Source organism: Dasypus novemcinctus, chromosome 7, assembly GCF_030445035.2.
Source record: "Dasypus novemcinctus isolate mDasNov1 chromosome 7, mDasNov1.1.hap2, whole genome shotgun sequence".
NCBI lineage: Eukaryota > Metazoa > Chordata > Mammalia > Cingulata > Dasypodidae > Dasypus > Dasypus novemcinctus.
Genome location: NC_080679.1, coordinates 45,597,680 through 45,669,768, shown reverse-complemented (window position 1 = coordinate 45,669,768; position 72,089 = coordinate 45,597,680). Strand labels below are relative to the sequence as shown.

Below are 72,089 nucleotides of genomic sequence, written 5' to 3'. Positions count from 1 at the left end.
TCCCCAGGTGTCATGTCCCATGCTGGGGGGAAGGCATTGCATTTACATGCTGAGTTTGGCTTCAAGACTGGCCACATTTGAGGAACACAGAGGCTGTCAGGAGGGAACTCCTAGGCATAGTGCTGCTCTAGGCCTTGTTCTTATTTCAGGCGTATAGGCTCACAAGCATAGTCATTAGTATCAGGGGCTCACTGTTGGACCCTCATTCCTTCCTGATCCTTACCGTTGCACCTGGGGGACTGCCGCTGCTCCCCTAGGGACCACAGCAGAGCACCCCCCCAGCCAGTAACCCAGTACCCCCCCAGCTGTTGTTTTTAATTGTTTCCACTATGAGTATATCCAAACATTTCCATGCCCCCTGGACATATGCCCTGTATAACTCCCTGTCAACCATATATCGCCTGTCCATAACATCCCATACCAGTATTCCTCCGCTGACATTGTTGAACCACTCTGTGATCCAAAACTTCTTGAAAAGTGAAGCCCAATATAATGTCAGGTTCCCTTACTAGTAAAATGGAATATAGCGATGAGTTTAAAGGTTAGATATAGAATACATATTGATTTGGAAAAATACTACATCCTATCTTTTTTTTTTTTCTTTTTTCCTAATTATTGAGCTTCTCTTCACAGGAGCCCTAGATCACAGTAATTCATATATACACTATACAGTACTCCCACACATCCACCATAAAACCTTTTCCCTTCCACAGCGATAATCTTTTAACTTATTCATATCATATTTTTACTAAAACTGATGTACAGACTCCAAGACAATAGCTTCCAAACAAGGTGACATCTGTGCTTACATTGTGGTCCATACTTTAGGATATACAGTTTTCTAAATTTTTTAGTTCTCCTATGTTTTACATTATGGTTTACATTAGTCGTCTGTCGTCCCCTATATGTTTTTGGTGTAATATTACATGTTTTATATTCATCCTTGTGTACTCTTGCGAAACTCCTCTCTTGCCCCTACATTTACCTTGGTTCCATCCATTCAACATCCATTTTCCCCTCCCCTTGGGGCCCACAGCGACAGCCAATCTCCATTTCCCGAGGAGCCACGTCCAGAGATACTTGCAACAGTGTTCAGGGCCTGACTTGCTCAACTGCCCTAATGCCCTGGGAGCCACCCTTTCTCTCGAGAGATACAGTTCCCTTTATTTGATGGCATTAGTCCTCCCCAGGATGTGGGTCCACCCCCACTTTCACTACTTGAGTCTCTACCCAATGATACAATCCACCCTGGCAAAATGAGCATTCAAACATTCTCCAGGAGTCCGTCCCACGTAAGACCATCCCCTCCGAGCATCCTAAACAGGTAACCCTCCTAATTATATTTTGATACGGTTTTCTCAGTATTTTAATCTCAACCAACACCTGACACTCTCCTATGTTCGTATGTTGCCCCTCCCTCCCCCCGATTTTTTGGGCAATATTACCCCTCCGCCCATCCCCAGCCCCCCTCAAACCTGCAAAGCCCCACCCAAAGGCAACCCCTTGCCCCCATTTTATCTCTTCTTTGTGCTCATACTTACCACCAGCTCATCATAGATTCTACCCCTGCAAACGTCAGTTCACATCCTTCCTCCACCCCCTGATTTCCTGTAAGCCTATCTTCCAGTGTCTCTAGCTCTCTGAGTCAGCTTGCTTATTTCATATCATTGAGGTCATGTAGTATTTGTCCTTCAATGCCTGGGTTGCTTCACTCAACATAAGGTTCTCAAGATTCATCCATGTTATCACGTGTGTTTGTAGTGTATTTGTTCTTAAAGCCAAGTAGTATTCCATTGTATGTATATACCACATTTTATTGATCCACTCATCTGTTGATGGGCATTTGGGTTGATTCCAACTTTTGGCGATAGTGAACAGTGCTGCTATGAACATTGGTGTACATATATCGGTCTGTGTGGGTATTGCTGGGTCATATGGCAAATCTATGCTTAGTTTTTTGAGAAACCGCCAAACTGTCCTCCAGAATGGTTCGATCCTTCTGCATTCCCACCAGCAGTGGATGAGTGTTCCCATTTCTTCACATCCTCTCCAGCATTTGTATTCTTCTGTTTTTTTCATAGCTGCCTGCGGTCACCCCTCGGGCTGAAGTGTGGTTTGCTGGCCTGGCGGGGAAGCAGCCGCGGCAGGCCAAGCCGCTGCCCCCATAATAGGGTGGCTGGTCGGACTCACCGCCACCCCTGAAGGGAGCTCGGCATGGGCGCAGAGTGCCCTTGGGTCTCCCCTTCTCGGCAGCCATGCTTCCGCGGCCGCCCCTCCTCCCGGATGGCGCCACACGATGCCTGTGGGGCGGCACCCTTCTTCTTTCTCCCTGCACAGGTGCAGGGTGGAAAATTCCAGTCTGCCCTTTTCCCCTCCCCTGACAGCAGCAACAGCCAGGCGTGGGCGGAGAAATCCAGTCTGCCCTTTTCCCCTCCCCCGACAGCAGCAACAGCCAGGCGTGGGCAGGAAACTCAAGTCTGCCCTCCACCCCAGCAACAGCAGCCACCAATCCCTAAACCCTGCCCCTTCCCCCAGCAACAGCAACAGCCAATACCTAATCACCACCCTTCCCCCGTTCAGTACCGCCCACTGACCTTTCTCCGGCAACCAATCAGAACAGGGCGTGGCTTCGACCAATCAGCCTTCCCCAGCCCCTATAAAACTGTTGCCTCTCCCTCAATAAAGTGGACTTGCGTGTTTACCTTGTCTCCGCGGTAGTTCTTCTGCCGTGCGCCCTCCAGTCCTGAGAGCCCCCGACAAGGGCCTGGCCTCCCTTGTCCCCAGTTCGTCGCCTGCTTCTCCGGGCGGCCCCTTCGTCGCCTGCTTCTCCGGTCGACCCCTTCGTCGCCGGCTTTGCCGGGCGACCCCATCAGCCGAACCGCGCAACCCCTTGTGAGACCGATCCCTCGTCTGCTGCCGGACCGACCCCTCGTCCCAAGTGGGACCGACCCTTCGTCCCAAGTGGGACCGACCCCTCGTCCAGAGCTGGACCGACCCCTCGTCCGCAGCCAGACCCCACCTCTACCGACCGAGCAAACCGTCACATACACCTTTCACTGTGTTTTGTTTGAGCACTTCCTTACTTTTGGGCACTACAAGATGCTCTGTGATCATGTTGTATATTCTCTGTTCCAGCCCTAGAATCAGCCATTTCTTAAGGATTCCACATTCTTTTCATCATCCAGTGTTTTTTCTGTCTCACACATTGTAATTTTCACCTCTAGAAGTTTCGTTTTGGCTTTTGTATATCTTCCATGTCTCTAATTGAAGGTCCTTTACTGAAGTAATTTAATAAAAATGTCCCATGTACAAAAGGTTTACATGCACAGGAATGAGTTAGCTCTAAGGACATGATTTTCTGGAGTCCACAAAAGAATCAAACCAGCACAAAGAAAATTTATATCAGAGTTATAATTTTTGCCTCAACTGTCAACCATAGGTTAAAAAACTCAAGTGGAAAAGGAAAGTCTATTGTATTTACCTAAATTTTTGCTTACCATTTTCTTTTTTCCTTACTGATATTCCAAGGTTCCTTCTTTTATTGCTCCTTTTGTTTAGAGAACTTCCTTTAGCCATTCTTTTAGGGTAGATCTGTTGCTGACAAATTGTTTGTTTTCTTTCATCTTAGAATGTCTTGATTTCCTCTTCATTCCTGAAGAATATTTTCAATGGGTATAGGATTCTGGGTTTAAAATTCTTTTCTTTTAGCATGTGAAAAATACTGTGTGACTTCCTTCTGGCCTCCATGATTTTTGGTGAGGAATTTTCATTCAAATTGTTTTTCTTATTGACAAGGTGCCAGTTTTCTCTGGCTCCTTTCAAGATTTTTTCTTTGTCTTTAGTTTGTATGAGTTTAATTATGATGTGCCTTGGCATGGACTTCTGTGGGTTTATCTTGTTTGGGGTTCACTCGGCCTCTTGAATCTTTAGGTTTATATCCCTTGCTAAAGTTGAAAACTTTTGAGTCATTACTTCTTTGAGTACTTTTCAGTCTTGCCCTTTATCCTCTCATTCCAGAACATCAATGACTTGAATGTTAGATCTTTTTAGTCTCACAGGTCCCTAAGTTCTGTTCACATTTTTCCATTCTATATTATCTCTGTTCAAATTGGCTAATTTCTATTGTTCTATCTTCTAGTTCACTGATTCTTTCCTGTTTTCTTCTATTCTGCTTTTGACCCCACCGACTACATTTTTTTAGTTACCATACTTTTACAGTTATAAACTTTGCCTAGAGAGGGAAGGCTTTTCTTGAGACTCTTGTGTGCACTTATTTTTTCAGTTTCTTTAGCTCTAGTTTGCAAAATGTAATGCAAAAGAAAACCCAGGGTACCCACCACTATGTTGTTACTTGGATCCCGATGTTCCTAGCTGGTCTGTCTTCTCTCCACCTTTCAGAGTAGTGTTATGCTTTTTTTTGGTTTTTGTTTTTTTTTAAAGATGTATTTATTTCTCTCCCCTTCCCTCTCCCCCCGCCCCAGTTGTCTGTCCTCTGTGTCTATTTGCTGCAGTCTTCTTTGTCCGCTTCTGTTGTTGTCAGCGGCACAGGAATCTGTGTTTCTTTTGGTTGTGTCATCTTGTCGTGTCACCTTTCCATGTGTGCAGCGCCATTCTTGGGCAGGCTGCACTTTCTTTCATGCTGGGTGGCTCTCCTTATGGGGTGCACTCCTTGTGTGTGGGGTCCCCCTAGGTGGGGTCACCCCTATGTGGCAGGGCACTCCTTGCGTGCATTAGCACTGCGCATGGGCGAGCTCCACACGGGTCAAGGAGGCCCAGGGTTTGAACCACAGACCTCCCATGTAGTAGACAGACACCCTAACCACTGGGCCAAGTCCACTTTCCATCTTATGTTTGCTTTGTAGATAATGTTCAGGGATTTTAGTTTTATTTAGCAGGAGAAATAAGGAAAAGTCTATACACTCTATCTTCCCAGAAGCATTTAATGAACTTTTGTATTTGGTCATGGAGTTCTCCAGGTAGAATATGGAAAGTGTTAGATGGTTACACCTAGGTATGTATGTTAAGGTAAAGAAAGAGATGAGCCAAAGGAAAAAAATTCCTCTTCCAAGCAAAATGTAGAGGGAATATATAAGAGCTAGGACTTGTGAGATTGGAAAACAAAATTCTCAGCTCCAGTCTCTACAACTAAAATACTGCCTGGGGAATACAGACAAGATCAATCCTTTCTCAAAGTAAAAGTACCTCTATATAGAGAGAAGCATGTCTTGAAAACAATTATAGATTGCAACTTTTGGAGCATGGTATAATCAAACAATAGGAAACAAAGTTTTTAAGTAATTGTATAGGTAAAAAAGCTATTAGCATTGACTAAAAAGGCTGAGAATATTGAAAAATGCAAAAATACTTCTGAAATTCTAATTTTCTATAGGCAGAAAACCAGCTAGAAAGCTATTCAGTTGTCAACATGAGTTACTTTTTCAGGTTTAGCCAAAGGGTGAATAGAAGAGTGTCTCAGAGTGTATTGCACAGAAGTCAGAGCTAAAAGTCACTGAATTTAATGGACTAGGGAGCCACTCTCAGAGGTCAGAACAGGGCCACAACCAAGGAATATTCCCCGCTCCCAGAGAATGGGTATCTGGCAATGTATACTTGGTTGAATTTTAGAATTGCTATGATCCAAAGACTGCTTTGTGTTGCTCTCTTCCTCTTTTTGAATGGGCATGTTTATAAAATTTTTCTGTCCTTATTTTGCCATCAAATATGGGGTATATGAGGAACAGGTAACTTGTCTTTTTGTTTTATAGACTTCCATATTAAGAGGAGCCACATCTATACTTCCTGTAGATGAGATCCTGAACTTAGAGCTTGAAATCATGATTGGATGTGATTAGGGTTTCTTGGGATGGGTGTGAGTTTATTTTGCAAGTGAGGATGGATGTGAATATTTGTGACTAGAGGGTGGAGTATGGTAGACTGTAAAAATGGTGGCAGTTGTTCACCTTCTTTCTATATTTATATGCTTTGCAATTTCACTTTTTTTTTTTCTATTTCTCCCTCTTTTAGTTTCCTATGCTGCTCAAAGCAAATACCATGAAATGGGTTGCATTAAACAATGGGAATTTGTCTGTCCATGGTTCTGAGGCCAGAAAAATGGCCAAATCAAGGCATCATCAAGGTGATGCTTTCTTCCAAAGACTGGCTGCTGGCAATCCTTGGCTCTCTGCCACATGGCAAGGCACATGGCAGTGTCTGATGGTCTCTCCATTCCCTTGCAGGTTTTATTGGTTTAAGCAACTTCAGGAAGTTGGCTGTGTCTGTGAATTTCTCTATGTCTGAATTTCATTCTCTTATAAAGGATTTCAGAACTAGGACTAAAACCCATCCTGATTAAGGTGGGTCACACCCAGAGGAATGGATTAAATTTAAGAACATGTTTTTCTGGGGGTATCTACAGCTTCAAACCACCACATTCCCATTAAAAGGTAGAATCTATTTCCTCATTCCTTATATACAAAGTTGAGTTGTTACTTCTATGGCTAATAAAATGTGGTAAAATTGATAATATGCATATTCTAAGCCTAGGCCTCCCATTTGCTCACTCCTAGAATGCTGCCACTGCCACCATGAAAACAAGCCAGGATTAGCTTGCTGGATGATGAAGTCACCTGTGTTGCTCCAGCCAATAGTTAGTCAATTACCAGACATACAAATGAGATCATCGTGGCTGAGTCAAACCCTAGGTTTTCTGCCAGCTGAATATAGGGATAGGTCAAAATTAGAGGACACTAGCTCAGATTAGCAGAACTGTGCATCTGACCATTAAATTCATGAGCAATGATAAATGCTTATTGTTTTAAGCACTGATTTTTAGGTTGGTTTGCTATACAGCATTATTGTGATAATAGATATCAGATATCCAACTGGTCTCCCCTGACTCTAATCCTGTCCCCTCCAGTTACTTCTCCATACTGCTATAACAATGATCCTACTAAAGCGCAGATATGATCATGAGTTTTTCTATTTAAAATTCTTCAGTGGTTTCCCAATTCTTTCATGATAATGGTTAGTGTAAATTGTTATACAATAATCTAGTCTACTTCATCTCTTATTCCCCTTGGCTTAAGTTCAAATATATCTGAATTACAATGGGTTAGGAATGGAACTTGGGTGTGGTTGTTTTAAAATATGTCCACAGAGCTTTTGATACCCCTCCCTTCAAGAGTAGAGCCTTATTCTCCTCCCCTTGGAGTTTGGTCTGGATGTAGTGACTAGATTTTAACAAATAGAAAAAAAAAAAACTGTGGAGACTAGATCATAAAAGGCACTGCAGCTTTCTTGCTCTTTTCACTTGGCTTACTCACCACAGGGGAATAAAACTGTCATGTCATGAAGAAAGGCACACATGGAATGGAACTGAGGCTTCCTAACAGCCATGAGGAACTGAGGCTTCCTGCCAACAACCAGGTAAGTGAGCCATCTTGGAGGCAGATCCTCTAGCCCAGTGGAAACTTTTAGATAGCTGCATAAGAGACCCTGAACCAGAACCACCCAGCCAAGTTGCTTCTGAATTCCTGCCCCACAGAAATGGTGAGATAATGTTTGCTGTTTTAGGCCATTAAGTTTTGAGATAATTTGATATTCAGCAATAGAGAGCTTACATTCTGGACAATAGTGTTTTGTGTGTGTATTTTTTTAAGAACCACAGGCAATTCTTATATTGAGAATCATTGCTTTAGTGAGTTTACTGAGGCAAACACTTTGGGTAACAGTATTTCTAGAGATAAAAAAAGTACAGGCATATGATCATTTCTCACTGTCCTTTTTTTTTTTTTAAAGATTTATTTTTATTTCTTTCTCTCCGCCCCCGCCCCAGTTGTCTGTTCTCTGTGTCCATTTGCTGCGTGTTTTTTTTTTGTCCGCTTCTGTTGTCAGCGGCACGGGAATCTGTGTCTCTTAGTTGCGTCATCTTGCTGCGTCAGTTCTCCATGTATGCGGTGCCATTCCTGGGCAGGTTGAAGTTTCTTTCCTGCTGGGCGGCTCTCTTTACAGGGCGCACTCCTTGCGCATGGGGCTCCCCTATGTGGGGGACACCCCTGCATGGCACGGCACTCCTTGTGTGCATCAGCACTGCGCATGGGCCAGCTCCACACGGGTCAAGGAGGCCCCAGGTTTGAACTGCGGACCTCCCATGTGGTAGATGGACGCCCTAACTACTGGGCCAAGTCCGCTTCCCACTAAGTGTCTTTTTAAAAACAGTTTTATTGAGATATAATTCATATACCATACAATATTCCCATTTAAAGTGTATAATCCATTGGTTTTTAGTATATTTACAGAATTGTGCAACCATTACCACAGTCAATTTTAGAACATTTTCATTAACTCCCCAAAAATCCTATTCCCATTAACAATCACTCTCCATTCCCCACCCCCCTTCCCCAGTTCTTCCTTCTGTTCAACCCTAGGCAACCACTAATCTACTTTCTGTCTCTTTAGATGTGCCTATTCTGGACATTCCATATAAATATGTGGTCTTATGCGATAAGTTTCTTTCATTTAGCATAAAGTTTTCAAGGCTTATCAGTGTTCTACCATGTATCAGTACTTTGTTCCTTTTTTCTGCTAAATAATATTCTGTTGCATGGCTATATCACATTTTATTTATTCATTCATAAAATTATGGGCATTTGGGTTATTTCAAACTTTTTTGACTGTTATGCATAATGCTGTTATAAATATTTGTATACAAGTTTTGGTGATGTCATGTTTTCTTTTCTCTTGGGTATAATATACCTAGGAGTTCAATTGCTGGGTCATATGATAACTCTATATTTTAACATTTTAGGGCACTGCCAAACTATTTTCCAAAGTAGTTGTTCTATTTTACATTTCTACAATGTATGAGGATTCTAATTTCTCCAAGTCATTGCCTACACTTATCTTTATTTTTTCTAATTATGGTTATCTAGCAGGTGTGAAGTTGATTCTCTTATGGTTTTAATTTGCATGTCCCTAATATTTAATGATATTGAGTATACTCTGTTTTAAAGATTTATTTATTTTTCTCCCCTCCCCCCTCACCCCGGTTATCTCTTCTCTGTGTCTATTTGCTGCGTCTTCTTCTTTGTCTGCTTCTGTTGTTGTCAGCGGCACAGGAATCTGTGTCTTTTTGTTGCGTCATCTTGTTGTATCAGCTCTCCATGTGGGTGACGCCATTCTTAGGCAGGCGGTACTTTCTTTCGCACTGGGCGGCTCTCCTTACGGGGCACACTCCTTGCGCATGGGGCTCCCCTACACAGGGGACACCCCTGCGTGGCAGGGCACTCCTTGCGCGTATCAGCACTGTGCATGGGCCAGCTCCACATGGGTCAAGGAGGCCGGGGGTTTGAACCACGGACCTCCCATGTGTTAGACGGATGCCCTAACCACTGGGCCAAGTTTGTTTTCCCTGAGTATACTTTTTTGTGCTTGTTGTCCATTTGTACATCTTCTGTGAAATGTCTACTCAAATCCTTTGCCCATTTAAAAATTAGGTTATTTGTCATTTTATTGTTTAATTGTAAGAATTCTTTTTTTATATTCTGGCTACAAGTCCCTTATCAGATGTGTGATTTACAAATATTTTCTCCCATTCTGTGGGTTGTCTTTTCACTTTAATGGTGTCCTTTGAAACACAAAAGTTTTTATTAGATTCAGCCCAATTTGCCTATTTGTTCTTTTGCCTCTTGTGCTTTTGTTGTTATATCTAAGGCTTTGCTTAATTTAAGGTCATGATGGTTTATTCCTGTTTTTCCTAAATTTTTTATACTTTTATTGTTACATTTAGGTCTATGATCCATTTTGAGTTAATTTTTGTATATTGTTAAAAATGGAGTCCAACTTCACTATTTTCCATGAGGCTACTAGTGTCTCAGTACCACTTGTTGAAGTCTATTCTTTCCCCATTGAATTATCTTGGTACCCTTGTTGACAATCAATTGACCATAAATATAAGGGTTTATTTCTGGAGTCTTGATTCTGTTCCATTGATCTCTATATCTATTCTTCTGCCAAAACCACACTGCCTTAATTACTATAATTTTGTAGTAAGTTTTGAAATTGGGAAATGTGAGTCCCCCAGCTCCATTTTCTTTTTCAAGATTGTTTTGGCTATTCTGTTCTCTTGCTTTCCATATAAATTTTAATACCAGCTTTAGACATCTGCAAAATGTAGCTGGATTTTGATTGGCATTGCATTGACTCTAAAGATGCATTTGGAGAGTATTGCCATCTTAACAATATGATGTTTACTGATCCATGAACATAGGATGTCTTTCCTAGGTCTTCTTCAACAATGTTTTGTAGATTTCAGTGTACAAGTCCTGCAATTCTTTTGTTAAATTTATTCATAAATATTTTATTCTTTTTGATAATATTATAAGTGGAACCCTTAATTTCATTTTGGATTGTTCATTGTTAGTGCATAGAAATACAATTGATTTCTGTATATTGCTCTTGTATCCTGCAACCTTGCTGAATTTATTAGTTCTAATTTTTTTTAGTGAATTCCTTAAGACTTTCTATATATAAGATCAAATCATCTACAAATATAGATGTCTTTACTAATTCTTTTGTTTTAGTTTGCTAGGCTGCTGAAAGCAGATACTGTGAAATGGTCTTTAACAATGGGAATTTATTAGTTTATGGGTTTTTTTTTAATACTTGTTTTTTATTTTTTTATTTATTTTTTATTATTTTCCCCTCCCCCTCTGCTTCTCCCACCCTGTTGTTTTTGCTGTCTGTGTCCATTTGCTGTGTGATAATCTGTATCTAGTTCTCTTTTTGTCTTCTCATTTTTTCTCCTCTAGGATTCACTGGGATTCGATTCTGGGGACCTCTGATGTGGAGAGAGGTTCTCTGTCACCTGTGCCACCTCAGTTCCTGGTTTCTGCTGCGATTCACTTTGACTCTCCCCTTCGTCTCTCTTTTGTTGCATCATTATCTTGCTGCATAACTCACTTGCATGGTCACTGGCTCACTGCACAGGCACTCGGCTAGCCACACGGGCACTCGCGTGGGCACTTGGTTTGCTGTGTGGGCACTCATGTGGGCACTCGGCTTGCAGCACGGGCACTTGGCTCACTACATGGGCACTCAACTTGATGTGGGCTATGGGTGGAAGGCTCTTTGTCTCTTCAGAGATAACTAAGTTGTTTGACTTGTGGGTGTAGAACGGTAAGAGGCTGCAGTCCTGCCCTTAGGAACTGGCAGCGGCTCCAGTCCCAGGAAATGTTTAACAATGCAAGGGCTATAAACTTTAAGTATTTAGGGGAAATGCAAAAACCAAATACCCTAAAGGCTTATATAGAATGTCTGGAGTCCATGCTAAAAGCTTACCTAAGATGTGGAAGATATATGCTAATTGAAGCCTATTGAGAACTGAAACAAAGGGACCATTTGGCCTTTCCTCTCTGTATAAAAGACGTTTGAAAATCTTGTTCAGGGCTCGGGATTCAAACTGAAAGCTCCCGAGTCCGGCCGGCCGTCAACAAACCATTTTTCCTTCTCAAAATCATTCCTGAGTCCTGGCCTCTCTATACTCAAATAATTGAACTTCTCTTAAATTCCACAACAAACTCACCATGTGGGCACTGGTTTGCTGCCCAGGCACACTTTCCCTTTTCTTTTTTTACCAGGAGGCCCCAGGGATCAAACCTGGGTCCTCTAATATGGTAGGCAGAAGGTCTATCACTTGAGCCACATCTGCTTACAGTTTTGAGGCTGAGAAAAATGTTCAAATCAAGGCATCATCAAGGTGATACTTTCTGCCCAAAAACTGGCTGCCAGCAATCCTTGAGTCTTTTGCCACAAATCAAGGCACATGGTGCCATATGCTGGTCTCTCCCTTCTTTTCCAGGATTTATTGCTTTCAGCTTCTTGCTTCCATGGATTTCTCTCTCTGTATTCATTCCATTTATAAAGGACTCCAGGAAGAGGATTAAGACCCATCCTAAATGAGATGGATCACACCTTAACTGGAGTAGTCTCATCAAATGATCTTAACTTAGAATGGGTCCACACCCACAGGGATGGATTAACTTTAAGTACATGCTTTTCTGGGGGTACATATGGTTTCAAACTACTACACTTTCCAATCTGGATTGTGGAGGAAGTTGCTATTTGGTGCATTATGGGAACACAGGCCCAGATACAACAAAGACTTTCAGCAAATGACTCTTAGAAAATACAAAGGATCCAAAAGAGAAGCAGAAAAGATCCCTCTGGGGCCAGTCTCCTGGAAAGGCCAATTACTTGGGTCAGGGTTGGTAGATGGCAGCTCTGCATGCTCCACTTCATAATGGAGACAAGAGACTCTGTACTGTTTGAGTGTTGAGTATACACTCCAGGGGGAGGGGGTTCTGCCAGTGAGCTTTCCTGTCCTGGTAACCCTTTAGTTCCTGGTTTCTGGGCTCATAGTGTGGTTAGGCCATTTCATTAGATCTAACCTCTCTCTCAGGCTGGGGAAAGGAAACAGATTGGAACATCTGCACACAATAGAAAAGGGGGAGAGGGAAGGGAGGGCTGGGAGAGGCCCACTGAATGTGTATCTATGACTTCCCTGGTGGAAATCCTTTTATTTCTTTTTATTACCTAAGTACCCAAGCTAGAACCGTTAGTACAATGTTGATTAGATTGGAACGGGCACACATTCTTATCTTATTCCTGTTATTTGGGGAAAACATTAACATCTTTTACCATTAGGTATGATGTTCGTGTGGATTTTTCATAGATCTCCTTTATTAGGTTGAAGAAGTTCTTTCTATTCTTAGTTTGTTGTACTTTGTCAAATGCCTTTTCTGGGTCTATTAAGATGATGATGTAGTTTTGTTTTTTACTTTGTTGATATGGTGTATTATATTAATTGATTTTTGTCTATTGAACTGCCCTTGCATTTCCAGAATAACTCCCACTTTATCATTGTACATACTCCTTTTGATATGTTGCTGGATTTGAATTTCAAGTATTTTATTGAGTATTTAATAAATTTTTAAAATAGATTTTTCCTACCCTGTCAATAGTGCATAAAGTATAATGTATACTTCTATCAGCTAAATCCTTGCATTTGAGGATATAACACCGAGTATTCAAGTAAATATAATTTATAAGGCCCTGACACACAGTGATTTGTATTCTGCTGAAGCATGAATCTAAATCATATGCTATAAGGGTAGTGTAAAGGGTGTCACTTAGTGAGGTTAGCCAGAAAATAAGCATCCTTTCCCTCTCAATCTTCCACAGGAGCCCATATTTAAGGTCCTTATCCTTTCCTTTCATCCTCAGGCTTCCTGTATCTATTCCTTTTACCTTTCAGTAAAGATGTCATGCATTTGGCCCATAGGCCAAGTTTGATCTTATGCATGTATTTAATTTGAACAGTTGTTGTCATTTATAAATTGGGAAATGACACATGAAAATCCATATCTGATTTCTCTTGAAAGATCTGAAGGTTTTGCAAAATGTGGCCTGCATTTTACAACTGGATGATAGTGAATAGTGGCTGCCTCCTTCAAATATGACACATCTCTCTAATCTGTTACATCTTTACCACTACCTATTATTTACATATGGCCGGTGTAGCAGTTTGATATGGTTATGAATTCCAAAAATAGATACTGGACTATGTTTGTAATCTGGTCTGTACCTAGGCATGATTAAATTATAATTACGGCTTTGATTGGACCACGTCATTAGGGTGCAGGGACTCACAGATAAAAGATATGGCAAGGGACAGAGTAGAGGGGTTTTTGATGTTGGAGTTTGATGCTGAAGCCTGAAGCTGGAGCCCTGGGAAGTAAGCCCACAGAGGAAAGAGAAGCCAGCCCCAGGAAGAGAGGAACCCTGAGCCAGGAGAAGAACACAGAGGAATAGAGACGGTTCCTTAGACACGGCAGAAACCCCATGGAGAGAGACAGAGACATTCACCTGATAATCTACAGCTGGCCTTGTAAAGAGAGGCAAAGCCTAGAGCCTCATAGTCTACAGCTGACCTTGTGGAGAAAACAGAGGAGCTGAGCCCAGAAGGACCAAGGAAGCCTGAACCCTCACAAACACCAGCAGCCATCTTGCTCCAACACATGACGGAAGTAACTTATGCTTTATGGCCTGGTAAGTGTTAGCTCCTACCCCAAATAAATACCCTTTATAAAAGCCAACATGGGAAGCAGACTTGGCTCAGTGGTTAGGGAGTCCGTTTACCACATGGGAAGTCCGCAGTTCAAACGCCGGGCCTCCTTGACCCGTGGGGAGCTGACCCATGAGCAGTGCTGACCTGTGCAAGGAGTGCCCTGCCATGCAGGGGTGTCCCCCGTATAGGGGAGCCCCACGCACAAGAAGTGCGCCCTGTAAGGAGAGCCGCCCAATGCGAAAGAAAGTGCAGCCTGCCCAAGAATGGTGCTGCACACACGGAGAGCTGACACAGCAAGATGACACAACAAAAAGAGATACAGATTCCCGTGCCGCTGACAACAACAGAACTAGACAAAGAAGACAATGCAGCAAATAGACACAGAGAACAGACAACCGGGGCGGGGGAGGAGGGACGGGGAGAAAAATAAATAAATAAATAAATCTTTAAAAAAAAAAGATCGATCAAAGACCTAAATATTTAAAAAAATTTTTTTAAATTAAAGCCAACAGGCTTCTGATATTTTGCATCAGCACCCCTTTGGCTGACTAATATACCTGGGAAGAAAGGAACCTTGAACTCAGAGAGACGCAAGACCCTGGAAGGGAGCAACCAGGAAGCCTGAACCCTCACAGACATCAGCAGCCATTTTGTTCCAACTCGTAAAAATAGACTTTGTTGAGGGAAGTAATTTATGCTTTATGGCCTGGTATCTGTAAGCTCCTATCCCAAATAAATACCCTTTATAAAAACCAACCAATTTCTCGTATCTTGCATCAGCACCCCTTTGGCTGACTAAAACAGCCAGTTTTACTATTTCTGATACAGGTCTGGCTCCTTTAGATATTGAAGTTTGTGGCCTTCTAATGCTGCCCTTTCCAATGTAAATTACCTAGCCTTTCTAAAACCCCTACCAATTTTGCAACTTTTTATATTATATTGAGTAGCATAACAAAAGTTCTAAAAGCCCAGCAGCATCCCTTGAGAAAGATCCCAATCAGTTGGAAAGAAGGTTTTATAAACTCATACAACTGGTTACAGTAACTTTGTACCTGCAAGACCTCTTGGGAAGATGGAAAGTTCAGCTCTGAAAGGGAATAGTTCAAGAAAATGCTGGGCTATGTGTGCCCAGGTTCTTATGGTTATTAGAAAAGTAATAATTTACAAAATTGGTCTCTATGGAAGTAGAAAGAGGGGATGGAAAGAGAAAAAAAGATATTGCAGTATTATCAATGGGATCATGAAAAAGAATTGCAGTGTCAAGAACTTACCATGATTGACATCCATGCCCCATCTGGTGAATTGAGAGCTGTTACTTTCCCCTGTAGGGTTATGCAAACCCTTGACTCCTGGGAACAAACCCTTGCTTACTTTAGTCTATGTACCTTCATTCTGACCTCTAAAACTTGACTATTTCACAAAGAACTCAATTATCTTAGAGATAATGAGACAACTTTGTAGCATTTAATGTTTACTGAACCAATTTTCTTTTTAAAACACATCCTATCCCCATCCATAGTGACATTAATTAAAAGGTAAACCTATAAACAAGACCACAGAAATCCAAAGCCTCATTTGCAATACATGGACTTTTGGATTACATTTCAGTAATCCTCTGCCTAACACAGGGAAATAAACACAACATGTATATGATTTGCAAAATATAGTTAAGACTGTTTGCTTAAATGTGTTTATACATTCATTGGTATATATTTAGCCTCTCCTTCTTTTAAGTCAGTTATTTTTAGAAAACAGCAGATCTATCTAGTAAAAGTAATTGCATAATACTTGGTTAGTGACACTATTGTGATGTCAGAAGCAACGCAATAATTTAGACCAGAGGTTTGTATAGTACACTTCTATGAAGTCACTAAATATATATATATATATATATAGAGAGAGAGAGAGAGAGAGAGAGGGAAGGACGGAGGGAGAAAGAGAAAGAAACTTTTATAATTTGCTCATCTGCATTCCTTACTACAAGGCTATGTGTTAATATTTATATATATGGAGCAAAGAAACATTATATGTGCTTAAACATACACATATATGGACTCAGAACAGTTAAATATACTTAGTTCAATGCCTGGCCTATAATAAGCCCTGAATAAATGCTAGTTGTAATATATATAACTCTCTAATATTCTTCCCTACAAGTTTTAGTGCCTTGCCTCACAAGCACCTGAATTTAGTGTATTGGCACCCTTGCTCCTGTCCCATCTTTTAGCAACATTTAGCTAAATCTTATTCCTACACATCTGGCCCTAATAAAGTTGTTGGACACCTATGACTTCCCTACATCTGAACATTTTCCATTGTTCAAACTGGTTTTTGATAACATGAAAACGCCAAATCCTGTTGACTGCAAACACGACCCACTGCAAGCATGTGAGCGTGTCCCAATTTTACCTGTCATCCATATGCCCTGCTCCCAAGCAGAGGAAATTTCAGTTGCAACTTCATGAAACTAGAAAATTTCCTGTATCTAACTAATTCTACTCTAAACTCTAGGGTATGAGGAGATTCCCTTCATCCAAGGCACGTTGAAGTCTTCTCATAAATTTCTCTACAGGACAGAATTATTCTCCTTATAGCTTTGGTACTGTCACTCTTATTAGGATTGAAAGACTAGATAACCAACCATCACCTACCATAACGGGAGCATGTTATACTCAAACCGCTGCAGGACTACTGGAGAGCGACAAGGCCGCCTTCGCGGCTGCGCATGCGTCACAAAGGCCACCCACTGCTCAGCGTCCTAGGCTCTTTCCCAGCTCCTTTGCTCCCCTCCGGGTCTTTCTCAAACTTCCGTTCGAACTTCCCGGGCGGCAGAACCCACCAATCACAAACGTTTTCTCGGACGACGCCCTGCGAACCGGAGGTCGATTTTCTGCATACCCCGCCTTCCTTTACGCACGGTGCGCGCAGACGTCTTCTCTGACGCCACCATCGCTCGGGCTGCCCCCAGCCGGCAGCTGCCGCGGGCGGTTAGGCGGGCCGCCCAAGTCTTTTTCAAGACCCCCCCATCCCCACCTCACCCCGAACCGCTCTCGGGGCGGCGACTCATGTGGGGGTTCAGGCTGCTGCGGTCGCCACCACTGCTGCTCTTGCTGCCGCAGCTCGTAATTCGAGGAGCCGTGTACAGCCCTGAGGCCGGAACCATGAACCTAGGTAGCAGTAGCGACGCGCGATGCTCCCCCTCGGCCGAGGGGCACCGCCATCAGTGCCTGCGGCTGTCCTCGGTGCCTGGAGCCGACCCGCAGCGTAGCAACGAGTTGCTTCTGCTGGTGGCGGCAGGAGAGGGACAGGAGCAGCAGGGCCTCGGCCGGGACTGTGCGAGGGAGGAGCCGCAACCGCCGCCCCAGCACCACGTCCTCTATTTCCCCGGGGATGTGCAGGTAACCCGGGGCCTGCCTGAGCTCCTGCTCCCTACCCTGGGGCAATGCCCTTTCCCTAGATTCTTCTCTCGTGCCTGGTACCCGTTACTTTGCCTCGTTTGAAAACACCCACACGTGCACTCGGTGGGGGGTGGGGCTTTTCCATTACTCCATAAAATCCAGAACCGTCCTTGGCACATCTCTAGCCCTTTCCCTGTGGAGTCCCAGGGGGAAGGTGTCCTAGGAGGGATTCGACCTCGAAAGAGCCAGCTGCCATTCCAGGCATCGAGGATTTGGAATTTGAGGCACAAAAGGAATGAGGTATATTTTATTCTGTAAGTTGGTTTCTGAGAGGACTGTGTGTTAGAACAGAGGAGAGAAATTGCTCTTAAATTAGCACGTAGTAAATGCTGGCAGTAATTAAAAAACAAACAAAAAACCACTACAAGGCTATGACACTCAGACACCCTAAAAAAGGAGGTGAGGTTGAAGAAAAGAGTAATTGCTAAGGACTCCAATATTTCGATCCTCAGCTAAATTCTATACTTTTGTTTTTGCATGTGATTTTTATCTTAATTACTAATTTTTTAGCTACAGGCAATATGTCCGTGGCTATATTGTCTTGGAAGGTGAGACTTAATCTAGAACTGTGTGGTTTAATACTGTAGCCATTAGCCATATTGGCTATTTAGTTAATTAAAATAAATTCAGTTCCTCAGTCTCATTAGTTTCATTTTAAGTCTATCTGACTTGTGGATACTGTATTGGACAAGTCAAATATAGAGTATTTCCAGAGAACATCTCCATCATCACAGAAAATGCTTTTGGACAGCACTGTTATAGGCAGATAAAGCTAGATTATGCTGGATGTGTTTCTTATATCACGAAATAGTGTTAGTGGGTTGGGTTTTTTTTTTTGTATTTTTTTTTTACATTTCAAAAATTAGCATTTTATTTTGATTTGCATAAAGCAGTTCCACCATAGTCTTTCAGTGTTTAGGGTTTCTGAATGTCTTAAATGATCCTGACCAAGAAAATTCAGGTCTTCTATTTCTTCATTTAGTTCTCTTTCCACACACGGCAGCTAATTTTTTAACTTTTGAAATTTCAAGCTTACGGAAAAAGTTGCTGACATAATACAAAAATAACACATAGAACTCCATTACGCCTTAACCAAATCAGATATCAGATTTACCAACTCGTAATTTTGTTGCATTTGTCCTCCCTCTCTCCCTTCATTACCTAGCTTCCTTCTCAAACTTTGAGTGTCCATTGCATATATCATGTTCCTTTACCATTAAATACTTCCATGTATATTTCCTAAGAACAAGGATATTCGTTTATGAAGGCACAACGAGTACAATTATCAAGTTCAAGAAATTTAACATTGATATAAAGCATATAGTCTAAACAGTCTTCATCTGTCTCAATAATGACCCTTTGGGCATTTTCTCCTCCATTATATCCTGTTCAGGATCATCTATTACATTTAATTGTTATTGGTTCTTTAGTCTCTTTTTTAAATTGTAACATATTAATATATACAACATAAAATTTCTCATTGCAGCCTCTAAGCATACAGTTCTGTGGCAATAATCACATTCACGGTTTTGTACTACCATCACCACCATCTGTTATTGAAAATGTTCCATCATGCCAAACACACACCCTGCACCCATTATGTATTAACTCGCCTTTGCTCCTCTTACCCCATCCCTGGTGATACGTATTCTGCTCTCTGTCTCAATGAATTTGCATATTTTAGTTATTTCATGTAAGTAGAATCATACAATCTCAGTCCTTTTGTGTCTGACTTATATCACTCAACCTGTTCTCAAGGTTCATCCATGTTGTATCACATGTCAGAACTTCACCCCTCTTTATAAATTGATTTATATTTACATTTTGTATAAATGGAATTATACAATATGTTACACAGTATATTTAATTCATAGTAGCGCAGTCATACAATATTTGTCCTTTTGTGTCAGGCTTGCTGCACTCAACATAATGTTCTCCAGGTTCATCCATGTTGTCATATGCTTTATGACTTCATTTCTTCTTACAGCTGTATAATATTCCATTGTGTGAATACAGCACAGTTTTTTTATACATTCATTGGTTGAAGGACACCTGGGTTGTTTCCAGCTTTTGGAAATCGTGAATAGTGCCACTGTGAACATCGGCGTGTACATGTCTGTTCATGTCACTGCTCTCAGTTTTTGTGGGTATACACCTAAGAGTGGTATTGCAGAGTCACATGGCAAATCTATATTCAACTTCTTTAGGAACTGCCAAACAGTCCTCCACAGTGGCTGTACTATTCTACATTCCCACCAACAGTGAATAAGTGTTCCTCTCTCTCCACATCCTCTCCAGCACTTGTAGTTCTGTCTTTTTAATATGGCCATTCTGATAGGTATGAAATTATATCTCATTGTAGTTTTGATTTGCATTTCCCTAATTGCTAGTGATGTTGAACATTTTTTCATGTGTTATTTTTCCATTTGTATTTCTTTGGACAAATGTCTGCTCAAATCTTTTGCCCATTTTTAAATCAGCTTGTTTGTCTTTTTATTGTTTAACATCTCTTTATGTATGATGGATATCAAACCCTTATTGGACATGTGATTTTCAAATATTTTCTCCCATTTAGTTGGCTTCCTTTTCACCCTTTTGACAAAGTCCTGTGAGGTGCAAAAGTGTTTAAATTTTTGGAGGTCCCATTTATCTATTTCTTTTGTTTCGCGTGCTTTGGGTATAAGGTCCGAGAAACTATCACCTACTGCAAGGTCTTTAAGATGTTTCCATCTAGTTTCTTCTAGTTGTTTTATGGTCCTGGCTTTTATATTTAGGTCTTTGATCCCTTTTGAGTTTGTTCTTATATAGGGAGTGAGATGGAGGTCCTCTTTCATTCTTTTGCTTATAGATACCAAGTTCACCCAGCACCATTTGTTGAAGAGACTGTTTTGTCCTGTTAACATGGCTTTGGTAGGTTTATCAAAAACAGGTTGACTGTAGAGTTGACGGTTTATTTCTGGACTCTCAATTCTATTCCACTGATTAATGTGTCTCTCCCTATGCCAGTACCATGCTGTTTTGACCACAGTAGCTTTGCAATATGTTTCAAGGTCAGGGAGTGAAATTCCTCCCATTTTGCTCATGTTTTTAGAATGGTTTTGGCACTTTTCCTTCCAAATGAATCTGGTAATTGTCCTTTCTATTTGTGTAAATTAGGCTGTTGGAATTTTGATTGGTGCTGCATTGAACCTACAAATCAGTTTGAGTAGGACTGACATCTTCATGATATTTAGTCTTCTAATCCATGAACACAGACTGTCTTTCCATTTGTTTAGGTCTTCATTGATGTCTTTTAGCATTGTTTTGTAGTTTTCTGCATATAGGTCCTTTGATCCTTAGGTATTTGTGTCTTTTTGTTGCTATTGTAAATAGAATTTTCCCGCTGATTTCATCCTCAGATTGTTCCATACTAGTGTAAAAACATTACTGATTTGTGTGTGTTGATCTTGTGTCCTGCCACTTTGCTGAACTCATTTATTATCTCAGGTAACTTTGTTATAGACATTTCAGAATTTTCTAAACACAGGATCATGTCATGTGCGAATAGTGAGAGTTTTACTTCCTCTTTTGCTATTTGGATGCCTTTTATTTTTTCTTGTCTACTTGCTCTAGCTAGAGCATCAGGTACAATGGTGAATAACAATGGCAACAAAGGGCATCCTTGTCTTGTTTCTGATCTTAGAGGGAAAGCATTCAACCTTTCCCATTGAGTACAATGTTGGCTGTGGGTTTTTTCATATATGCTTTTTATCATATTGAGAAATTTTCCTTCTATTCCTATCTTTCAAAGTGTTTTTATCAAGAAAGAATGCTGGATTTTGTTGAATGCCTTTTCTGCATTGCTTGAGGTGATTATGAGGTTTTTTCTTTCAATTTGTTAGTGTGGTGTATTACATTGATTTTCTTATGATTCTTTCAATTTGTTAGTGTGGTGTATTACATTGATTTTCTTAGCCTTGCATACCAGGAATAAACCCCACTTGGTCATGATGTATAAGTCTTTTGTTATGCTGTTGGATTCAGTCTGTGAGTAGTTTGTTGAGAATTTTTGCTTCTATATTCATTACATATTGGTCTGTAATTTTCTTTTCTTCTAGTGTCTTTATCTGGCTTTGGTATTAGAGGAATGTTGACTTCATAAAATGTGTTGGGTAATTTTCCCCCCTCTTCAATTTTTTGGAAGAGTTTAAACAGGATTTGTGTTAATTCTTCTCAAGATACTTGGTAGAATTCATCTATGAAACCATCTGTCCTGGACTTTTCTTTGTTGGGAGATTTTTGATGATGGATTCAGTGTCTTTAAATATGATTGGTTTATTAAGTTCTTATATTTCTTGTAGTGTCAGTGTAGGTTGTTTGTGCATTTTTAGAAATTTGTCTATTTCATCTATGTTGTCTAGTTTGTTGGCGGTTCTCATAATACCCTTTTATAGTAACTTTTTATTTCTATGGGTTCAGTTGTGACTTCTCCCCCTTCATTTTTTATTGTATTTATTTGCATCTTCTTTCTTTTTTCTTTGTTAGTTTAGCCAGGAGTTTGTCAATTTTATTGGTCTTCTCAAAGAACTAGCTTTTCGTTTATTCTTTCCTTCTACTTGTTTTTGATTGGTTTGCTGTTCTTTTTCTAGTTTCTCCAGTTGATTTTAGCTCTTCTTTTTTAATATAGGTGTTTAGGGCTATAAATTTCCCTCTCGCGACTGACTTTGTGGTATCCCATAAGTTTTGATAAGTTGTGTTCTTATTTTCATTTGTTGTAATATATTTACTGATTTCACTTGCAATTTCTTCTTTGACCCATTGATTATTTAGGAGTGTGTTGTTTAACTTCCACACCTTTGTGAATTTACCACTTTCCTGTCATTATTGATTTCCTGTTACATTCCATTATCATCTGAGATAGTGATTTATATAATTTCAATCTAATTTTTTTATCCACCCCCTTCCCCTGCCCCCAAGATGGCTCCCTCATCTGTCTGCTCATTGTCTCTGCTCTTTTTCTTTAGGAGGCACTGGAACTGAACTCTGAACCTCCCATATGGGAGGCGTGTGCCCAACCGCTTGAGGCCCATCTGCTCCCCTAATTTCAGTCTTTTTATTTTTATTGAGAGCCTCATTGTGACCTAACATATGGTCTATCCTGGAGAAAGATCCATGGGCACTTGAAAAGAATGTATACTCTGCTGAGTTTGGGTGCAGTGTTCTGTAAATGTCTGTTAGGTCTAACTCGTTTTTCATATTGTTCAAGTTGTCTGTTTCCTTGTTGATCTTCTGTCTAGTTGTTCTATCTAATGATGTGAGCAGTGTGTAGAAGTCTCCAGCTATTATTGTAGAGATGTCTGTTTCTCGCTTCAGTTTTGCCAGAGTTTGCCTCATATTTTGGGGCACCTTGGTTGGGTACGTAGATATTTATGACTGTCATATCTTCCTGGTAGATTTTTCCTTTTATTAATATATAATATCCTGTATCTCTTATAACTTTTTGCATTTAAAGTTTGTTTGTCTGATATTGGTTTAGCTACCCTTGCTCCTTTTTGGTTACTATTTGCATGGAGTATATTTTTCCAACCTTTCACTTTCAGCTGGTTTGTATCCCTGGGTTTAAGATGAGTCTCTTGTAAGCAGCATATGGATGGCTCATGTTTTTCATTCGTTCTGTCAGCCTGTATCTTTTGATTGGGGAGTTTAATCCATTCGCATTCACTGATATTACTGCAAATGCTTTATTTCCACCATTTGATTCTTTGGTTTTCATATGTCATATCTTATTTTCATTTGTCTTTTTCCTCTTTCATTTATCCTTTCTGCTGTTCTTTCTTCCATACTCTCCTCCTTGCCCCTCTCCTGTCTTTTTCTTTTAGGCTGTAAGGCTTCCTTTAATATTTCCTGCAAAGGTGGGGTTTTTTTTTTTACAAACTTTCAGTTTCTACTTGTTGGTGAATATTTTAAACTCACCCCCATATTTGAAGGACAATTTTGCTAGATAAAGAATTCTTAGCTGGCAGTTTTACTCTTTCATTATCCTAATTGTATATACCACTGTCTTCTTGCCTCCATGGTTTCTGTTGAGAAATCCGCACTAAGTCTTATTGGATATCCCTTGTATGTAATGGTTTGCTTCTTTCTTGCTGCTCTCATAATTTTATCTTTATCTCTGACATTTGGCATTCTGAGTAGTTTATGTCTTGGAGTAGGTCTATTCAGATTTATTTTGATTGGGGTACGCTGTGCTTCTTGGACATGTAAGTTCATTTCTTTCATGAGAGATGGGAAATTTTCACCTAGTATTTCCTCATACTCTTTCTGTGCCTTTTCCCTTCTCTTCTCCTTCTGGAACTTCCATGACACATTTGTTGTTGCGTTTCGTGTTGTCATTCAACTCCTGAGCCCCTGCTCAATTTTTTCCATTCTTTTCTCTCTTCAATTCCAGCTGTTCTGTCTTCTCTATCACTATTCTATCATTTTGACTCTGCTGTTGTATGCCTCTAATGTGTTTTTTATCTCACCTATTGTGTCCTTCAGTCCCATGGGCTCTGTTACTTTTGTATTCAGATTTTCATTTTCTTCTTTGTGCTTACTCAGCGTCCTTTTGATGTCGTTTATCTCTTTAGCCATATTTCTTTTAACTCATTAGCTTGATCTTGGAAATTTGTGTGCATCTCATTAATTAGCTGTCTGAAATCCTGTATCTCCTCTAGGATTTTGATACATTCCTTTTCTTGGGCCATGTCTTCCATTTTCTTAGTTTGGCTCATAATTTTTTTGCTGATATCTAGGCATGTGATTAGGGTGGTAAATTTACTCAGCTGCCCAATTTCTCTCTTTTTCATAGGAATTTAATGGTGGAAGGTTGTGTGTTACGTGATTCAACCTGGATCTTTAGGATTGTTGCTGTTAGATGCTCAAAACTGGGCTCTGGACCTGCTTCCTGGGTCCTTGGAAAGGGAGGTTAAAGGCTGGAAAAAGCTGCTCATTTACTTTTGATTTCCTTGTGTGCACTTCTTTGGTCTACCAGCAGATGGCACGCTTCGGCAGCCCTTTCAGTTAAATGCCCCATCGAGTGTGTTTGCTGCAACATGGACTGGATCAGTGTGATTTAGGTTCCTGCCTGGAGGCTAAGAGCCTTGTATTTCAAACTTTCTCAGAGACAGTTCTCCAACCTTCTCTGGCAGCCTCCTCCCTTTTCCCAGGTAGGAAACAATTTCACTCTCCTCTGCATCCTCAACAATCAGTCCCAGTTAGTGGAGAGGGAGATTGAGAGGGTCAGATATCTTTAGTCCCTTGCTCGCTTCCAAGGCAAACAACAATGACATAGTTCTGCCTAGCCTGGAAGGGTTCCTGGGACACAACAGACCAAATCTGTGTTTCAAAAACGGAGTCATCCTTAGCCGGTGTCCCTCTCTCTCCTATTTCCTGGGGATGTGGATCCCTGGGACCCCCTTTGTCTGTCACTGCTGGCCCCGAGGCCTGAGAATTCAAAAGTGTCTTTAGTTGTGGGGGAGAGTGCTGGCAGTAGTAGCTGCCACTCCTGCTTCACAGTTTTGCCATCACAGTCATTTTCCTTTGTCCCTCTCTCTTATGGGTGGTGTCCAGCCTTTCCCTGGTGTCCCAAACCCTAGAATGTTTTTTTTCCAGGCTGTTTCTGCCTGTCCTCTAGCTATCTTTATGGGAGAGAAGAGAGTTCCATGTCTTTCTAGTCCATCATCTTCCTGGAAGTCTCCTCATTCCTTTTTACAGTTGAGTAACAATCCATTGTATGTTTATACATTTTGTTTATGCATTCATCCATTGGTGCACACTTGAGTTGCTTCCACCTTTTAGCTATTGTGAATAATGCTGCTGTGACCATAGGTGTATATATATCTGTGAATCCCTGCTTTCTGTTCCTTTGGTTATATACCTAGAAGAAGTGTTGCTGGGCCATATGGTAATTCAGTGCTTGACATTTTGAGGAACTGCCAAACTGTTTTCCAGAGTGGCTGCACATTTTACATTCTCACCAACAATGTATTAGAGTTCATATTAATAGCCATTCTAGAGGATGTGAAGTAGTATCTCTTTGTGGTTTTGATTTCTATTTCTCTAATGATTAGTGATGTTGAGCATCTTTTCAAGTGCTTACTGGCCATCTGTTTATCTTTGGAGAATTTTCTGTATATGTCACTTTGAATTGAGGTATTTGTCTTTTTGTTGTTGACTTGTAGGATTTATTTACATATTCTGGATAGTAAACCTTATGAGATAAATGGTTTCCAGGTATTTTCTCCCATTCTATATGTTGTCTTTTCACTTTATTGATAATGTCCTTAGACACATAAGTGGTTTTAATTTCTATTTTTCTTCCTTTCCCTCCCCCACCCTGCTGTTTTTGCTGTCCATTCACTGAATGATCTTCTCTATCTGTCTCTCTCTTTTTGTCCTCTTGTCTTTCTCCTCTAGGATTCAATCCTGGGGAACTTTGATATGTAGAGAGGTTCCCTCTTGATTGTGTCACCTCAGTTCCTGGTCCCTGTTATGCTTCACCTTGACTCTCCCCTTCATCTCTCATTTGTTGTGTCTTCATCTTGCTGCATGACTCACTTCCCAGGCACTGGCTCACCGCGTGGGTACTCAGTTTGCCATGCGGGCACTCACACAGGCGCTTGGCTCACCACATGGGCACTGGCTCGCTGCACGGGCATACTTTCTCTTCTTTTTCACCAGGAGGTCCCAGAGTTCGAACCCAGGTCCTCTCATATGGTAGGCAGAGGCCTTATCACTTGCGCTACTTCTGCTTCCCAACGTTTTTAGTTTTGAAGAAGACTAATTTATACATTTTTTCTTTCTTTGCTCATGCTTTTGGTATAAAGTCTAAGATTCCTTTGCCTAATACAAGGACCTGAAAACATCTCCCTGTTTTCTTCTTAGAGTTTTATAGTTTTAACTCTTCTTTTTAGGTCATTGTTCCATTTTGATTTAATTTTTGTATGTGATATGAGGTATGGGTCCACTTTCATTCTTTTGCATGTGGGTATCTAGTTTTCCCAGCACTATTGGTTGAACAGACTATTCTTTCTACATTGAGTGGACTTGACACTCTTGTAAAAAATCAATTGGCTATATATTTGTAGGTTTATTTCTAAGCTCTCAATTAAATTCCATTAGTCTGTATGTCTGTCTGGTACCAGTACCATATTGTCTTGATTACTATAGCTTTGTAATAAGTTTTAAAATTAGAAAGTGTGAGTCTTCAACCTTTTTCTTTTTCGTAATTATTTTGCCTATTCGAGACCCTGTGCCATTCCAAATAAATTTGGTGATTTGTTTTCCCATTTCTGCAAAGAAGGCTGTTGGATTTTTGATGGGGATTGTGTTGAATCTATAAATTGCTTTGGGTAGTATTGACATCTTAATGATACTGTCTTCCAGTTCATGAGCATGGGATATCTTTATTTATTTAGGTCTTTAATTTCTTGGTTAAATTTATTCCTTGATAATTTATTCTTTTAGTTGGTATTGTAGATGGAATTGTTTTCTTGATTTCCTTTTTGGATTATTTATTGTTGGTTGTATAGAAATACACTAATTTTGGTGTGTTGATCTTGTACCCCACCACTCTACTGAATTAATTTATTAGAATTTATTTTTTTTTAAATTGGTACTTTAAAAAGATATACTTAGGGAAGCGGACTTGGCCCAGTGGTTAGGGCATCCGTCTACCACATGGGAGGTCCACGGTTCAAACCCCGGGCCTCCTTGACCCATGTGGAGCTGGCCCACGCACAGTGCTGATGCGCACAAGGAGTCCTGTGCCACGCTGGGGTGTCCCCTGCGTAGGGGAGCCTCACGCGCAAGGAGTGCACCCCATAAGGAGAGCCGCCCAGTGCAAAAGAAAGTGCAGCCTGCCCAGGAATGGTGCCGCATACACAGAGAGCTGACACAACAAGATGATGCAACAAAAAGAAATACAGATGCCTGTGCCGCTTACAACAACAGAAGCGGACAAAGAAAAACACGCAGCAAATAGACACGGAGAACAGATAACTGGGGCGGGGCGTGGGGGAAGGGGAGAGAAATAAATAAATAAATCTCTAAAAAGATATACTTAGCAATCCAAGGTGGCATCAGAGTAGCTCAGGCAGGGCTCAGCTGTCTTGCAAAATAGGGAAGAAGGCACAGAAGTCTTCTGAAGGCGCCAGTTTGGAAAAACCTCCCCACTTGTGGTAAGATGGCTGACTAGAAAGACGTGGAACTCTTCTCTCTCAGAAAAATTGCTAGAGGTTAGGCAGTTTATATATATTTGGGACATTCCAATTTTTGTCTATTTTATATCCTTTTAAAAATTCTGTTTTGCTAAAGGCTAGGATATATAGAAGACCGTGCCCTATGGTGGTGTATGCTCGTCATGTACCTTGAGGTTCCTGTGCTCTGATGTGCAACCCTCTGAGGTTGAATTTGATTATGATAGTTCCAGCTTTCCTTCTTGGGATGTCTATACGCTCAGGGAAGATACCCCCTTATCCCATTTTTGATGGAAGTACAGCTCCCATCTAGTGTAGCTCTCTTGCTCTGCTATAAGGGCACTTGATCTAGCTTAAATCTTTATTGTGAATGACTCCAAATTCTTGGAGACACATGTCAAGTTATCCTAAAAATCTTTAGTACATTACTCCAATAGCAGTATGGAATGGACCCAGTACAATTTTTTAGGTCAGCAAGCATCTAACTTGGAGTAAGTACCCCTTAATCTTTCCAAAGGGTTCTCTTGCTGCCTGCTTCACTTGGCTTAAGGTTGGGGATGAGGAAAAGCACACCTTAGTGTACCGACATGGTGCAGGGTAAATGTATTTACATTCCCTATTTGGATGAAAAAATCTCTCCAAAGAAAGCCTCTCTTCCCTCATTGACTCTTTAGCCTTTTATATAGAATGGACAAGTTTAGATTTGAAGAGCTGGTTTTGGCTGCCTTTTAGAAGTCCTATGGAGGTGTCTCAATGCCTCTTCTTAGAATGAGGAAGTACTTAACCATTGTTCTCAGACCTGGGCTGTGACAACAGGAACAATCCCATTTTTATCTTTTGGTACACATGGTTCCTTAAAAAGTATTTTTCCCCTTTGATCATGTAACTTGGGGATGATCAAGGAAAATGCTCATTCACTAAATACTATATAAGTGATTATAATATTTAGGACCTCATATTTAGTTATAAAAAGGATTTAGAGGGGAATGGATGTAGCTCAAGCAGTTGAGCACTGGCTTCCCGGGTTCAGTCTCTGGTACCTCCTAAAAACAAAACAAACCAATGAAAAATCCACCTGGGGAAAGCTGATGTAGCTCAGTGGTTGTGCGCCAGCGGCTTCCCACATATGAGATCCTGGGTTTAATTCCCAGCCCTGGTACCTGGAAAAAAAAATATAGAGGATTCCCACCCTTTGAGATCTAAGCTCCTTCGATTTATGATAATTGAATATATCACAAATCTTTTTTTTTTTAAGTTTTTTTTTTTAAAGATTTATTTATTTCTCTCCTCTTCCCTCCCCCCCACCCCGGTTGTCTGTTCTCTGTGTCTATTTGCTGCGTCTTCTTTGTCCGCTTCTGTTGTTGTCAGCAGCATGGGAATCTGTGTTTCTTTTTGTTGCATCATCTTGTTGTGTCAGTTCTCCGTGTGTGCGGCACCATTCCTGGGCAGGCTGCACTTTTTTTCGCTCTGGGCAGCTCTCCTGACGGGGCGCACTCCTTGCGCGTGGGCTCCCTTATGCAGGGGACACCCTGCATGGTACGGCACTCCTTGCACGCATCAGCACTGCTCATGGGCCAGCTCCACACGGGTCAAGGAGGCCCGGGGTTTGAACCACGGACCTCCCATATGGTAGACAGACACCCTAACCACTGGACCAAGTCCGCCACCTATCACAAATCTTAAGTGCAGAAAGCAGTAGTGATGTGGGCTATGGGTGGGAGGCTCTTTGTCTGTCTGTCCTGACATTTGAGTGTGGGACGGTGAGAGGCTGCAGCCCTTCCCCTGGTAACCATGGCAACGACTCCAGTCCCAGGAAACAGTTTATCAATGCAAACTCAATAAACTTTAAATATTCAGGAAAAATGCAAACCAAATGTGCTAAAAGCTTATCTAGAATGTATGAAGTCCATGCTAAAAGCTTACCTAGAATGTGAAAGATATATGCTAATTCAAGCGTATTGAGACTGAAACAAAAGAACCATTTGGCCTTTCCTCTCTGTATAAAAGGAACTCAAAAATCTTGTTGGAGGCTCAGGTGTGAAACAGAAAGCTCCCGAGTCTGGCCGGCCATCAATAAACCATTTTTCCTTCTCAAAATCATTCCTGAGTCCTGGCCTTTGTATACGCAAATAAATGAACCTCTCTCAAATTCTACAACAATAGCAGAATCCATAAGTAGTCAAATGTTGACCTTCTTGGAATAAGTATTTCTTTAACATAAAAGGCAAAGTATTAATATTAAAGAAAGTCAGACTTTCAGAAGGAATTGAATATCCTAGGGAGGATTATCAAAGGACATGAACAGGGAATTAACAAACAAAAAAAAAGAAAATTGGCAATAAATGAAGAAAAATGCTGAATCTGATTAGGAATCAGAAAATGAAATAAATATAAAATAAGACATCATTTTCTCATAGTAGCAAAGGTAAAAAAAAATGCTACTAGCCAGTGTGGGCAAGAATGGGGGAAAATGGGCACTCTTGTATATTTCCTGTGGGAGTGTAAACTGGTGTTAATCTTTCTCATGGAAAGTCTAAACATTTTGATGTAAATCTGTATTATTTATTATTATGGAATCATGTCTACAAAATATTTTAAGTGAAAACTATGCATAAGCTTATTGTTTGGAGGGAGAAATAAAGAAGGCTCTCATATACATATATGTGAATGTATAAAAGAAAACTGGAAGGCTAGATACCAACATTTTGATGATTATCTCTAGTTAGTGGTTTTATGATTGTTTTTTCTATCTTCTTTACACTTCTGTGTATAGTCTGAAATTTTGTAGTGAATATTTTATTATTTTAAAATAGAAATAATGTGTATATAAAAATTCAGGGTATTTAAGGTTATGTGTTAGAAAGATAGTTTCCCTTTCATTCCATCCCTCCGGGCTTCCATTTTCCTTCCCCATGGCTACCACTGTTAATGGATTTATATATCCTTCCAGAGATATTCATTGCTTGTGTAAACTTTTCTCTTTTAAACACAAATGATAGCTATAGCATACAGGGTTCTCTCACCCTTATCTTTTTTTTTTTTTTTTTTTTTTTTATTGATTTTGTAATAATATTACATTAAAAATATATATGTGAGGTCCCATTCAACCCCACCCCTCCACCCCACCTCTCCCCCCCCCCCCCCCAGCAACACTCGTTCCCATCATCATGACACATCCATTGGATTTGGTAAGTACATCTTTGGTCACCTCTGCACCTCATAGTCAATGGTCCACATCATGGCCCATACTCTCCTCCATTCCATCCAGTGGGCCCTGTGAGGATTTACAATGTCTGGTGATTGCCTCTGAAGCACCATCCAGGGCAGCTCCATGTCCCAAAGACGCCTCCACCTCTCATCTCTTCCTGCCTTTCCCCATACCCATCAGCCACCATGTCCACTTTTCCCAATCCAATGCCACCTCTTCTATGTGGACATTGGATTGGTTGTGTCCATTGCACCTCTATGTCAAGAGGAGGCTCAGATTCCACATGGATGTTGGATGCAATCCTCCCACTTTCAGTTGTAATCACTCTAGGCTCCATGGTGTGGTGGTTGTCCTTCTTCAACTCCATCTTAGCTGAGTGTGATAAGTCCAATAAATCATATTGTAGGTGCTGGAGTCTGTTGAGGCTCAGGACCTGGCTATCACATTGTCAGTCCAGAGATTCAAATCCGCTAAATATATCTTAAACCCCAACATTAACTGCACCTCCATCACCTTAGCATGAAAGTCTTATGAAGGAAGATCCCATCTGAGTCCAGATTCATCACACATAAACACCAGTTCCAAAAAGGGGCCATCTGACCTGGTAGTTAACCCCATCGGCCATGACCATAACTCCCATGGGTCTCTTTAGCCCTCGAAGGAACCGATATCTGGGGGTTGTATCTGCTTTATCTGTCTCTCTGACTCTGCTCAGTTGTGCATGAGGGCAATCCTTCTGCCAGCCTCCAGACTCTTTTTTAGAAACTCGTAGCCATATAAACTCATTTCTCTTTTCCATTTCCCCCTTACTTTAGGTCAAACAGCATTTTAAAGTCATGTTATTTTATGTAGACAGGGATATTCTGCTGATCCACATTGAACCTTCCGTATAAGGTCATTTTCCAGTTGCATCATCAGTTGGTAGTTGATAGTGGTCCCTCGGTGCCAGGGAGGCTCATCCCCGGGTGTCATGTCCCACGCTGGGGGGAAGGCATTGCATTTACATGCTGAGTTTGGCTTCGAGACTGGCCACATTTGAGTAACATGAAGGCTGACAGGAGGAAATTCCCAGGCACAATGTTGCTCTAGGCCTTGTTCTTATTTTAGGCTTATCAGCTCACAAGCATAGTCATTAGCATCAGGGGCTCACTGTTGAACCCTCACTCCCTCCCGGTCCCCGCCGCTGTACCTGGGAGACTATCGCTGCTCCCCTAGGGACCACGACAGAACACCATTGGCCAGGAACCCAGTACCCCCCCTGCTGTGGTTTTTAATTGTTGCCACTATGAGTATATCCAAACATTACCATGCACCCTGGACATATGTTCTGTACAGCTCCCTGTCAGCCATATATCACCTGTCATTGGCATCGCATACCAGTATCCCTCCATTGCCATTGTTGAAACACTCTGTGATCCAGAACTCCCTGAAATTTGAAGCCCAATATAATGTCATGGTCCCTTACTAGGGAATGGCATATAGCGATGGATTTAAAGGTTAGATAAAGAACTTTCTCACCCTTATCTTATAGCCCATATGAGTAGTCATAAAGTTGCTGTATTCTTTTGAAGCAGAATAAATAGCCTGATAGATATTTACTTCCAAATGTGTGCAAGTATATCAGTGAGATAAATTCCTAGAAGTGGAATTATTAATTCAAAAGAAAGGTGCAGGGGAGTGGATGTGTCTCAAGCAGTTAAGCGCCTGCCTCCCAAATGGGAGGTCCCGCATTTGGTTCCTAATGCCTCCTGAAAAAAACAAAAAGCAAACAAAAAGCAAAACAAATGAAAAAAACCAACTCAGGGAAGCCAATGTGGCTCAGCGGTTGAGTGCCAGCTTCCCACATATGAGGTCCCAGGTTCAATCCCCAACCCCTAGTACCTTAAAAAAAAAAAAGGTCTGTTTTAAACTGTTTGATATATATTGTACATTATTGTTAAGAAATAAAGAAAAGTCACAAAGTTATTTCTCTTTTTCTCATACTCTATATCCAATCCATCAGCAAATCCTGCTGACTCTACCATCAAAATATGTTCAGGATCTGACCAAATCTTACCACCTCCACCTGTATTACCACTCTGGTTCAAGCCACCATCTTCTCTCATCTGGATTTCATTTCAGGGGCCTCTGATTGGCTTCCATGCTTCTGCTATTAACCCTTCACACAGCCAGAATAATCTTTCCAAAACAGATTATATCAGTCCTCAGTTCCAAACCCTTTCAGACCAAAAGCCAAAGTCTTCACATTGTCTTACAAGGCCCTTTATGATTGGTACCTTCTCGTCCCCCCAAAAATGTCTCTGTCCTTCTTTGTGATCACGTTTGCTCCTCATTCACTCCATTAGAGCCACCTCATTGCTGTATGTTGCTTTTGCCAGGTGTGCTTCCACCAAAGGACCTATTGCAGTTCCTATTCTTTCTGTCTGAAATATCCACATGGCTCACTCTCTCCTTCAGATTCTTCTCAACTTTTTCCTTTTTGGAGAAGCCTTTTCTCACTACCCTCTGTTAAATAATAATCTTTCACTATCTCCAAGACCTTGCACTCCTTTCCCCCCTGATTTATTTATCATACTCTGTGGTACTTACCACCATCTAACGTGCTTTGTGCTGTCTAAAATGGTAGCCACTAGGCCACATGGCTATTGACCACTTGAAATGTGGTTAGTCTACTTGAGGAACTGAATTTTTTATTGTATTTAATTTTAGTTAATTTAAATTTAAATTTAAAACTGATACTAGATTCAGTTCCTGGAGAACCTTTAAGAATGTGTGGAACAACTTGGGTATGTGAATCTACTTTTTCAATGGTAAATTTTATGAAATGTAAATTCAGATAAAGTATTTCCAGTGAAAATTCAGTATCCAAATTGAGATGTGCTATAAGTGTAAAATATACACTGGCTTTTTAAAACCTAGTGAGAAAAAGAATATCATATTCTTTCAGTGATTTTTTTAATATTGGTTATCTGTTGGAATAATATTTTCAATATACTAAAATATTAAAATTAATATATATAAATTATATATAGTGATTATAAATAAATAAGTAAAAGACAAAAATCTGAATAGAAAAGGGACTAAGGATATGAACAGGCACAGGTAGAAAATCAGATGCCTAATAAGTACAGGAACAGAATTTGAACCTCATTCTAAGTTTCAGTAAATCCAAATTAAAATGAGTTATCCTGTGCCTAAGGAATTTAACAAAGATAACAGGAAACTTTTACATACCTCTCTGGAAGGTAGGATTGTAGTTTATGTAGTTTTAAATTATGAATATTACTTGACCTAGTTTTTCCAAATCTAGGAATTTAAGATTGTAATCAAAGATGTGTACAAAGATTTTTCTAGTGTTTCTTGCAGCTTTGTTTGTAATGCCAGAATGGAAATAAAACATAGACTTTAGGTTGTTAGAGTAATGCAAAGAGGCATACCAAAGAAAGAGGGGTATAGGAAAATAGATATTTTAAAATTCAGTGTTGGTCAAAAGTCTGTCTAAACCAAATTTATTTTCTCAGTTAATGTAATGTATTAGGAAAATTGATCACATGTATACTAAATGAAATTTATAAGATTATCTGTAATCCTTCTAAATTAAGTTTTATTTAAAAAATTTCTACCATGCTCTTTAGTTATAATTTTCTCTCTTGATGGATTTGAGGCTTAAACTGAACATGTGTTTTGTTCAAAATCTTATAACCAGAAACTTGTCACAAATTTATAGTTTTCATTTCTAGTACATTAATTATAGTTCATTACAGGATCCTAACTTTGTCCACATTAAGTATGGGAGATAATTTTGTGAAAATAATTTTATATAAATGTGTACTAATGTCTGTTTCATCTTTCTTACCTTTCAGAATTACCATGAAATTATGACTCATCATCCTGAGAATTATCAGTGGGAAAACTGGAGTCTAGAAAACGTTGCCACCATTCTAGCTCATCGGTTCCCCAGTAGTTATATTTGGGTGATAAAGTGTTCCCGAATGCATTTGCACAAATTCAGCTGCTATGACAATTTTGTGAAAAGCAACATGTTTGGTGCCCCAGAACACAATACTGACTTTGGCGCTTTCAAGCATCTTTATATGTTATTAGTTAATGCTTTTAACTTAACTCAAAACAGTTTGCTATCAAAGAAGAATGTGAATGCTTCAAATAAGGATTCCAAAGCATCTAATTGTAGATCCAGTTCTTATACTACTAATGGTTGTCAGGGAGAGAAAGAGAGGACCTGTGAAAAATTTGATGAGTCTGCCATGAGTTTTTATCCACCATCACTAAATGGTGCATCTTTTACTTTGATTGGATTCAGTAAAGGTTGTGTCGTTTTGAACCAGTTGCTCTTTGAATTGAAAGAAGCCAAAAAAGACAAGAACGTAGATACCTTTATCAAAAGCATAAGAACAATATACTGGCTGGATGGTGGTCATTCTGGAGGAAGCAATACTTGGGTTACTTGTCCAGAAGTCTTGAAAGAATTTTCACACACAGGAATTGTCGTTCACACCCATGTAACACCTTACCAAGTACGTGATCCAATGAGATCTTGGATTGGAAAGGAGCACAAGAAATTTGTTCAGATACTTGGGGATTTTGGTATGCAGGTGACCAGCCAAATTCATTTTGCAAAGGAAGCTCCTTCTATAGAGAATCACTTCAGGGTTCATGAAGCATTTTGAGACTGCAAGAATATCAAAGTTCTTGTTGAGTGGAAGAGTATAAGCACTTTGTCACAAATTCAGATGAGATTTAATTCGATAGATGCATCATCAGTTTGGGGGTGGGGGGACGCACACATTCCTAAAGTTATGAGTATTCTTTGCTTGTGAATGTGAGCAATTTTAATTTGGACTGTGAATGACAGTTAATTTGAAATCTAAAAATGTGTGGTGAGGAGGAGATATCAGACCCTTAAAAATAAAAGTTAGAGTATAGTCCTTATAAAAGGTAACAAAAATTTTTGTTGATTTTCTAAATGTTTTAAGCTAATTTTGGTGACACTATAACAGTAATTATCTATTTTGTTACTCAAAACTTTTGAGTGGAAACACTCCATTTCTCGTCAAACAAAGGAAAGGCACACCGATGTTTTCCATAATTTTCGAGTAACTGTACCATGTCTCTTATGTTTTGTAAAGTCATGGACTCACTCTTTAAAATGTTACCAAGTGCTTTTTTTCTCCTGAGTCCAGATATATTTGTTTCCAATGTCCAAGAATGTAATAGTTAAAGTTGGTTTTTACAAACATATTACACTTAAGCACAGTGGCTTAATTTTTAATTGACAACTTTTGGATAAGACATTTTGGGGTGTTGAATCTTAGCCATTCATTTAAATTGAGCATAATTATGTATATTGGGTAAAGCTATACTACAGAGCAGATTTCAGATCTTTTCATTCTGTCTTTTGAAAGCGATCATCTTGGGTAAAATAAATATATAATGCTCTATTTGTTAGTTCTCTATTGAAAAGGAGACAGATTCCTCAGATCTAAGTCAGTGTTTCTCCAGAAGCATGATTTCCTCTGCCAAAAGAAAACAGCTCTCTTTGGCCAAAAGCAAAATTATATTCCTATGAGAAAAGTTACAAGGGAAAGTTTGAAGACACAAATGATTTAATTTTGGCTCAAAAACTGAATTTGCTTAACACTGCTACATAATTTGGGTAGTTTCCTTCTGCCCGTTTTTTCTTGACCTAGATAAATATATTTTGAGAAACCAAGATCTAATGGATGTCAACCAATATTGAAACATAACTTTATGTTTACAAGGTGAGCATTCCCTTTTTTACTGCTTATTAATGAATGCCTTTTGCAAGTCATAAAATAAGCAGAGAAGTAACATGCTGTTTCAGGACTGAAGAAAAATAAGACACTGAAGATTAGTATCTTAATCATCCAGAATATCTAAATGTATAAAACAATATAGAACATAAATGTTAATTTCTTAGTTTCTTCCCAGAACTATATTTTAATGACTATAAATGCATTCCAAATATTTAGACTCATGAAAAAGAATTCTTACCTATCAAAGGCTTAAAAATAACATCCTTTTTTAACACTTAATTTTAATAAACTTTAGAATATTGTCTAAATAGTTTTGTTTTTAAAACAAAGTAGTTTTGTATTGCTTTAACTTCCTGTTTCTTTTGAGACCAAAAATTCCCTTCAAGAAAACAAGTCAGCCCGATTCCAGCCTTTTATTTATTACTTTGCCTTTAAACACCATGATTTCTTGAATGGATGTTTTCAATTTGTTTAATAATCCTTGACTAAATTTACATGTATCTAATGTAAAGTAACTGAGTTGCTGAGGAGGGAAAATGAAAAAAGTGGGACTCAGCAGGATTCATAAAAAAATCTGATATTTAAAAATCTAGGTTTTTCAGCTATCCAGTCATGTGAATGCTAAGTTATAATCATTATATGTTGAATCAGTATTAAGAATAACTCACTGGGCACCTGGAACTGCCATTGCAGCAAAGTGAGGCAAGGTTGAAAATAAAAATATTCTTGAATTAAAATACATTCAAGTTGATCCATATTCAAATGTCTTCTCTTACTACTTCAAATTTGTCTTTTCTCCACCTGTGTTTAAAACTTTTTGTGTTAGTAGATGTTTTTTGGATTGTGCCTTTGTCACGAAGGACAAAATTAGTGATACAAATAATGTGAAAGTTTTACCACCACAGCATGAATGTATAATTGTATTAAAATTAATATGCCACAAAAGTCTGCTTGGATGTGCTTTATATTTACTTATAGCATTGTTAATACATGTCATATCTTTATTTGAAAGGAAGCTTTTCCTCTCCACCTTGCGAGTTTGGGTTTGTATATGTTTTCATTAACCTCCACATTCTTTCAAATAAGCAAATTTGAAACTTTCCTCAAAATCTTTGCCCCTTTAAATTGCTCTATAAAACTTTTGCATTATTTCCATTTCTTCTGTTGGATTTCCTAGAGAACAAAGTATCTCACAAATAAATGGATTCTTTTCTTTGCTAATTATCAGGTATCCATATTCCTTTTGTTGTCTTTAAAGAGACTTGATTAGATTATGATGTGATCTGTTTTTCATCATTTGTTCATCTAATATCTAAACACCCACCGAGGGCAAGGAAGGCAGAGTGTTCTAGGTACTGAGGTTAAATCACAAAGTCCTAGCATGTGAGTATGGAAATGTGTAACAGGCTAAGGCTTAAGAGGTAAAATATCAAACAAATGTTAGTATTCATAAAAGAACTATTATGTTGCACTTAAGTGGAAAACCTATAGGAGAATCATGCATTACAGGGTAAGATGTGGATGTAGATAGACCCAAGCTGTAAATCTAATTTGCTCTTTACAAAGGCAAATAGGCCCAGCAGCTCTTTATTCCAGTTAGTGGTAGAGACAGGCAGAGTCTTAGGATGGTCATTTTCCATATAACGGACCTTTAAAAAAGGATACCATTTAGGCGTATTTTAGACATTCAAATATTCATGACCTGTATGCTCAAGACTTAAGTGAAATACCAGAGATGTGTGGGTGACTGCCCACCTATTTGAGTTCCAATCCTGACTACATCTGCGTTTTTGCACTGGGAGAAAGACCCACAGCAGCAGTTTCAGGCCCATCCAGACCTGCATTCCTGCTTCTGGCTTTCTTTTGTTGTATCTCCTTAGATTTGACTTTGATGCCTGTTGGCAACTGTAGGTGAGAGAAGCTTTGTTACTTACTAAAGTGCTTTCAAATGTTCACATAATTGCTGTTCAAAAGAATGGAACTTTAAGAATTACATCCTGTTGACTTTGGTACCTTTGATATTTCATGAAAGATGTTTAAACTTATTCAATAAATAGAATTCCATTGTAATCAGGTACCAAGAGAAATTACTGTTAATGTCCACGAAAAGCTAAAAATGACAGTAGTATTTTTTAAATGTATTTTGAAAAATAACATGTGGGGGGTGGGGAATCATACAAAACTCTCGTTTGCCCACCTAGTTTAATCTCTTCTTGAGGCAACTGACTGTTTGCTTGTGTATTCCTACACAGATAATCTAGACATACACAAGTATTTTACCCAGCATACTTTTGTTTTACACTAATGGCAGCACAATCTACCCGTAGTTTCTCACCTTTTTTCATCTAATTACCTTTGGAAAATTCCAAGCCAATACATATACCACTGCCTTATGCTCTTGACTGCAGAGTATTTATTCCATTTATATACTAGTCTGCTGTATACTATTCATCATTAGTTTTACTCTGAATCCTTTTCTGTGCAGCAAGCAGCACAGTGAGTTTTGTTAAGAGGAAAAAAGTTTGCATCATGTTACCTCTCCAAACTATAGTCGAAAGAAAAACCATATAATCTGTTCAGAAATATTTGAGATGTGAGGCACAGAAAGGAGAAAGGGAGATTTAGTAGTCTGGTCATCACAGCTGTAATTCCAGTTTCTATTACCCAGCACAGCCATTAGAGTAATCTGGGTTAAGATGATTTCTAAGATCTTTGATCTTTTCAGCAAAAAATTCTATGATTTGAAGTTCCTGAGAAGAGCAGCTAACATAAATCATAATATTTATACTTCAAAAGTAAACATTTCATTTGGTCATAAATAACCCTGTGGGCAAAAAAGATGAAAATACTTTGAATTCAAAATAGGAAAAATCCAAACTAAGACAAAACAATAAAAAATAAGACTCTAAGAATCATAGCCAGAAAAATAATTTTAAAACTTCACAAAGGGCTCATCTCTAGCTTTCTAAGTATTATAATTTAGTATTGCAATGGGAGCCACCTCAAATCTGTTAGCAAAAACATAAATGGGAGAACTGGGATCAGCCATTGTCTGTATATATCCCTGTAAACTCTCCCTGCATTTTTGTAATAGCCCTATGTAGTAATGTTAGCACTGATAAGATGGGGGAAAGAAGTTATTTAACTTACCTAAAGTTAGTTGCTTCTCCAATAAAGTGAATTAAAATGAATATTCAGTGGGCAAACTAATGTCAGTTTTACTTCCAAATTTCCTACATGATTCTGGGTACTTTTTTTTTTAAAAAAAAAAAACAACAGGGCCAAGGGAGGTTTATGAAAAAGCTGACCATAAAAATTGTGCAAGTTAAAGGGTTGTTTTTATCCCCTCCTGAAATCGCAAAGCAGGGGTTCTTAAACTTTTTTCCACGGACCCCTTTGCCTATCAGGTGAAAACCATGGGCCCCTATATTAAGTCCACACTACACTGTATTACTTAATAAATATATCACACCTTAACATTCTCACAAGAATAATGCTTTTTTGTATTTTGATTCAAGCTCATTGACCCCTTGTTAAGAACTCCTGTTGTAAAGGAATGAAGTTCCTTGCTTAGTTTAAGTAAGCAAGGTCAGTATATAATTATTTATCTGACCAATATACTAAAACGATTCCTTTTTTGATAGTTCTTTCACCTTTACTGACACAAGTAACTTTGGTATCTTTTCCCAGACACCTAGGAAATTCAGTTTTTAAAATGCTTTTACTTACTATAATTTGCTTTTTACACTTGAAATTATTCCAGTTCCAAATGAAAAAAAATTTAAAAGAAAAAAAAAGACAAAAAAAATTATTCCAGTTCCAAATACAGGAGTAGTAGATTATCTTTGGATTTTTTCACAAATCAAAATGCCCTAAATTGATGCACTAAGATTGTTTTAGATGGGCACATTTGTGCTCAGTAAATATATTTGGTCATTCTCCAATGACACTGCAATCTAATTACTAGGTACAAAACAAAGAATGGCACAGATCCACACACAATGGCTCATTGTCTTTCAATGGCAACATTAAGTTCTCTCGTTTATTCATTCTAAAAAAAAGAAATTTTCTTTAAAAAATTAAGGACAGGTGGAAAAGTGTTTCAGTGAGGAAAAAGTTAGGTAAAGCTAAACCTATGTATATATTAAAACTAATCTATTTTCTATCATTCAATATCTGAAAAAAGGGGCAGGCCTGAGTTATACTGAGTGGCAAGAAAAATCAGGATTAAAATATTTGTTTTGGACAAATCACAAAATAACCCAAATTACTATCATATAATCCAGTGGTTCTCAATCCTGAGTATGCATCAAAACAACCTGTGAGATTTATATCAAATCTCAAACACACTGAATCAACGTCAACAAGAATGGGGCCTAGCTGTTTATGTTTTAAAAATCTCAAGACTTTGATTCTAGGCAAATGTAGTAGACAGTGTTGGTTGTCCACCTTTTTTTCCTATCAGAACCCTGATTTTAAAAAAACCCACAACCATCCATTCTGTTCTAATACATACTACTTCAGGTGCCTCAGGAGGCATCTACTCCTGACTCCAGGTATAGACCCAACTGGCCTAAGTAGCATCCCATACCCTTCGATACTGACTGGCTCAGGGACTGGTCTAAGCCAATTTAGACCAACAAGAACCAAGGATTTGCTGGAGGATTCTGGGAAAGCTTTCTCTTTCTAAAAGGGCCCCTAGGGAAACAGACTTGGCCCAAAGGTTAGGGTGTCTGTCTACCACATGGGAGGTCGCGGTTCAAACCCCAGGCCTCCTTGACCCATGTAGAGCTGGCCCACACGCAGTACTGATGAGCGCAAGGAATACCCTGCCACGCAGGGGTGTCCCCCCGTAGGGGAGGCCCATGCGCAAGGAGTGCGCCCCGTAAGGAGAGCAGCCCAGCACGAAAGAAAGTGCAGCCTGCCCAGGAATGGCGCCACACACAGGGAGAGCTGACACAAGATGACGCACCAAAAAGAAACACAGATTCCCGTGCCGCTGACAACAGAAACTGACGAAGAACACGCAAAGAATAGACACAGAACAGACAACGGAGGGAGGGGAGAAAAACAAATAAATCTTTAAAAATAAAATAAAAGGGCCCCTAGAATCTAGCTTGACTCTTTTACATATAAATACAGCCCTAATTGCCATTGGCAATCATCCAGTCACCCTGAGGGTAGGCAGCCTTACGTGGATGACAAAGCTATGGCTGAAAGAGGGGGAGGGGTGGGGGGGACGACCTTAGGTTCATGGTGATACTACTGAATCACTGGGTCAGAAACACTTAAGTCCTTTCTACTGGTGGACTTCATGTATCATGAGTCAATATATTTTCTTATTTATGTCACTTTAAGTTGGATATTCAGTAATTCACATCTGAAAACTAAAAAAGTATAGCATTCTTTCAACTGACAACCTGTATCTAGTAGAAACCACACAAACACCCCTTTTTACTTTTTTAATCTATAAATTTGAGATTGCTTTATCTTCCCTATCTTAACAAAGAATGGATCATTTTTAAACGATTTATATATTTTTATATTTTTCCAGTATTTGAGCTGAATCTTATTAAAAAATTTATATTCATTGTGCTAAATTATTTATTCAAAGTTCTTGCTGTAGGCTTTGTCTTGAATGTGTAAGACCATTCGCCGTGCATAGAAGTCCCTGTATTCCTCTGGTAATTCAGCCAGTGTTTTCAGGGCTCTGTCCAAAATTTGTGCAGCTCTTGATGCTGCTGTAGGATCTTTGTTTCCATAAGTATCTGTCTTATCATAGCATTCGGAAGGAAGGTGCTTCCAAAAGACATTCACTCCCACTCCAAACTCTTCAGAAATTACATTATGGAACCATAAAGCTGGAGAAAATTTTAAAAAAAGAAAAAAGTTAAAAATAACCTACAGTTAAAAAAAACAACAAAAACAAAACAAAAAATGTCACTGAAATATCCAAATTGCATATAACCAATATAAAATAATCCTTTTAACCAGATCCCTTTGTTGCACACTCCCAGCTTTTAAGAGAATACTTTTAACTTTTTGCAAATTGCCAACCAATTTAAAGTGTCAACAACACAACCCTTACTTTAAAAACCTTTGGAAATAGCAATTTTTCCTTTTAACTCAAAAGACATAATAAAGTTGTATTTGTTTTGTTCTCGATTTTGGGGCTGTGGTTTGTGTTAATTGTTTACACTTCCTGAGTCATACAACCACATCAAAAAGTGTTTATTTTTTTGTACACAGAACATTTCAATTATTTGAAGAATATCATTGACCTTTTCTGATTCAGTACAGCATCTTGTACTTTTGTTCTCAAAGACTTCCTGTTCAAACTGCAATTTGGTTTTCTAACTTGCTTAAATTTGCATTCATTATAGCCTTCTTAAGTTTTACATTTCTAAGGCAATTATAATTGTCTTAGATTTCTTTCAGTTCCTTTACAATAAATATATTATACTAAAGCCAACAATTAGGTGGTAGAAGGGATAAGCAAGCTTTATCATATTATATAGCTAATTTTTTTTTTACTATCATTAGAATGTTTACTTTGTTTTCAATTGAATCTAAATATTTTCAAAACATGGATGCTACAAGGAATACTAAAGAAACACCACAATATAACAAAAATGAAATGGAAGGGAAGTCAAAAAGAGTTTAATCTTGTGAGAGAGAGAAGGTTTATAAGATGCTAAATTTTAGAAATAAATTCATTCTAAGAGTGATCTATGAAAAACAAAAACTTAAAATATTTGATTTGCAAAACCAGTTTTCAAACATGGTTTTATACTTTTCCTCTCAGAATCTTTTCTCGCCCCCCCCCCCCTTATTAGTATAAGGGAGCAAAAAGTCACCATTCTGTTAAATTTAAATTGAAGGCTGGGGCTTTTACTTTTGTTTCAAAATATATGCAAATGTTCAGTGTTTGTTTTTTCTTTTTTAAATTGTACACAGAATAATGAACCACTGCATACTCATTCATTAACCATTCTCCAACAATTTAAATATAAATTTTAAAAATGTCACTGCCATTTAAAGGTTAATGGTTGTTTTTCAATGAATTTAAGAAGAAGAGGTCAAAGCATCAAACCTTTATAGATGAGAGATTATATGAAGGACATTCTTCCAGGTCCTTTAGGGAATACAGAGATTAATAAATGATTTCCTTATCCTCAAGGAACTTAAAAACAAATGAGATCATATCTTTAGTAATACTTATTTTAATTACTTCTAGCACCAAAATAAGGTATTAATACTTTTAAAATATGAAATGCAACTATATAAACAGAATTTGCTAATGCGCCCCTTTAAACTTAATTGTGATTTTAATAATATTCAGGGGTTCACTTTTGAATATTAATTACAGATTTTTTTTTAAAGATTTATTTATTTATTTAATTCCCCCTCCCCCAGTTGTCCGTTCTCTGTGTCTATTTGCTGCATCTTGTTTCTTTGTCCACTTCTGTTGTCCTCAGCAGCACAGGAAGTGTGGGAGGCGCCATTCCTGGGCAGGCTGCACTTTCTTTTGCACTGGGCAGCTCTCCTTACGGGTGCACTCCTTGCGCGTGGGGCTCCCCTACGCGGGGGATACCCCTGTGTGGCACTGCACTCCTTGCACTCATCAGCACTTCACATGTGCCAGCTCCACACGGGTCAAGGAGGCCCGGGGTTTGAACCGCGGACCTCCCATGTGGTAGACGGACGCCCTAACCACTGGGCCAAGTCCGTTTCCCTAATTACAGATGTTAATTACCCTACTCTACCACATGGAAATTTTATGGACTTTCAAACTAATGCCTATTCATTATAGAAGAAATCAGGTGACACTAAGTCAGACTGTGTATAGAAAAAATAACGCATTCAAAAGACATCACAGGTTTTGAGATTATAAAATTTTGATATTTAATAAAATCTCTAATCTGTTTGGCTTTGAAAAATATTTACCATTCTAGTAAATACTTAAGGGACATAGTTCTAAAATACACAGGTATTTTAGAAATGAAATTATTTAAAGAAACCAAACAGGCATAATCTTTTCCAAGATATAAAGTACCCTGCTTTATGTCATTTAATAAAATAACTTAAGAGTACAGTAATATTATATTTATATAGTTGCTCCTGAAAAAAGACTTAATTTTATAAGAATCTGCCTACGTGTACTTTAAACCTACACACAGTTTGTATACAGAAATTATCTTGAATATATATAACAAATAAAACTTTGTATTAAAAATTCATACAAGAGATGAGTGACAGAGTATAGATTTTAAAACTAACACATTACTGATGTTTACGAATCTTACCAGGAATGAATAACACTTCTCCAGCTTCAAGGAAGCATTCATACCTTCTAGCCTTGAAAAAGAGTGGATATTTAGTGAAGTCTGGATTATCTATATCTAGCACTTCGGATTTAGTACCTGAAAAATTCCCAAAAAAAAGGATAATATAAGTTAAGCAAAGTTAGCATTAAAAAGTAATCACAAAAATAAACATACATGAAAATTGATTCTTCTCTATACAGTTACTTACTGTACCACACTGTGAGACCAACTGCTATTCTCTGATTCCTAATACACTTTTCAATGACCTACCCTTTAATTATGGCCAAGTAATATAATTAAGGTAACTTGAAAATCCCATTCTTGGTATAGCCTATCATTACATGTATACAAGTAAACAATGGAGAACACAATACATCATAATTAGGAAGGTGTCCTACAATGTTTTTCTATGAGAATAAAGAGATTTCTCAAAAAGTACCTGAATAAACTACACTTCGGAAATACAAACTTGAAACAAAAAAAGTACCTGATAAATATAAATACTCAGCATCTCGAGGACTGAATAGTACAACACGCTTTTTTCCTGTCACTTGTATTAAGAAGTTATCCATAACCTGAAGAACAAGAAGAACTTATGGATAAGCAGTATCTAAATTCCAAATAAACAAGACAACAGTACTCCAAACAGGTATTATAAATTCTACCCTTTAGCAAGTATGTTCTGTTTTTCAATAAAGACTTAACACTGCACAAAATGCTTACAGTAATATTCTAATCTAACCCAATGAAAACATTTGTATTCCACGTACTACTAACTGTGCCTTTAATAAAGACATTTCTGCAGCACTGCCTTAAAATGAAATGACTGGCAAGCCATTAAGAAATCTGGAAACAGGAACTATTTGCCCTTGCCCCAAAATGAACCAGCAGTGAGGGCAGCAGAACCTATTTGAGGCTCCCCTTGCTTAATATTTATTTTATTTATGTGTCAAAAATGCTAAAAGGTCAATGGACAACACACTGAAAGCATGTAGAAAAATTAGGTACTGGGAAAATAAAAGGTACTACTGCAACCACTGCTAAACTCTTTTAATCTATGGTGTAGATTGTGAAAAATTTTAAAAGGCAGAGCCACATAATTTTCAGCTAAAGAATCAAATATATACAATGCAAGATATATTCACGATTATTTACTTATCACTTCTACCTAAGCATTTATCCTTTTAGCACTAACTCTTATGTAACTTTATATAGTTATTAGCTACTGTTTCTGTGCCTATAGAAGAAATGTTTTACCCATTACATTCCATTAAAATTTAAGGCACAAAGGATACTACTTAAAATTTAAAAGTCACAAATACATGTAAAAATGTATTTGAACTACCATATCATTTTCTTGCCACATCATTCCTATAATAAGACCTTTAAAAACCAACATGTTAAGATTTCAAGTCTGTTTCACTAAATTTTAATTATGTTAAAATCCTCCCAAGAGGTCCTCAGCTAAATTATAAAATACACTTATAAGACATAATGTAATTTGACTTAGAACTTTTTAAAAAATTGTTTATTTATAGGAATTAGACATAGTTTTAGTTTCCTAAATGTCTCCATAACACATCATACAAAATACTAATAATTTCAATGATTTTAAGATATGTATATGTATTTAAGCAAATAAAATTACTATACCATAGTATAAATAATCAAGATCAATATTCTTTGCATCCTGCTGCCCTATAAATAGACATTTGACATTATTAAGGGATATATATCCTAAGACTTTCTGATATCCCCTAATTCTTATAGTTGGAAATGGATAACTACAACTTCTGCCTTCCTTCTGAATGGCAGTTCCATCTAGTCACGTGTATCATTTACATATTCTCATACCATAAACTTATTACTTTTTCTACTTTCACAATTTTCTCCCTCACCTAGTGGCCACTTTTTCACACTCAAAAAAGTCACGTCATAAAACTTACAATATACATGATGATGAATCAAGAAAAAGACCACAGAGAAATACAAATGTGAGGAACTAACGAGTCTTAGGCATCGCTAAACAATTCATTTCTCACATTACTAACTTGCAAAGCACCTGATTTCAAAACTCATGTTTTGGCAAATTACATGTCAAAGATCTTTAGGGTAGCCTAAAAAAGCTGAAACTGTGAATGTTAAATCCATAAATGCTAAAAATCTACTATAGCTTTAGAGTTCACATTATGTAGCATACATCATAGTGGGTCCAAAGCTGTAATCCTGGTGAGCTAATTCGAAAAACACTGGAAAAGAACTGTTCTTCTTTGAAGAATTCTGGAAACTTAATATCGCCTTCCAATAATGGAAACTGTTTTCTAATATCTGCCACATCCTACATTGAAAGAAATATAATAAAAAATTAGATAAAAAATAGTACCAGGAGAGAATTTTAATAACAAACACAGTATTAGCATAGTACTTATTTTATCTAAGGCAGTCACAGACCCCATGATTTTAAGGAATGAGGCAAAACTTGATTCCTGCTTTAAAATACTATGATGTGACAGTCTATCTGCCAAAATATGATCTTTCAAATGAAAGACTATCAGACTTAATAATATCACTACTCAAGAATACCACTACTGTTAAACTCAGTATGATTCATTAATATAAAAGTTCTTATTTTCAGCAAGAATTATACATTTGTTATCTACTCTAATATTAAGTATTTTAAATCAACAACTTGAACATCATCAACGAAATAAAACCTATGGGTTCTACTGAGGGAAGAGGATAAAAGGTAAAGAATTAAATGGTGACATAAAGGGGAAAAATATAATCTTACTTGTACTATCTTAGAGACCACTCCTTGACACTGTAGCTATATTAACCTGACTCTGAATACATGTCAAAGGCTATGTAATAAATTATTCAGGATTTTAAATAATTATGGCCATCCGTAAAATATGCAGAAGGGATTTCGTAATTGTACGGAGATTAGAGTGGATGCCTTTAAACACTAAGATTCTATGGTTCTACCTGAAAATGAAGTAATCAACTTTTAATAAAAATTATTCAAGGGGAAACGGACTTTGGCCCAATGGTTAGGGCAGCCGTCTATCACATGGGAGGTCCGCGGTTCAAGCCCCGGGCCTCCTTGACCCGTGTGGAGCTGGCTCATGCGCAGTGCTGATGCGCGCAAGGAGTGCCGTGCTACACAGGGGTGTCCCCCGCGTAGGGGAGCCCCACGCGCAAGGAGTGCACCCATTGGGAGAGCCGCCCAGCGCGGAGGGAGCAGCCTGCCAAGGAATGGCGCCGCCCACACTTCCCGTGCCGCTGATGACAACAGAAGCGGACAGAGAAACAAGACGCAGCAAAAAGACACACACAAAAAAACAGACAACCAGGGGAGGAGAGGGGAATTAAATAAATAAAAATAAATCTTAAAAAAAAAAAAATTATTCAAGGAAACAAATTACCGAGAAAAGACTGGAAAGGGATAAAACAGGTTGTATGTCAGTCAGTCAGTCTGTAAAAATTACAGTGCCAGTTAACATATATATCTATCTAGGTTTCAAGCATTTTTTAAAAATCACAATTCTTACCTTTCTAGGATCTTCTCCAAGTGACCGTAAGTAGTACTTCTCATCCTTAAACACCACCCCCCCCGCAAAAAATAACATCAGTCTTCATTTAATTATATTAGGTAGTAAAGAGGGAAATAACAAGGCTTAAAATCTAATTCAGTCAAGAAATTTTCTAAAAAATTCAGTTATCTTATCCTTTCTACTAACACTCTCTGGTGGCCATACAATGAAATGGCTTTATTTGCTGTTCGTAATGACTAGATACACAAAAAATTAAGTAAAATAGATTCTAAAGGTATCACACACCTACTACATCTAAAGTCACAATGCTTACTTTATACTTTGTACTTCAAATATTTAGACTCTTTCACAATGTCTTAAAACTATTTATAAAAGAATTCCTATTTGTATAGCACACATGATCTCAAAGCATTGTTGAGGGCCAACAACAAACTTCTTTAATATAATACAAATATAGAATAAATAAGAGCTAAAATAGCTTATACTGCTAATATTTTTTTTAAAATCTGGAACATTGCATTTTATCAAGCTAAGCTTATTCCTAATCATATAAATTCTCCAGCAAAATCTGTTAAGAGCCAAATTATATATGAATTAGAAATAGATCACTTAACAGTAGTAAATTTAGATTGATATATTTAAACAATTATTAGTTCTACTTCACTGAATAGTTATAATAGGATACTGCTAGAATTAGGAAACATTCACTTTCACCTCCATTTCTTATAAGAACTAGAGATCTGAGATACACAAGGTTAGGCAAATGAGTAATCCAACCCAAGAATTCTGCCTCTTTTATACTAACATTGACCATTATAATACATCTTACTAAGATTATCAACTTATTATAAATCTATGATCATGAATTTAAACTCTCAGTCACTGTTTTCCATTTCTAGCTAAATACCATATGAGAGAAGTTCTATACATTATTACTGGCTAAGTAGTTTCAAAGTATGTTCTTCAAATCACTACAGGTTTTCTGCAAGTTCTAATGTTTCAGGATTTTAAAAATAAATTCATGTGGCAGACACAAAGATGCACTGCTCAGATTCCCCCTTCAAGAAAGGACTTGTGATTTAGTGGAAAGGAGTGTGATTAGCTTAGAGCTCCCAGCTATTAACTCTTTCAGGTTCTATTAGCCTCACATGCTTTTTGGGATAGCCCCAACCAATGATTCAGCATGATGGTAAAAGGTCTAAACATTTCCACCAAACACAGAACTCCTCTAATAGGCAGTCTTTGATCATGAGCTCCCTGTTGGGCAGGCAGAGACTGTCAGATCAGTTCTGCATCAACCTCAGATGGCTCTGCTTTCCAATCCTGCTTCCTCCCTTTTCCCTTTACAAGTATTCTCCCCAATAAACCTTTCACATTCTTAATTCCATTTTAGCATCTGCTTCCTGCAGGACTGAACTGATAATCCATGCTCACCTTATTTACATATTTTCTTTAAGTTTCAGACTTTACTCCTTGTTATGGGTTGCACCGTATTCTCTCAAAAGATAACCTCAAGTCCTAACCCTTACTAATACCCAATAATTTGTCTTTATTTGGAAAAAGGATCTTTGTAGATGTATTTAATCCTAAACAATTATATGTTAGAGCAATTACATAATAGTAATCACATTAATAATATCTAATAATAAAAAATGGGAAATAGTTCATAAAATATGAAAATAAAGCTCTTAACTTTATTTGAACTTGGCATATCAGACCAAAGCATTTCCAAAAAAGTAATATTAATAATAAGTAGCTTCTATGTGTCAGGCACTTTGCTAACTACTTTACAGATTTTATTTACTTAATCCTCACAAAAACCTTTGAAAGTAGGTACTATTTTTACAGAAAAATAATTGAGCCAAGGTTGGAAGCTAATGAATGGCAGAACTAGGATGTATGGTAAACCCAAGAAACCTTAAGAATGACTGTCAGAGAAGACTATAGGTCTTGAAGCTTTTTTTAAATTTTTGCCTTTTTTTAAAAAAGATACATAGAGCACAAAAATGTTACATTAAAAAATATAAGCGGTTCCCATATAACCCAACCCAACCCCTACTCCTCCCACATCAACAACCTCATTCATCATTGTGGCACATTCACTGCATTTGGTGAACACATTTCGGAGAACTACTATAGCCACATGGATTACAGTTTACATTGTACTAATATTCTTCTATAAGAAAATCTATTTAATACATAAATATTAATGTTTTCTAAAGAAAATATGTCAAAAACAATTACCTCTGAAATAAAGAATTCTTTATGCTTTTCTTCAGCTGCCCTCTGGACAAATTTGTCAAAAGGTAAAGTTCTAAAATGAATACAAAAGAATCCTTGGATGTAATAATAAATCAACTAGTAATAATCTCTCCACTATTTACAGGCTTGCTGAAGTTGGATATGATCTTCCGTTTTATAATATCCATAATTTTTAAATTACTAAGCAAAATTCTGTATTTTTAAAATCCATTTAGTAATATGCTTTGACCTAAATTGATAGAAAATTTTTAATTAATGACTTTTATTTTTTTAAAGATTTATTTATTTATTTATTTATCTCCCCTTCTTCCCCCGCCCCAGTTGTCTGTTCTCTGTGTCTATTTGCTGTGTGTTCTTTGTCCCCTTCTGTTGTTGGTGGTGGCACGGGAATTTGTGTTTCTTTTTGTTGCGTCACCTTGTTGTGTCAGCTCTCCGTGTATGCGGTGCCATTCCTGGGCAGGCTGAAGTTTCTTTTGCGCTCGGTGGCTCTCCTTACGGGGCGCACTCTACGCAGGGGACACCCTTGCGTGGCACAGCACTCCTTGTGCGCATCAGCACTGCGCATGGGCCAGCTCCACACGGGTCAAGAAGGCCCAGGGTTTGAACCACGAACCTTCCATGTGGAAGGCGGACACCCTAACCACTGGGCCAAGTCTGCTTCCCTAATTAATGACTTTTAAATCTATGGTAGAAATGGATTCTCCTTATATGTCATTATCTTTCTATTTCAAGTTACTTATAGGAAAATATTTCTATGGTAGCTGGTACCATACACAGTCAGGCTCTGACTGCAACCTATTTTCAAGTGTTATGATAAAATAAGTCTTACAATGAATGCTATTCTGGAAGAGACAATAGGCAAACGGTCCAATGAATATGAAACCCCCTCCCCCAAGCCTCAATGACCTTCCTGACTTTTGGCACTACCAAAGAACACAGAAGCCAGTGACAATGCTTTCAACTCCCTGCACCACTCTGTCATTTTAAGTCTTCTGAGGAGTAGCTCAAGGAGAATTCTAGTGAAGTGACCAATTTTTATTATTCTTCAAATTTTATATCCAAATGCCTATTTCCTCCCATCCTGGTGAACAGGGCTGAACAATGTAGAAGCAAAGTTTGTTTCCTTTACCTCATACTCTTGAACCTTAAGAGTCTACCTTTTCTCTGGTAGGTCTCATTCTAGCCCTTCAATGTTCCAGAATCAAGTGTTGCTCCCTATTACAAAGGCAATAATTCTTTAGTAAAAACTAGTAACAAAGAAAAGGTCTCAAAAGCAATTAGGTCAAAAGCTTCTCCTCTGCTCCCTACTGCACTCCTGCCTCCACACCTCCAAGAACTATCATTTTTTCACTCTTACTACCAAATATTTTTCCACTTAAAATCTGTATGGGGGTAGGAGGAAAAGAAAGTTAACAAAATTCTTTTGCTTTCTTTATGAGAAGATGCCTTTGGGCTTACCTTCTCTTAGCACTGTTTACTTAGAAACATACTGAGTTAAGGTAAATGTGGAATGTCAGCTGTGATATCAGGCAACATTGTTTATTGTAAAAATGACCCTTGATTGGTGAACTATTTCTGGACTATTCTGAACTGTGAGCAGACTATAAATACTTATTAGGAATAAGAGTATTTTGGCTTTCCTGCCTGCAATGTGTGACTCTTATAACTGAGTATGTACCTTGAAGAAACCTGGAAGCTAAGTTCATGGAATGTTTCAAGCTACTGGTTTCTGTAGACCTTAAGAGTGTTTCCATACCCACCTCCACAGTCTTGTTCCCTTACAACTAACCTGCAATTTGATGAGCCAAGTAAGGAACCCAGGACTGGTACAAGGACTCTTACTGATACTATCTTGCTAGAATGATGTTTATTCACTGAGTCCTTCTACAAAGCTAAGTGAATCTAATGCCCTGTTATGGGCCCCTGGGTCCTGTGGGGGGAAATGTCAATCTGAATTTGAGGCCATTGCTGGTAATCACGTAGAGTGAGCATTGTAGGAAAGAAAAGAGGAGCCTGTCATCTATTCATACAGGGCAGGGTACTATGTTTCCTCCTATAAATAATTTCTGGCGAATTATATAAAATTTACTTGGTATCCTCCTAATCAGTATTTTCCATCTCTGACCTCACCGTATACTCTTCATTCCTACCAAAGCATCTTTGAAGAGTTGAGCCAGTGAGGAAGCATATCTGGCCCATAACTACCTCCGTTATTGGTGCAATTGCCCAGACTTAGCTTGTTACTTGGGAGAACCCAGAAGTGTTTCAAGACCTTTATAATAACATGGCAGGATGGTAACCTTACAAGAGCGGATAGGATAGCTCAGTTTGGAGAAGCAGAACATGGGTGCCTCCAGAACCTTCTTCCTTAGGTAAGGTACCTGTCACAGGTTCTGCAGAAGCAAAGCTCAGAGAGGCAGAAATAAAGTATATGAATTGGCAAGTTCCTTGGCTTTGAGGTCTTATCTATCCTATGAATGTTTAAAAAACAAGGACACCTACTCCCACTGCTGTTAAAGTACCATTTGTCTATATTGGCATACACATCAGTAAGGAAATTATATGGTAGAATGGATAGATCATAGGCCCTGTGAAGTCAGACAAACTTAGGTATAAATAAATCCTGGTTCTACCATTTGGAGCCAAATGATCTTGGGTAAGTTACTTAATATTTTCAAGCCTGTTTGCTCTTCTGTAAAATTATTATAATTTTGAGTGTATCATATAATCCAGGATGTTTGGCACAATACCTGATACATACAGTAAGCGTACATTATGGAGAGCCGCCCAGAGTGAAAGAAAGTACAGTCTACCCAAGAATGGCACCGCACACATAGAGAGCTGACACAACAAGATGACGCAACAAAAAGAAACACAGATTCCTGGTGCCACTGATAAGGATAGAAGCAGTCACAGAAGAACACACAGTGAATGGCCACAGGGCAGACAACTGGGGATGGGGGAGGAGAAGGGGAGAGAAATAAATAAAACAAAACAATAATAATGTATTCTTTAGCAGGATGCAAGCACTTAAGCATTTAAAAGAAAACCAAATTTTCATGTCCTGTTCCTCATGTTGGAAATGCTGCTTTGCAAAATCAAGATCAGGTTTGAGTGAGGGTATAACAAAGAATAACAGCAGGATGATGACAGGAGTTAGATGATGAGGTACATAGAGGCAGCAAAGCAAAGCTTACATAAGATTCAGAGATTTTTTAAAAATCTATGACCAGAAGAATCTAATGCCTTATTACATCATTCATCATACAGGGCCATCTTGCCCACAGCATCCTGATTTGAGGAGGAACAGTGAGAGATACCAAGAAGAAAAAAGTAAAAGCTAAGACTTAGAAAATTACTGGTCTTTAAATATTTGATAAAGCAGAAAATAAAATCTAACCTCAAGTCAAAGAAATATAATGCTGTGTGTGTGTGAATAGGATTTCTTATTTTCTAGTCATTCTTTGGTGTAGACTCCTTCCTTCTATCCCACCTCCAACAAGCCTAAAAATGACTAAACCTTTGTTTAGCTTGAATTAGGGAAATAACCTTGTAATTTTTTAAAAGCTCTAGTGAAAGGTCTGGAGGAAGATAGGCTAGAAGCTATTACCATAATTTATGTGCTTCAGAAGCAAGTTTTGAAAACTTTAAAAGCCAGGATAAAACATCAAGGCAACTCGAGATGAAGTTTCAAAACCCATTTGTTATGACCTTAGTCCCCCTGGAAAATAAACATTATTTAATTGCAGGTTGCAAAACATGCATCATTCCAGCACCTTCCTCCACTTTCTTGATTTAATAAAAAATTAAAAGTTCTTACACTCGGAAAAACTTATCGCAATTAAAATTCAATTCACGGGCTATTAAGAACCAAAACTATAATAGTGAATATTTAAAGGATCAAAGGCCTAGAAATCCTTTGGCAGCTGCTACATGAGCTTGGAAAACTCTAATGAGAAAGGAATGACCCTAGACATTCGAAGCTCTGTTTAACTCATCTTTAAACTGAAGGCTTTTGTGAAACTACATGGTATTTCAAAAGACTGAATTTGCTGGGAACTGCATGTGTTCAGAATTTGGAAATAGTCTGTTTTTTAATTAACATTTTTAATGAAACCCATGGGAACAAATAGCATATTAAATCTACAAGATGCAGCATTTTAAAAAAGCTTTCAAATTTAGAAATCAAGTAGCATTTGAATCTCTTATTTACCTTTCAGAGATTCCAAAGCATACAATGACAACCATGAGAAAAATTATTGGTATTTAAGGTTATTTTGTTAAATGAGAATATGAAGTATGATTTTTACAGTTATATAAGTTGATGAAAGTATATACCAAATATTGCAATTACTTGTCCTCTATTTCTTGAGAGGGCAGAAAAACCAAAAATGGGCTTACACTTATCTAAAACAATTTGGAGGAGAAACGGATGTGGCTCAAACATTTGGGTTCCCATCTACCATAGAGGAGGTCCAGGGTTTGATGCCAAGCTGGCCCATGTGGTGAGCTGACCCACAGGGAGTGCCGGCCCATGCTGGAATGCCGTCCTGCACAGGAGTGCCCCCCTGTGTGGGAATGCTGCCCAGAGTAGGAAAGCTGCCCTGTGCAGGAGTGCCGGCCAACGCTGAGGGCTGGCGCAGCAAGAAGGCATAACAAGAGATACAGAGGAGAGAAAATAAGAAGATATAGCAGAACAGGGAGTTGAGGTGGCACAAGAGGGTAATTGCCTCTCTCCCACTCTGGAAGGTCCCAGAATGGGTTCCCAGAGCCACCTAATGAGAATACAAGCAGACACAAAAGAACACACAGCCAATGGACACAGAAAGCAGACAATTGGGGGACTCGGGGACAGGGGTGAGAAATGAATAAATAAAAATAAATCTTAAGAAAAATAAAACAATCTGGAATTAGAAATCTTCTAAAAATAAAGGCATTAAAAATCAAATCAGGTTATAGAGGGAAGTTTAGAATTTCTTATTCTAGGTAACAGTTACAATTGTGGCAGGATCAATCAATCCTAATCTAACTTTAGTTAAAGAAATTCCCTAGTCCTTCTATGACTCCAAGAAGTATAAGGTACCACTCCATTTTTAAAAATGCTCTTTAGATATATCTTTAATTATATAAACTCAGAATTCTTGCCTTTTAAAAGCCACTTTAAAAATTAGTAAGCTATTCCATGACTATATCAAACTAGCCAAAAGATGAAATATCAAATAGTCTCTGTATAATAATGCAAAAATATTTTAAAGGTTTTTAGAAAGTCCCGAGAGTAAACCTCAGAAGAAAATACCTATATACAAAGTTCTTACTAATGAAGTCCATCTGTGCAACTGCAGCAACATGAACCTTTACTTCTTTCTTCCCCCCAACTTGGCTTAGGTAATCCACTGTCCATTTGCTTGTACATGTCCCCAAATCAATTCCTTCCAATACAAGAGGTTTTCTCTGTAAGTTGGGAAAAAATGAAAAAACATAATAATAAAATCAGCGGAAACCAATGATATATCAGAAGCTGTATTTGGCAACAGAGGAACAAAAACAAATAAGATATGATCCTTGATCCCAAAGCACTCAAACTTTCACTAAAACAGGAAGAAGTGTAGTATATCAAGAATAAAAGTTTAATATTAGGAATAAAAAGAAAGAATAAGTCAGTGGTACCATCAATAGCTTAGAAATAAAGAACTCTGGATATTATATAAGGCATTTTTGCAAGTTTTATGACAAAATACAGTAAATGATTGAAACTTGTACTTCATAGTCAGATACATTCTGTTTGTAACTTTTTTTATTTTGATCTCATTTCAAACTTACGGAAAAGCTGCCAGAACAGTACAAAGATCTCTCATATACTCTTTACCCTGATTCACCAAATAATTTACATTTTGTTTCATGGCTTTACGATTTGCCTTATTCTCATTACACGTGAAGAGTGGCATGTTATTAGACATATTTTCATTTTTTTCTGAACCATTTCAGAGTAAGTTGCTGACATCATGTTCCTTTATCTCTAAATACTTGAATATGTATTTCTTGAGAACAAAGACATTCTCATATACAACCACTGAGTAATTACCAAAACAGGAAATTTTGAAAACATAAGATATACTCTTTCCAACAGACAGCCCAAATGGATTCAAATTTCACTGTCTCAATAGCCTATAGTTACTTTTTTTTCCTCGCCCAGGATTCAACCTGAGATGCCATAGTGCTTTTTTTTTTTTTTTTAAAGATTTATTTATTTATTTAATTTCCCCCCCTCCCCTGGTTGTCTGTTCTTGGTGTCTATTTGCTGCGTCTTGTTTCTTTGTCGGCTTCTGTTGTCGTCAGCGGCACGGGAAGTGTGGGCGGCGCCATTACTGGGCAGGCTGCTCTTTCTTCTCACGCTGGGCGGCTCTCCTCATGGGCGCACTCCTTGCGCGTGGGGCTCCCCCACGCGGGGGACACCCTTGCGTGGCACGGCACTCCTTGCGTGCATCAGTGCTGTGCATGGCCAGCTCCACACGGGTCAAGGAGGCCCGGGGTTTGAACCGCGGACCTCCCATATGGTAGACGGACGCCCTAACCACGGGGCCAAAGTCCGTTTCCCATAGTGCTTTTAATTGTCATGTCTCTTGTAGTCCCCTTGTACCTGGAATAGTTTCTCAGCCTTTCTTTATCTTCCATGACCTTTGCTTTTTTCAAGACTAAAGGCCAGTTATTCTATAGAATGCCCTTCAATTTGTGTTTGTCTGAAGTTTCTTCATGATTAGATTTAGGTTTTGCATTTTGGGAAAGAGTACCACAAAAAGAATGTTAAGGGAAGTGGACTTGGCCCAATGGATAGGGCATCCGCCTACCACATGGGAGGTCCGCGGTTCAAACCCCAGGCCTCCTTGACTTGTGTGGAGCTGGCCCATGTGCAGTGCTGATGCGCGCACGGAGTGCCCTGCCACGCAGGGGTGTCCCCCGTGTAGGGGAGCCCTTCGTGCAAGGAGTGTGCCCCATAAGGAGAGACGCCCAGCAGGAAAGAAAGTGCAGCCTGCCCAAGAATGGCGCTGCACACATGGACAGCTGACATAGCAAGATGACGCAACAAAAAGAAACACAGATTCCCGGTGCCACTGATAAGGATAGAAGCGGTCGCAGAGGAAGACAGCAATGGACACAGAGAGCAGACAACTGGGGGGTGGGGTGGGAGGGAAGAGAAATAAGTAAAAAATAAATCTTTTTTAAAAAAAAATTTAAGTCTTTCTCAGTGCTGCATCAAGTGGCACATATATTTTGTCCTATTATTTGTGGCAGTAACTTTGACAGATAGGTAATTCCTGCCTGAATCAAGTATTACCATGCTGAGTACAAAAAAGTCGTTTTTAAAAACTATCATTTCTTCTATTAATTGGCATTCCAGTGTAAAAATGAGCTCTACTTCTCCACTTATTTATGATTGGATTATAATTATTGATTCATTTTGATGCTTAAATTGTCACAGAGCTGGCTTGTGTCTTTTCAACCTGAGCACTTCTTTACTTTTTGGGACAACATAAACCAGCAATTTTCTATAATTTCTTTGCCCTAGCCCGGCAATCAGCATTTCTTCAAGGAACTCCAGTTTCTTTTAGTGTAATGTTATTTAGAAGCCAATATAGGTGTGTTCATTGCTACTTAGAAGTCGTTACTTCTAGGTTAATGCTAGGAAATATTGCCTGGTGGAAAGTGTTTCTAGGTGGGTCTTTTTTTTCTTTCCAACTTGTTATTGATTTCTAGTTTTACTGCACTGTGATCAGAGTATTGTTTGTAATTACATTATGAAACTAGTGATGCTTTCTTTCTAACACATTATATGTCTTGCCTAGGAAGCCAATAGAACTTATGCTATGTATTTTACAAAGCACTTCCATATAACATCATTCAATCCTCCCAACAAATCTAGTGCCCTGTGGGCATCTTATGACTAACACATCCTGTGGGGATGGGGAAAGAGGGTCAAAAAACAACCCATCTAGCACTAGTCCCTCAAATAAATGAAACCCTGAATCCTATCTTGTAGGTTGCTAAGTGGCAAAAGGGAAAACAACAACTTCACCTCTGATTTTCGTAATACTTAGAACTGCTGACCCATGACCACCACTCTTACAGATGTAAGAAAAATCACTGGGGACTTTTCCTACCTTAAACAGACTAACAATAATCCTGTGGATTTTTTCCTCTAAATACCTTCTGGGATGCTTATTCCCAGACCTTCTGCAGCCTAGGCTCCCTTGCAAAACACTCAAAGTAAAAATACCTCTCTTTTCTCCTAATATTTTTGTCTCTGAGTTTTCCTTTAAAAAAAAAAAAAAGGTTCGAATTAGTCATCTAAAAATCTAAAGATATTTTAGACTAAACTAGAACTCACATAGATAGAATCCAAGATAAGTGGAAGTTTCCCGGGAGATTTCCACTGCTTTCCATATTGGCTCAATGGAGTGAAGATGCCCTTTCCAAATCTAAAAACTGAGTAGACTGATACACCTCGTTCCAGGGGTGGGAGGAGGGCGAAGGCGAAGGGGACACAAATCCTGCTCTATGCAAACCCCGCAGAAGATGAGTCGGAGGAAACCAGACTTTGTCGCTCTGGCAAGAGCAGACGGCAATTTACTAATGCTCTCGGCAAGGCCACTCTTTGCAGAGACTGAAGAGTTTAGGCAAATGCCTCCTGCACTCTGGTAACCGCAGTCATCCTGCTCCCCAGAAATGTGGAGCTGTTTTCTCTGGAAAAATCAATAGATGAATCCAACATCCCCCACGAGCCATCTCCCTTGGCCGCAGAGCCAATAAGCCACCTTCTGCGGTCCACCGCTCTCCACACTCTGGGTCGCGGATATCCAGTTCGAAGCCGCCCCGACTGGTGGGACTGGTTTCCCCTGATTTCCCGCGGCTCGGTCCCCCGCGAGTGCCTCACCTGCGGGTAAAGGTGCTGTATAAAGTGCTCCCGCGAAACGCCGTCCAGCCGGGGTACGAGGAAGCGCTGCCCGGCCATGTTTCCTCACACCTGCTCTCTCCCAAAGTCTCGAAATCTCACCCCATCACGTTCCACAGCCCGCTATCCGCCCGGAAACACTACCCGGAAGAAACGGTCCGCGACGCCAATGGACCCCAGAGAGTGGCTAGTTCCGAGCGTCGGGTTCTGCGTCGGGAAAGCAGAGATGTGACGGTCTACCAGAAGGTGGCAGCAGGCCATCTTTCTTCCCTAGTCTTTCTGCCCAACCTCGCTGAGATAGTTTCCCACCGACTTCCTTTCGGCATTACGCTGACTAGCTCAGGGTGAAAGGTCGTAAAGATGGCGCTGGCTGCTGGCCTGTTACCGCGTTTGCTGCTCTCCGGGCAACTGTCCGGAGGGGCCGCCCGACTCCGGACTCTAGGTGCGGCCGAGGTGAGGCCACCCTTGGTCAGACTTTGCTGCTTCTGCCGCCGCCGCCTCGGCTCGGGAGCGGCCCTGTTTCCTAGCGGTGCTTGGGCCGAGGCGGCCTGGGTGCTGCCTGCTCGCGGCCGCCGGCGCCGCCTTCCCAGCTCTCCAAGACTCTCCGCAGTCCTCGACGCTTTTCGTGTACCTCGGCGCTGCTACAACACCGACGAGCAGCCCCAGCAGCGCCCGAAAACTAAGATGATCATCCTGGGGTTCTCCAACCCCATCAACTGGGTTCGGACTCGAGTTTATGCCTTCTTTATCAGGGCCTCTTTCGACCAAGAGTTCAGCATGACAGAGTTCTCTGAGGGAGCGAAGCAGGTTTGTTATTTGCCTGGTTGATCTGCCCACCTTATGCATTCAGCTACTACACATAGAAGTGTTGAGGTCCCATGTTATCCAAACGTGGGTAGTGGCCCAGACAGAGTCCTTCCTAACTTAAAATGAAGGAAACTTCAGACTTACTGCCCGGTCGCGCAGGAGGAAAGGTTCTGCCGTGGAAAAGTACCCGGTTACCGTTTCCGCTCTATTTGAAAGAAGAGCACGGTGAGGGTAGAGCATCATAATGTGGTGAAAATACGGGTTTTGAATTAGACAGAAATGGCCTCAAAACGCATCTTTGACACTTAAAAGCTGTGTGATTATCCTTTCTGAGCATGATTTTTCCAAATCGGCAAAATGATTTTTCTTCATGGAACAGTGCTTGGCACATAGTAGGCACTCAGTAATTGTTAGTGATGAGTGGATACTTTTCTTTAATTGTGAGGAGTATGTAAGATAACATTTCCTAAGTACCATAATGTACTACTTAGTACAAAGACAAAACTTCCTGCCAGCTGTTTGACACATTCCTCCCTCAGCCATCATACTCCTTAAAGAATAACCAGGAGATAAGCAGCGTTCCTCTTTCCAAGAATCTGCTGGGTTTGGGAAGCAAATGTAGCTCAGTGGTTGAGTACCTGCTTCCCATGATGAGGTCCTGGGTTCAATCTCCAGTACATCCTACAAAAAAAAAAAAAAAAGAATCGCTGGGTGCAGTACCCTATACACTGAGAAATACTTAGCTTTTAGCCTTTGATGATTCATAGCCCTGATTTTAACAAGTGTTTCCCTCTTTATGAATGGCTGATAATACCTTGCCTTACCCTTGCCACATAATGATCACTCTTGGTCCTGAGATGACTTGTAGAATTTTGTGTGTACATGCATTTTTCTAGGATGAAGTTCCATCTGTAGCTTTCTTTTGAGTCTCTTTAGAGAGTTTGTCACCCTTAAACATTTCAGACCTATTGATAAACAATACTAGTCATAGTTTATGCCTCCATATACCTCAGAATTATGCTGTCCAAAACAATGCAGTATGGATTAAATACTGCCATTGATTATATTTGTACTCCTAATTTTTTCAATCTACTCTCAACAGCCATTTACATGATTTTTGTGACCTATCATTATAAATTAAACATTTTCAACTTTATATAATCAATGTCAGTATTAACCTCTGCTTCTCTGAATCAAATCTTGACTGATTTATGTGTTTATAAAAAATAAAAAAGCAAAGGGCAACCTTGATTAACATGTCTAGCTCAGCATCGTAATTAAGGAGTAAACCTCTACTTATATCAGTGCTCAAAATCTTTTTTTGTCTGTGCATAGCAATTAATACCATGCTAAATGGGCATGATCTTACTATTTTCCACAATGCCTGCTGATGAGGTGTGAGTTTGTCCCCCTTTTATAACACATATATGTCTATACTGGTTCAGTATGTGCCAATAAAGAATTGAAATCCCCTCCTTGGGCAGGAATCAGTCCTTAGTCCCTGTCTCCTCTTATTGTAACGTATGTATACAGAGGAGCTTAGGGCACTGTTTAGTCACTCTCTGTCCTAGGGATCCTTCAGCAGGTTATTCCAGCTTCTCTCCAGCTAATCTATATGCAGTTTTGCCCTATCTGAGTCAATTTTTCTGCAGTTCATCATTTTGACTTTGAAAAAGAATATCTGGGGTCATTCATGGCAAATATCCAGCAATTCCCTTAAACCAGTACTTACTGAATATAACATTCAGATCAAGAAAATCACTTCTCCAACACTAAGATTTATAAGGACATGGCCAAAAGTCCTTATTCTACTAGTTCTCATGATGCAATTGGACTTTGCATGGGTGTACTTCTGGGACTCGGGAATGGTCTGGTGCCCAAACAACAGCTAGTTTATCTACTGTCATTAGATTATACTTTCCTTTTTTTCCTTAGGCTAATCTGCCAGCAATAGATATTATCTTGGATTGTGAAGATCAATTATATTGAGTTCATTAATATTTTTCTTTGAAAATCATAGAACATGAAAATGGAAAGGAATTGTAGGGCTTCTCGTTTTAGTCTAATCCTCCTTTATAGGGGACAAAACCTAGTTCCATAAAGGTAAAACCATTGGGTCAAGGATAGCTAGTAAGTTCTGAAGTGCACTGCCCTGAGACCCACTTTGCAGACAGTCTTAGTCCTCCAAAGTCCCTGGAGGTTGATGGTTAAATATTAAATACAATCTAGGCAAGCTTTTCTTAATCATGCTAGCCAGGGGAATAGGTGACCCAGTGCTATCTATATAAGCTTTAAACAGTTTTCTTACTCCCACAGACTTTCCATTGATATGTGCATACCACTTATCTTCCCTATTACTGCCACTAAATCATATTAATCATACTCTTTGTTTTCCCAAATATTGTTTGCACATTATCCCATTTTAGCCTTTTCTACAAAACTCCTATGGATGTTACTATGTTATCAAAGCCTTATCAGGGCAGCCTCCTGATGGTTCACCATTACCATATAGGATAATTTGCTCAGGTGTGAAGTCCCTTAGCCACACAAACCAGAGTCTTGCAGTTGGCTTTCAACATGGTGGCTATCGTCTTTTTTTCCTTTGCCCAAATTACCAACCATCTTCCACATGTGAAGGCTTTCTTAAGTGTACAGAGGTTTTAAACCCCAAAGGCCTCAAAAGTATTTGCAAGGGGTCCTTGAATCCATTTGGATGTATACATTTTCTTAGAATTCAACTCTGTTATGTAATATCTTCTGTCTGAAGTGCTGGTGCACCCCTTTCCTCCTGCCAGTTCTTCAGGCTTCAGCTTTGGTACTACTTCTTTTAAGACACACTCTCTGTTCCCCAAGGTCAAGTTAGGAAGCTTTTGAGCATGCTTCCATACCATTCTTAACCTCTGTCATAATTCTTGAACTTGCCTGTTTACTTGTCTTTCTTTTTGAGTAAACCGAAGCTCCTTTAAGATAAGTAGAGTCTTAGTTTCATCTCACAACTAGAAATAGGAATGTAGAGGATTGCAGTTTTTTTGTTGTTGTTGCTTTTCTAAAATTCCCTTAAAAATGGAGACCTCATATTTCAAAGTTGGGATTCATTGTTTTAAACTGTATAAAAATTTTTTATCCTTTACTTTTTAATTTGAAATAATTTCAAGTTTACAGGACAGTTGCAAAAGTAATACAAAACACATACAGAGAACCCAACATAACCCCCTCCCCAATACCCACATTGGTTAACCAAAATGTTAACCAATTTTAACATTTTGCCACATTTGCTATATCATTCTCATTTTCTGTTAATCTCACCTGTCTATTTACTAAACATTTGAGGGTAGTTTGTATACGTCATGCTTCATGAACACATAATACTTCCATGTCTATTTACAGTCTTTTATTTTTTTCTCCTGTTTTCCTAAACCTGCCTTATCTATATTCATTGGGTTCACACTAGAATCCAGGTTTCCTAACTCCCAATACTATCTTGGCAGTTCTGCTTCCCAGCTGCTATCTATGCATGATTAAGATGGAAGTAAAATACGAGTCATGATGGTTGCATATTTTGTCATTATTCTAAAAGGAAATATAAAGTAGGATTTTTATTAAGGTGCCTAGTGTGTTCACCACACACTTTAGTTTCTCAGGTCCTGAAAGTAGGTACATAATTAGCACTCTGTTCAGGTACTACTCCATATGTGGAGAGACCATATGAGAAAAGAAAAGTCTCAGGTAATGATATGTGCTAAAAAGAAATGTTCTCCCTGTCAGCACTCCCAAATATGGATTCTTTAGTTTTCATACCTCCCCCAACCTGTTAAATGTGTGTGCATTCCAAGGAGGACTTGAAAACCAGCTAATTTCAAAGGGTTATAAATGGCTCAACCTAGACTGTCAGGAGAGGATCTTTCTATCTATCTCTAAATCTATCTTTTTTTCTTCCTTTCTTATATTGAAAATTAGTTCTGATCCCTGTCCAATTATTTTTTAAATGTAAAAATGTATACAGGAGGTCATAAGAGAACAATGAACCCCATCAAGCCATGGTCCAGCTTCAGGAACCATCACATGTGGCTAATCTTTTACCTAAACCCTTAACTGACTTCCCCTACCTCTGATATTTTGCAGAAGCAAATCCAAGACAAATCTTTTTATTCATAAATACTTTATTATGAATCACTATAAAAAAGAACTCTCTAAAAAACATTGTTTTATATACTTACCTGGCAGGGGAGATACCATGATCATGCAGGTGGTTTTCCCAGGGCAAGGCTGATCCATTGCACAGGGGATCTGCTGATCCCTGTGATTTCCCCACATGGAGGAAAGTTGACTACATAAGTTGCGTCCATACTTTATCCTGAAAAATAAAGAAGAAAAGAAAAAACATGGCTATAATATCATTATTATACTCCAAAAATAAAACAAATCCTCAATATCATTAAGTATCTATTTAAGGATCATATTCTTAATTGTCTCATAATGTTATGAATGTCATTTTTACATTTGTTTGAAACCTCAAGGTATTTTTCCCCTTTAACTCACTTCTAACATTGTTTTTATAATGTTTGATGTTGTTTATCACCTTTATCATTAACAATTTAAGTATGAACATTGTACATTGTGTAGTATTTTACGTGGTATTTTGAAATAATCTCTTTTAATTTTCTTAAGGCTTTTGCTCATGTATCAAAGTTGCTGTCACAGTGTAAATTTGATCTATTAGAAGAACTTGTGGCCAAAGAGGTAAAGTATACTTTTAATTCTCTTTTAAAAATAAATGTTGTATTCTCTTGCAATAAAATAACATACATTGTCTTTATTTATGCTTTAAAATAATATGTGTGCTATCAGCCAAAGTACAGTTCTTGTTTCTGTCCATATAGATATTTGGGGTCATATAAAAGCTTGACTGACTCCTGCAACTTCAGGAATGAATAAGTAGATATGTTGTTTTTCAGTTGCTCTTACATAGAATGTTCTGTTAGGAATGAACTAGTTGGATAATTAATGTCTTTTAGCCTTACTTTTGAAGAAATACTGTCAGCCTTGCTTTTGATGATGAGTAAGTATGGTAGTAAATTTAAAAATAAGGAAAAATAGGAAAATTCATTCTATGATAAATACCACTTTTGGAAAAAGTTTTAAAAATAGAATTGGTGAGCTAATGGTTTGCTTTCTTTAATTATAGGTGCTACATGTATTAAAAGAAAAGGTTACTTCACTGCCTGACAACCATAAAACTGCCCTGGCTGCTGACATAGATGAAATAGTATATACATCAACAGGAGACATCTCCATTTACTATGATGAGAAAGGTAAAGTTAGAGCATAGCTAACTCTAAATGATCCATAATTGTACATAAAAGCCAAAGTACGGAATAAATATGAAATAGTGCAATTTTGTCCATACAAGAGGACATTTACAAAACTTCAAAGAGAAAAAATATATCCTTTAAAGACCTGACAGTGGAAGAGTTGAGATATGGTGATAATCCTTTATACTCTTCACTCTAGAACTCTTCCCGACTAATACTTAATTCATAGGAGAGAACTTGGCCACTTAGGTTTATGAAAATCCTTTGTCTAGGGCAAGCTCCCTATTTCAGGTGAAAATATTTGTATTTCAGGTTTCCTAATTTGAAGGAAACAGTTCAGCATTTTAAATTTCCAGCTGCACATTCTGCAGAAGGAATAATGAGTGAAAGAAAATCAAAGTTAATAGTATCAGCTAAAGACTGAAAGTAAGGTTAACTGCAGAACTCCCCAGTTGGATTTATTGGAAATAATGAGAAGAGTTGGAAGCAACTTTAGTGATCATGTTGTTTTTCTACATGTACAATGCATAAAGTTTTCCCTGTAGCCTTTTTGAACATTATTTATTCATTCTTTCTAAAAATATTTGTATTATGTGCCATGCACACAGGGAATCTAAACTCTGCTTACACACTTAGTCAGTTCTGATACAGTAACCTTAATTATGAGAAAACTTTTCATATACATGTTAATTTGAAACATTTGTAAAGGTACTCTTAGTGATAACTATTTCTTCTCCCTTTTTATTTCTAATTGCATCTCAACACCATGGTCACTACCTGATTTTTAAACAGGATATTGTCATTAACCATCAGGCACAGCAAAGTGAATTAGGTAAAGAGAAGTCTTTCTTCTTTCTGGTAGGTGGGATTATATTACTTAGCAGCAAAATATGTATTGTGCCCCCTCCCCCCATTTTTGTTTTGACAACAGATATCTGCTATACAGATTATTTTAATTATACAAGATGCCACAGTTTAAAATAATCCTTGGAATACACATAGTAAATAGTAGGTATGTGATAAATGGTTGCTATCATTACTGACATACAGGGAAGAAGGCAATTATGCCATAAACTGTAAGAGAATTTTCTAAAAATAAAAATGTATCAATACAGGTATCTTAGGTTAGATTATTAAAAAGAGCACAAAATTTGATCTGTAATGACTTTATAACTACTACCGATTTACAGCTTCATTTGGGATATATATGGATGACAGAATATTGTGATTTGTATTTGTATGTTGTATGTTTTTTCTCTAAGGAAGGAAGTTTGTTAACATCCTGATGTGCTTTTGGTACCTAACCAGTGCCAACATCCCCAGTGAAACTTTAAGTGGAGCCAGTGTATTCCAGGTTAAGTTGGGGGATCAGAACGTGGAAACTAAACAACTTCTTAGTGCAAGTTATGAGTAAGTCTAAATCACATTTCATTGTTTTCTTTTTCTCAAGAATGGAAGGTAGTGTGAAGGTATGAAAGTTAAAGGGAGTTTTAGGAAGAAAGGATTGAAATTTTGTAAGTTATTTAAGAGAAAAGACACAAAAGTTAGGAAATAGCCGTGTTCAGAAATTAGAATGAAGTAATATTGCTGAAGTTAGTTAAATGCTGTTTCAACTATCATTTGCTACATAACAAAACCACCCCAAATTTTAGTGGATAAAAACAACCATTTATTTTGCCTGCAATTTCATATCTCAGGAATTTTGGAAAGTCTCTTCTGTGGGTTATCTGGCATCCAGGGGCTGGAGGTTACATTTCCGCAATAACTTTACTCACATGTCTAGCACCTCAAGTGCTCATTGGCTTCTCTCTCTTTCCACATGATGTTTTAAGTGCCAGGGCCTCATAGCTTAGGCTAGCAGTGATCTTGAGCTAGTGATATTAGTGACTGGCTTCCAGGAGGCAGCAAACAGAATCTGCTAGAGCAGAAAAGGCCTATGCCTAGAATTGAAATAACCTAACTTCCACCATTGTCTCCTGGTCAAAGCATTCCTAGGGCCTGCACAGTTTAAAGGATGTGGAGAAACTCCATCTCTTTACTGGGGAGTGACAAGGTCACATTGCAGAAGCACATATGGGATGGGAGATTTTGTTGTGGCCATCTTTGGAAAATAAAATCTGCCATAAATGACAAGTAGACCATTCATTTAGTAAGCAGTTATTGGTCATTGACTGTGTGCCAGCTCTTCTGGTAGGAGTTCAGATGATAATTGAAGAGTTGTTATCTTTAAAGAGCCAATGTCCCGTAGGAGGTTAGCAAATTATTTAAAAGAGACACTACAGTGTATTAGTTATTTTAATGAAATTTAGACTAGTGACAGGTCAGTGGATACATGATTTAGTGTTTAAAACAATTTATTATGATTTTGGAACCAGCATTATCCAAATTTGCTTTAAAATAACAAGTAGAAACCCACGAATTATGAGAAAGAATATGTAATCTTTCCTCTAACATAAAGGAAAATTATAGCCTCATTGTTTTCATTTTTCTTGAAAGAAAAGTGCTTTTTTCTTTTGTGTCTCTCAATTTTGCTTAATTTGCAATTGCCGAAGATATTCTATGTATTTAAATATCTGTTTAATCTACTGGATTATCTCTTGTTGAAGACATTGTTTATCATTTAAAATGCTACAGTGGGGCCCTAAATAACCAAAAAGATCTTGAAAAAGAACAGAGTTGGAGGACTTATACTTCTAAATTTTAAGACTTATTACAAAGCCATAGTAATCAAAACAGGGTGGTACTGGCACAAGGACAGATATATAGATAGATCAATGGAATTGAATTGAGAATTCTGAAATAAACTCATACATCTGTGGCCACGTGATTTTTGACAAGGGAAAAGATAGTCTCTTCAACAAATGGTGCTGGGAATTCCGGATGTTCACATGCAAAAGAATGAAATTGGACCTCTTTTACACCATATATAAAAATTAATTCAAAATGGATCAAAGATCTAAATATAAGAGCTAAAACTATAAAACTATTTAGAATAAAACATAAGGAAACATTTTCCAGATCTTATATTAGGCAGTAGATTCTGGCTTTACACCAAAAGCACATACATCAAAAGAAAAAGAAAAATTAGCCTTCATCAAAATTAAAAACTTCTGTGCATCAAAGAACATTGTCATGAAAGTGATGAGAAAACCTACAAAATTAGAGAAAATATTTGGAAACCACATATCTGAGAAGGGTTAATATCCAGAATATATAAAGAAATCCTACAGTTCAACAACAAAAGGACAAACAGTTACAGAATGGGCCAAAGACTTGAGTAGACATTTCTCCAAAGAAGATATTCACATGGCCAATAAGCACTTGAGCTTGTGCTCAAGCACCTTAGCCATATCCACTCCCCATTAAGAGCTGGTTTTTTCACTTGTCTGTTTGTTTGATTTTAGGAGATAGTGGGGATCACACCTGGGACCTTGTACATGAGAAACATATGCTCAACCACTTGTTACATCCGCTCCCCTAGATTACTTTTATTTACCTCCCTGGAAATTGGCTAGTTATCCAGATCATAAACACTGTTATTTTTTAAATTGATTTACTGCATGTAAAACAAATTCCACTATCCCTAATTGGAAACAATGTTATTTGCAAAACAAGTTTCAGTGTATTCTAGGGTATATATTTAGAGTGTTGTATACATCACCATAAGACCAATCATTTCTCTGCATATTAGGCATATGTTATAACAAGTATTTAACAACATTTAACAATATCGAGGTTTCCTCTCAGGGGCTGACATATTAAATGTGGATCAGTTCATTAAAAATGCTCCTTTCATTTGAGAATGTTCCTCTCATTTTGTGGGTATTGTGTGTGTGTGTGTGTGTGTGTATGTGTGTATGATTGAATAGTTGTTTGGGTTTTGTTTTATTTTTTATTTACCATTAACCAGTATTGCTAAAAACTGCCTCTAAAATACACACAGATTATATAGTTATACAAGAAGTTTAGGGATTGGTATAATTTCCTCATTATTTGTGATTTTGTTTTCTAGATTCCAGAGGGAGTTTACACAAGGAGTAAAGCCTGACTGGACCATTGCACGGATTGAGCACTCAAAGTTATTAGAATAATCTCTCTTGGAAAAATCAGCTTACGAACTTTTAGCAATGCTGTGAGAAACTATGGAGAAAAAATTGGGGGATCACTTGATCTTCACTTAATCAAGTCTGTGGATTAATTTTGTATTATTTTGAAATACTCTGCAAAGTACTGACCTTGACACAATAAAGCATTTTCCACAGATTACCACATTCTTTTAAAAACACCAAAAATAAACAAAAACAAATCTACGACAATGATAGCAACACATTATTGTAGTCATATTTCCAATGTCAGATAAAAATACACACAAACTATTAATTTTATAACCATAATAAAGAAGATATTGAAAAGTCTAGTTACACCTTGTAGCAGTTTGATATGGTTATGAATTTAAAAAATAGATCCTGAATCATGTTAGTAATCTGGTCTGTACCTGGGCATGATGAAGTTATGATTTGGGCTTTGATTGGGCCATGTCATTAGGGCGTTGAGTCCCCATCCACCAAGAGTTGAGGGTTTTTGATGTTGGAGTTTGATGCTGAACATCTTAAGCTGGAGCCCCAGGAAATAAGCTCAGAGGAAAGAGAAGCAAGCCCCAGGAAGAGAGGAACCCTGAGCACAGGAAGAAGCAAGCCCTGGGAAGAGAGGAACCCTAAACCCAGAGAGAGCAAGACCCTGGAAGGGAGGAACCCAGGAAGCGTGCAACCTCGCAGATGTCAGCAGCTGTCTTATTCCAACACGTGAAAATAGACTTTGGTGAGAGAAGTAATTTATGCTTATGGCCTGGTATCTGTAAGCTCCTACCCCAAATAAATAACCTTTATAAAAACCAACCAATTTTTGGTATTTTGCGTCAGCACGCCTTTGGCTGACTAATACATACCTTTTCAAATTAATAGCCCTTAAAGATTTTATTTATGGTCAGTACATTTATACATTTATTCAAGTATGCATAAGGTTTATTTTTGAAAATCATTGCTGTTGTTTGGTTGCCTCTTTGGTCACTACCTGTGATGAGATGGAATGGGTGGACTCATAGCAGATTGGTCACTGCGGAATTAAAAATCAGTAAACTTGAAGCATACTAAACCACAAAGAGAAAAAAGACCAAAAAGAAAATGCCTTTTTACCTGTGGGATATCAAGCATTCTAACATACTTGTATTTGGAGTCCTAGAAGTTGGGGTAGGGGAGACAGCATATTAAGGCAGCGGACTTGGGCTAGTGGTTAGGGCGTCTGTCTACCACATGGGAGGTCTGCGGTTCAAACCCCGGGCCTCCTTGACCTGCGTGGAGCTGGCCCATGCGCAGTGCTGATGCGCACAAGGAGTGCCCTGCCATGCAGGGGTGTCCCCGCATAGGGGTGTCCCTCGCGCAAGGAGTACGCCCCGTAAGGAGAGCCGCCCAGCGCGAAAGAAAGTGCAGCCTGCCTAAAAATGGTGCCGCCCACATGGAGAAATGACACAAGAGGACGCAGCAAAAAGAAACACAGATTCCTGTGCCTCTGACAATAACAGAAGCCGACAAAGAAGACATAGCAAATAGACACAGAGAACAGACAACCGGGGAAGGGGGGAAAGGGGAGAGAAATAAATAAACCTTAAAAAAAAACAAAAACAAAATATATTAAGATGATGGCTGCAAGTTTTCTCAAGTGAAAACTATAAGTACTCACATCCAAGAAATATAAAAATCAGGATAACAATAAACCATATCAGCCTACATCAGAAATTGTTCAAAACCAAAGGAAGTGGTAAAAGCAGCTGGAGGAAAAAAGACATTACATATAGAGGAATAGAGATAAATACTGCATATTTATTTCCTGAAACATTGCAAGTTAGAAACTGACATGACATCTTTAAATTGCAAAAGGAAAAAATTCCATACAAACCTTTGACCTAGAATTCTATGCTCAGAAAAAATGAAAGTGAAAAATGACTTTCAGACAGAAGGATGAGAGAATTTGCTGCCAGAAAACCTACTTTTAAAAAGAATTTAAGGAAATTCCTTAAGCCA

The 72,089-nt window shown here is 38.5% G+C and overlaps 3 protein-coding genes and 1 pseudogene across 5 annotated transcripts; 3 read left to right on the top strand and 1 right to left on the bottom strand.

Annotated features, from left to right (window-relative positions):
- The first annotated feature begins 17,022 nt into the window (after positions 1-17,022).
- Positions 17,023-37,748, top strand: C7H2orf69 (chromosome 7 C2orf69 homolog). Its single transcript, XM_004458949.5, has 2 exons — positions 17,023-17,523; positions 34,872-37,748. The coding sequence occupies exons 1-2, from the start codon at positions 17,191-17,193 to the stop codon at positions 35,694-35,696; spliced, it is 1,158 nt and encodes a 385-aa protein (XP_004459006.2). The 5' UTR covers positions 17,023-17,190; the 3' UTR covers positions 35,697-37,748.
- A 3-nt stretch (positions 37,749-37,751) lies between these two features.
- TYW5 (tRNA-yW synthesizing protein 5) lies at positions 37,752-60,042 on the bottom strand. The gene is made up of 8 exons (XM_004458944.4): positions 59,876-60,042; positions 56,243-56,397; positions 50,929-50,998; positions 48,682-48,726; positions 47,331-47,468; positions 45,618-45,705; positions 45,110-45,226; positions 37,752-42,664 (listed from the first exon to the last, which is right to left on the bottom strand). The coding sequence occupies exons 1-8, from the start codon at positions 59,951-59,953 to the stop codon at positions 42,408-42,410; spliced, it is 948 nt and encodes a 315-aa protein (XP_004459001.1). The 5' UTR covers positions 59,954-60,042; the 3' UTR covers positions 37,752-42,407.
- A 70-nt stretch (positions 60,043-60,112) lies between these two features.
- MAIP1 (matrix AAA peptidase interacting protein 1) lies at positions 60,113-70,429 on the top strand. 3 transcript variants are annotated; one of them, XR_009186514.2, is made up of 5 exons: positions 60,113-60,700; positions 65,369-65,440; positions 65,886-66,012; positions 66,805-66,870; positions 67,275-67,358. XR_009186514.2 is itself a non-coding variant. In XM_004458947.4 (5 exons), the coding sequence occupies exons 1-5, from the start codon at positions 60,254-60,256 to the stop codon at positions 70,101-70,103; spliced, it is 873 nt and encodes a 290-aa protein (XP_004459004.2). In that variant the 5' UTR covers positions 60,113-60,253; the 3' UTR covers positions 70,104-70,429. The 3 variants fall into 3 exon arrangements, 2 of the variants coding, with proteins under 2 accessions (XP_004459004.2, XP_058156391.1); XM_004458947.4 differs by lacking the exon at positions 66,805-66,870 and adding an exon at positions 70,025-70,429 and having other exon boundaries at positions 67,275-67,422; XM_058300408.2 differs by having other exon boundaries at positions 66,805-66,844; positions 67,275-67,409.
- LOC111764254 (U1 spliceosomal RNA) lies at positions 64,910-65,044 on the top strand (annotated as a pseudogene).
- Positions 70,430-72,089: the final 1,660 nt, after the last annotated feature.

Coding starts and splice junctions, on each gene's coding strand:
- C7H2orf69 (XM_004458949.5), top strand. CDS start 17,191: ATGTGGGGGTTCAGGCTGCTGCGGTCGCCACCACTGCTGCTCTTGCTG. Junction 17,524..34,871: donor ATTTCCCCGGGGATGTGCAG/GTAACCCGGGGC, acceptor CTTACCTTTCAG/AATTACCATGAAATTATGAC.
- MAIP1 (XM_004458947.4), top strand. CDS start 60,254: ATGGCGCTGGCTGCTGGCCTGTTACCGCGTTTGCTGCTCTCCGGGCAA. Junction 60,701..65,368: donor TCTCTGAGGGAGCGAAGCAG/GTTTGTTATTTG, acceptor AATTTTCTTAAG/GCTTTTGCTCATGTATCAAA. Junction 67,423..70,024: donor CTTCTTAGTGCAAGTTATGA/GTAAGTCTAAAT, acceptor TTTGTTTTCTAG/ATTCCAGAGGGAGTTTACAC.
- TYW5 (XM_004458944.4), bottom strand. CDS start 59,953: ATGGCCGGGCAGCGCTTCCTCGTACCCCGGCTGGACGGCGTTTCGCGG. Junction 56,398..59,875: donor TACAGCACCTTTACCCGCAG/GTGAGGCACTCG, acceptor CCCAACTTACAG/AGAAAACCTCTTGTATTGGA. Junction 50,999..56,242: donor AGTAAGAACTTTGTATATAG/GTATTTTCTTCT, acceptor TATTCATTTTAG/AACTTTACCTTTTGACAAAT.